At 31.5% G+C, this 72,089-nt stretch overlaps 3 protein-coding genes across 5 annotated transcripts in view; all 3 read left to right on the forward strand.

Annotated features, from left to right (window-relative positions):
• The first annotated feature begins 5,420 nt into the window (after positions 1-5,420).
• On the forward strand, positions 5,421-32,722 carry LOC132736975 (uncharacterized). Its single transcript, XM_060724194.1, has 4 exons — positions 5,421-5,597; positions 26,122-26,447; positions 31,810-32,181; positions 32,486-32,722. Exons 2-4 carry the CDS (start codon positions 26,142-26,144, stop codon positions 32,720-32,722), a joined length of 915 nt encoding a protein of 304 aa, XP_060580177.1. The 5' UTR covers positions 5,421-5,597; positions 26,122-26,141.
• A 534-nt stretch (positions 32,723-33,256) lies between these two features.
• On the forward strand, positions 33,257-57,668 carry LOC132736971 (chitin synthase chs-2-like). 3 transcript variants are annotated; one of them, XM_060724190.1, is made up of 24 exons: positions 33,257-33,755; positions 34,385-34,536; positions 34,773-34,928; positions 35,523-35,694; positions 36,264-36,385; positions 36,808-36,880; positions 38,230-38,426; positions 38,619-38,786; positions 39,064-39,214; positions 40,153-40,257; positions 40,457-40,572; positions 41,718-41,829; positions 43,311-43,508; positions 43,744-43,825; positions 45,714-45,853; positions 46,950-47,011; positions 47,368-47,464; positions 48,031-48,104; positions 49,792-49,939; positions 50,290-50,343; positions 51,290-51,439; positions 52,355-52,483; positions 52,856-53,006; positions 56,949-57,668. In XM_060724190.1, exons 1-24 carry the CDS (start codon positions 33,710-33,712, stop codon positions 57,082-57,084), a joined length of 2,991 nt encoding a protein of 996 aa, XP_060580173.1. In that variant the 5' UTR covers positions 33,257-33,709; the 3' UTR covers positions 57,085-57,668. The 3 variants fall into 3 exon arrangements, with proteins under 3 accessions (XP_060580173.1, XP_060580172.1, XP_060580174.1); XM_060724189.1 differs by lacking the exon at positions 56,949-57,668 and adding an exon at positions 55,336-56,935; XM_060724191.1 differs by lacking the exons at positions 50,290-50,343; positions 56,949-57,668 and adding an exon at positions 55,336-56,935.
• A 3,497-nt stretch (positions 57,669-61,165) lies between these two features.
• The window catches only part of LOC132736968 (heat shock 70 kDa protein 12B-like), an 11,908-nt gene continuing 984 nt past the window's right edge, over positions 61,166-72,089 (forward strand). Inside the window, exon 1 of the mRNA XM_060724184.1 lies at positions 61,166-61,352. Within this exon, the coding sequence (XP_060580167.1) occupies positions 61,314-61,352 (39 nt within the window). The 5' untranslated portion in view covers positions 61,166-61,313. The remainder of the gene's footprint in view (positions 61,353-72,089) is intronic.

The following is a 72,089-nucleotide window of genomic DNA, read 5'->3' on the forward strand; positions in this document are numbered from 1 at the left end:
AATACGTCTTACAAGAACTGAACTTGGAAATAAAAAAACCATTTTAATTATGTATACATGTATGTTTCAATTCATTTTTCTACATGAAGTGCTCCTTTTTCATTCTTTATTTAGATGATAGAAGCTATTGGGGAAGTGGAAGTTGGCGGTTTTGAAGGGGTGGATACATTCAGTATCAGTGTAGAAACTGGTAAGCATTATTCATTTCCACCTTTTCCCTTTTCTTAAATTGTAAAAAATGATCAACTCAGCTTCAGGTTTACTTGATATTTTCAAATAAAAAAAACTTTTGGGTGTACTTGTGTTTTACTGAAATTCAAGACAATACTTATATATATGTATATGTGTGGTTAGTTTATCTCAATAGTCACAATATATATTGTTTCTTACATGTATAAGTATTTCTTATGCAAACTCTGTTAGATATGTCATAACATTCGGCTAACTGTAATTTATAACACTTTACACCATACAGTATTCGAATGAATAAATTGTATGTATATAATTTTATATTGAATAAAATATATGTTGTATGAAGCATTGATACAAGAAAACATTAAGTATTAAAAGAGATTGAACTATTTTTCAGCTGCCACAGACGAAAGTTCAATCATTATTGACCAAACATCCGAGGGAACATCACAGGGAACATTTGCCAATTTTAATAATGCGACAAAATACAGTCAAAATAAAAAGAAAAGGAAAAACAGTAGGTAGAATTTAATTGTGAAATCTTATAATTTTTGTTAGAATAATCTTGCTCTTTTTTACCAATTCTATAACATGAAAAAGGCAAGGCAAGCGAGCTCGATTTACTTTTACCATGAAATGGTATAAAATAAGAGTGAGACTAAAAAAAAGGATTTGAGCACCACACTAAATACCGTATTCCGGTATGTACCGGACACGGCGCTTAAATGATAAAATGCTAAAATCTTGCCTTTTTACCCAACGGAATGAACTTTTATAGGTCTTATTCATCTTTTCACACCGATTTAGGAATGATAATGAATGAAAAATATAAACATCGGCGAAAAAAAGAAGATATTTGACTATTTTGTGATCATGATTTCTGCAAGCGTCTAGATGTACTACTCCAATCCTGTATCGAGTTAAATCCATAAAATAATCGTTAATTTTCATTTTACATTTTTCGTTTTAAAACTGCCATTCGGTATTTTACGTCGTATACACTGCTCCCGTTTATTATGGTTCCCTGTCCATTATGATTTCATAGAAGTGCGCAGGAAACCAGTCTACGCGTCCGTTTTCAATCAGAATTCCTCGGCTTTTGTCCTCATCTTGTAATTCGAAAAGTTGCGATTTGTCAATTCTGTACTTCCGACAAAAGTTTTTAAAACCATCACTTTTATCAGGTACTCGCGTAACAATTAAGCTCGCTTTGAGCTCGCTATTAAGTTCTTAAAACACCAATGAACTACAATAAAGTCTATATTAGTATCATTTTTTACTATTAATAAGAATATATATACTTTATACTGTAGGCTGTTACGTCTGGTTAAATAATTTTTATGATTTTTTACAGTTTTATCATAAATTTATGATTCATTCCGTGAAACACTTTATGAATTATTTAAACTTAAACCTGATTTAAATATGACCTAGATCACTCAAATTGCTTAAACTTTTAAATATTTGCCTGGGCTCTTTGCCACTGGTTCTTATTGCGGGGTCGTATGGGGGTTGCGTTCATTGAACGCCACCTTTCCTTGTTAATCTTGTTTATCATAGTTTGAAATGATATGATTATACTTCCACCCAAAATTCCACATTTATGACAAAACTGACATGTTAAGTTGTTAAAGTTTATCATTGACTTTAAAAGAATTTGCAAGGTCATGTATGGGCCATTTTAGTTAGCCTAAATTGCCATAACTTTGTAATAGACTGAACACACTAATGGCATTTATATTTTGAAAAATACATTGACAAAAATGGAAACAGTGAAAAAATCTTATATGTGTATCCGGTACAGACAAGAACATCTGGCTCGAGACTGGTTGAAACAAGTCTCTGCCGATTTACCGCTAATCAGTTACTGGAGAGCTAGATATTCTAGTAAGAAACAACAACCCAGTCTTTGTTTCTTTTTCTGGCTTAAAATACTTTTTTAACTGTAAAGTCTACTTTTTTGTATTTTTCAGATGCTGATGATGATGGTGAAAAAATCATGAAGATACTAGAAGACCAGACACAAGTTTTACAACAAATTCTGGAAGAACAAAGAAAAACCAATACAATGTTAAGCCAGCTATTTGCTGAAATCGTTGGACCTTATAATCAATTATAATGTATATGTGTGTAGGGTACTATTTGTCTTTTAGTGAATGTGCTCTATATTACACTGAGAAGCGAGGGAACTGTTATATTTTCATGAGCGCTTAGCACGAGACAAAATAAGAACATTTTTTCAATTCAATGTAAATTAGAGAGATTATTTGTTTGCTTACATGTAATATCGAAATACATTTCACTGGCTGAATGTCAGATGCAATATTTTCACGATTGGCATAGACCATGATGATGACATTTTGTCACAGAGGGCATACGAGTACATGGATGCAATGGAGCCCGTGACAGGTAGAATTCAACTATCACTGTAGGCGACAGCGACATTATTCCGCCGTCGGATACCGGCAGTGCCAATATTTTTTTCATTTAGATTAGTTACAGGTCAAAGAAAACAGAGAAATGATCGCGTTCCGGTACCACTATCTGTGAAAGAACAGATCATGGACACCTTCCTGGAGGTGTTATCCAGTATGTTTACGAGGAAAGCAAGTCGGTGCCAGTCCATGTTGTCAGGGACATGAGAGGGATAAGTTTCCAGAATACACTGACAAACAACTACTGGGCATTGTGAGGAATATTGTCAATACATCTAAGAAGTCTTTAAGGTAAATATTTAATCGTTTTTATTATAAAAATAATTAAAACTTTAGACAATTACTTTTTATTGATAGTTGAGAATTAACCAATAATTTCCATAAATAAATGTAAAAAGGCAACCATAACAGCAGCCTCAACAACAATAGAAGGAAAGGTATACTTTTTCATTAACTTAAGGTCAAGGTTAAGTATAGACGAATGCAGACAGACGGACAGGCTATCAAGCCAAATGAAAGGTAAAGGTCCACACGGGGTTAGGGCGCCGCGAGCCGTGGACTGGGCAACGGGTGAAGGGAATTAGTATAACATGTTATACATAATGTTGATCATTTATCAACATTACATATTTGCTCTCAGCCGGCAAACAACCCCATTAAATATTTTATTTTTAAGTAAATCTTAAATAATTAAAAAAAAAATCACATGGTATACTTTCCCTGAGACTACAAGGGCCTACGAACCACACATATACGTGGTTTCATACATTAGCATTAACATTCCTACCTACACAACCATATATGATACAGGTGCATACTTAGCCTGTGAGGTTCGAACAAGGTCACAGATCTACTAAATATCACAACAATTGTGATACAATATAAGTTCGAACCTCGACCACTCACCTTGTATGACTTTCCTAGACCTCTATGAACCATACACATACCTGTAAGTGGTCTCATTCTTTAGCAAACATCAAAACTTACACAAACTTGTATAATACAGATGTTAACTTGGCCTTTAAATTTACGTATACGAGGTATACTATTGTAGCAGTCACTCATACTTTCACAACCATGTATTATACGGATATATATCGGGGGAATGGGACTTGAACCAGGCCAAAACCTAAACTTAACTTTCTCAAATTCATCCTAAAAATAAATATATATGATTTAATATCTCCCTTATAGGTAAGCCCTAATCACTTGACATCGTCAAAGTCAGTTACGGTACTAATCATATACCAAATATGGTCAATTACTCTATAACGTTTGAATGATTTTTTTTAAAATACAAACAATGGTAATTTTCGTCCCTCTGTGAAATATCCATATATCGTCAATTTAAATAGTTTTATGAATATTAAAACTTTATTTATGTTATATTATTATAAAAATACTCACTTTAATTTCACACCTTAATTCGATTAAATAAGTACTAAAACACACATATAAGCATATCACACTCATCACTTGATTATTTTGTTATTATATAGAGCTTAGGCTCATAAATAAGGGCAAACAAATAAGTGTATCTCCCTCGTAAGTAATATATTAATTATATAATACCATATAACTATTGCATAATAACATGCCCACATACCGACTCATTGTTTTTAGGAGATGTTACCAGATTCAAACCATTTTTTGCCTCGTAGGAAATTTTAGCCACAGTGAGAGGGGATCGATACGGAAGCGTCCTGGTGCCAATTTAACATGCTCTATAAAAATTAAACTCCTACGTAGGAGATAGAAAAGCCTAATTAGGAGTTTATTACTCCTACGTCCTACGTAGGACTTTGTAACTCCTACGTAGAAGATAAAAAAGCCTAATTAGGAGTTTATAACTCCTAAGTAGGACTTTGTTATTCCTACGTAGGAGTTAAAAAAGCCTAATTAGGAGTTTATAACTCCTATTTCAGACTTTTAAACTCCTACGTAGGACATTTTAACTCCTACGTAGGACTTTTAAACTCCTACGTAGGACTTTTTAACTCCTACTTAGGACTTTTTAACTCCTACGTACGACTTTATTTCTCCTACGTAGGACTTTATTATTCCTACGTAGGACATTGTAAGTCCTACGTAGGAATTTGTAACTTCTACGTAGGAGATGAAAAAGCATAATAAGGAGTTTATAACTTCTACGTAAGACTTTTAAACTCCTACGTAGGTCTTTTTTACTCCTACGTAGGACTTTAAAACTCCTACGTAGGACTTTTTAACTCCTTACAAAGTCCTACGTAGGAGTTATAAACTCCTAATTAGGCTTTTTTATCTTCTACGTAGGAGTTATAGAGCCCTACGTAGGAGTTATATATTCCTATGTAGGGCTTATCTTTTTTTATAGAACATGTTAAATTGGCACCAAGACGCTTCCGTAGATCGAACCTACAACCTCTAAATTTCTTTATAAAGTGTTGCCACTGAAAAACTACGCCAACTCAATTGTTCACTAACATATTAAGTATACTATGAGATATGCAAATAAGCTGAAAGAAACTTCCTGTTTAGTTGTATGATTTAATTGTTAATATAGATACGTTATAGGAGTTTTTAGGTGTTCCCGCTTCTTATCGAGATTGTTGTGAACGTATATGTTTTTCTTATAATTATACAAAACTTTATCAAATAAGATGACACCTTTGTATTTAATTTGCTCTTAAAGATAGTAAATAAATTATATATGGATTAACCGACATATATCGACACTTGTCGTATTCACAAAGATCATTGCATTATTGATTTGACCTTAAAAATTGGCAAGCATTATCAAATCAAATACGAAATTATAAAGGGTTTAATAATATCAAATATAAAGAATATATTGATTAATTAAATTAATTAATTATGTTAAATTATAAAACGCGTGTAATTAATGTGAGTCATAGGGATTAAACAGTGTGCCAATACAAAAGTCATTTGATCATGGCAACATCAACATGCGATGACTCTGCTTCAGATCAGGTTTTTATCATTTGATTGTTTGTTAATATTTCACTTCTTGTTCCAGAATTATTTACTGTAATGTTTAGATCTTACTAAAAATTTAGCGACCATTATTAATTTGATATTCTGCTTTTGAAACATTATTACATATTGTAAGTGAAAAAAAAGATAATTATATTTGTTGATAATGTAGAGACATATGTATTCAATGGGCAACCATTTATAAACCAAAGTTTGTTTATTATACATATATGTCTTATCTACGGAAGCCAATTAAGTTCTAACTTCTAACACAAAACGGCCTCAATGGGCTTTCGGACCTTCGTACTTATCGTCAAATAAGATCAGATAGTGGGGCCATTTTCAGAATGGCCGCCATATAAATTTGACGTACATAATAGCTTATTCAGTGAATTTTTGTACATATTTGAAACTTACACATGTTTAAAGTTTCTACTTTACAAAAGTTCAAATCTTTTAAAACAATCCGCTTAAATATCTCTTCAGAATTCAAGATGGCGTCAAATACGGCCGCCATTTTTTATGCAAAACGGATATATCTCTTTTGTAGTATAATTTGTAGCACAAATTATGCATATTTTGATAAAAAATTATATGTAAACCACAATATTAGTCTAGCTTTTTAAGTTTTTTATCCAAAAAATATCTTTAAAAATATTTAAGAAAACGTGCCAATATTTCTCTAAAATGGTTTTCTAATAGGTCTATGTTCAAATTCAAAAAAATACTTAGTTTCTTATAGTGTATTTAATATTTAACTAACACTGTGCTTATTGAACAATTGTTGCAAAACCATAACATCTGTAGGTGGGGTAAATTAATCTGATAATTGAAAAACAAAAAAACAACACAATGTGTAAGTTAATTTCATTTCATTGCTTTTCGTTAAAATTTTAAGGTATTTTTGTCTTCCTTCAGGTCTAGAGGTTGTCCTAAAATACCAGTAAATGCACAAACATTTGTGTTTATACATTCAGTTATAAAATTCGTCTGCATGATATAACTTGTTTCAATATTCTTTATATCATCAGTTAATTGTAAGGATAGTAGACTGAATATACATCAACAAAACCTGCAATTTAATTTTGTCTTATTTGCGAATACAATTAATTCCTGAAAATTTCTTTATGGAAAGATAAAAATCGCTTTAAAGCCAACACAATGAGAAAAATGAGTTATCATAGTCTTACTGAAGGCTTGTAACAGTATGATTTATTTCATATCATTGTGATCAAGTATATGAATTAGCACTGTTCATAGAAAAACATATCTAGACATGGTATTTTCAGAAGATACAAAGTAAAATTAAGGCGACTGAATGATAGTATCGCTTGACCCACATATAGTTGCTGATAATTTGAAATATATACTGTCTGTCAAAGATTATCCATATTTCATTTTCCCCATTCAACAACCTTAGATCACTCACCTAAGATCCAATGCCATAATTCTTAAATACAGAAGTAAGGCACATGATTGTATGTGCATTTATTGATATTTTAGCTCACCCACTTGACCAAGAGATGACGAAAATACCTTCATCCAATAAAGAATACTTTTTAATAGGGGACATTTGTACAAGAATTCACAGAAAAGGCAAAGAAATAGAATTAACTTACCAGTGTAAATTTTGTTGTTTTTCTTTTATAATTATCGAATATTTTTACCCCACCCACTTTGACAAAATATAAAACCTACAGTTTTTATGTGTTTTTATCATTTTTACAACACTCCCCTATTACTAATTTAATGTCAAATAAGAACTAAAATATTTTTTAATTGTGACTTTAGATTTAGAAAACCAAATTAGAGATATATGCAAGAAATTGAGATTTTTACTTGATATTTTCAAAGATATGCTAAGACACAAAGTTTCATGCTTGGATCACCATTTGCACTATTTTTTCAAATTCCCGCTCAACGGCGGGAATTATAGAAAAATATATGACATGTTTCTGTTATAGCTTTTGGAAAAGTTAACAATGGTATAACACAGAGCGGGGCGACATCGAGGAATGTCGAGTCCAAGACAGAAACATCCCGAGATGTTGCCCCAGCCAGTGTTATATCCTCGTAACTAGCGAGTTTCATATATTATAACTTTTTTATATTAATTTTTCACTATGTTCAGTGCTTTACTCTCTCTTGTGCCCTTTATTTTTCGTCTCAATGTAAACCGTATAACGCAATGAACCAATACAAACTCATGAAACTATTTTGATGCTTCTGTGAATCTGTTATACCCTCTCCCATTTCAAGTTGAAATGGGGAAATCGTTTATCGAAATTATCAATTTTAAATCAAGAACATGATAACGCTGTAATCATCGTGTTACCTTGCCAAAAACTGTTTATATTTATTGTAATTAATAAATTACATCTTAAATACAGTCAGTAATTATGATAACAACTCGACTGACATTGATTACAACCAGATTTAACAAAAAACTATTTAAATCTAAAGCATGATGTACTTAAAACTTGTGTTTTACAGTTATACATGTTATATAATGAATATAAATGTTATCAATGATCAATCAATTACTCTCTTAAAGTAATTGTTATTTAATTGATAATAGAGACAAGTCTGAGTAATCAATCATAATCAATTACAATGAAATCTGAAAGTAATTGCTATTAAATCAATTACTGATCAATGTAATCATCCCAATGTCTGATTCCAATTCTAATCTCATCTATAAAAAAACTACACCGATATAAACAAGATGAAACAAACAAAAACTGTTATATATTAGTGAGTTTTTTCATATGTGAATCAATGCAAAAATTGTACTGTTAAATATCAATACAATTTGAAAGTGTACTGAATACAAAGGGTTAATAAGAACAAAGAAAAAGTTCCAAACCATGCGATAATGTACTAATATTGGCCAAAAACAAGGAATAACTGCATTTGTTTATAAACAAACAATCTTCATGACAAATGACTGTGAGCTTTTCTTAAAAATACCCTTCTTAGCATATTAAACACAACATATAGGCAAGCATAGAAGTATTTTAACATAAAAGACCATGAATACATAAAGTTAAAACAAAATGATTTCGAGATTTGTTGTAATTTAATCATTATCTAAACGATCGCTGTAATTGTGATATTTACACAATGAAGTTTAACCATTCTTAATATATCAAATTCTATAACTTATAATATATATTGAACCGATTTTATCTAAAAGCATGTGATCAATAAGGTGTAGAATTTATCAAAAACGCTAAAATATAATCAATCACAGTTGTCTTTACTCGTATTGTTACCGTTTTTTATTTATGTATGTTGTTCTTCTAGTTGCCTTTCGTGTGGTCTTTTGCAGTAGCTGCGTTTCGTGATAGTGATCTTTATATTCATACTTTAACATTTTAGACGGAGATAAGATTTGAATTTGGGAAACTATGCATGTGTCTTTGTAAATGAAGAGCAAAAGTTTCTTCCGTGTCAGATGCTTAGTTAACTAAACTTACTAATGTATCTAGTTTCAATTAATGTCAATCCTTTCGCGGGGACGCAAAATTTTTGCGACTAAAACTCGCAAGAAAGTTAAAAAGAGTTGTTTAAAATAGGATGAACGAAAAATGTTAAAAACAGGGGAGCTGGAAACCTAGGAAACCTAAATTTTATGGGGATAGCAACCATGCCTTGGTGAATCTTGTAGAAAGGGGATATCTAGCATCTATACATCTGAGCTCCATTTTATTTCTTTGTATATTATAATTCAATAATTGTCGAAAAGAAAACGCAAGAATTTTAAGTATACGAATTCTTAAGCTATTCTTAAGCAGGTTAAATAATGTTTTGGTTCAAAATCAATTCTAACAATCTACTAGTATTTTCCTTTATTGTGCAAGTTTTGTGCAAATCATAATCTTCTTTGCAACTTGTTCAACTGGTAACTTCTAGTGTTTTTATCTTAAAGGTAGGCAGTTTGATTTTCTCAAACATTTGTTATATTTAGAACAAAGAATTCAAAGAAAAATGGATCAATTACTTGAAACTTGAAAAACATTATTAAGTATTAAAAGTCACACTATAAACAGTTTGATAACTTAAAATTAAGTTCATTTATTTATACATTGCCCATATTAACATTTACTTTTTTGTAACTGTGTTATTAAATCTATTTTCTATCTAAAAAAAAAATAAATTCCTAAAACGTGATTTTAACATCATTGAATTTTGATATCTCACATCTACATCTTGATAATTTAAATTTATTTTTGAATTACAGGGGAGGGCATACGATAAATGTTTACCGAACTTTTGCATATACACTTGATGATTATGTTTGTAAAATTATGTAACAGAACAGAACAGAACATTTATTTTATTAGATTTGTACCATAAGTACATCATCGTAACATATTTACAAAATTAATACATTTACATGTTTTATAATACAGTCACATGATAAACCAGTGTTTATAAGTATCGAATCGCAATAGCACATACAATACATTTACACATTTACATTTAATAAAATTACAAATACATAATATAAGCATGATAATTAAAGCATATATTTAATCGTTTTCTATTCTAAGAGGATGGACTTAAATATGTGTAACAGATGCTCTTAAAGTCATAGCACGTTTAATATAAATAGCTAAATTTTTATGAATTGTTCTTTTATCATTTTTTAATAGTTCTATAAATTTAAACATGCTTGGTTTTACATAATAATACTTTTTTATATATATTTTCCTTAAATCAATATAACATGGGCAAATCAAAATGAAATGATACTCGTCCTCAATGTCGTGCTTATCACAGTATATACAATAACGTTGATTTCTATCGATTCTTTGTGTACTGTATCGACCTGTTTGAATTTTCAAAGAATGTGAAGATAACCTTAATTTTGTTAAATAACATCTTAAATTGCAAGGCAAAATATCCAAGTATTTTTCGTACTCAAAATTACTTTTGACATGATTATAAACTTCTAAAACAGGACTGTTTTCCTTATTTACATGCCACCCTTGAACAAAACTATCGATAATCCGTTGTTTAAAACATAATATAAAAGTCTTTTCACAAACAGTTTCAGGCGAATCCCACACATATGCAAAACCATAATCATATAATAATTTTTTTCACATTTGACAGCCAGTTTTTCTTTTCCCAATAAACAATCATCATATACAATTCTATATGCATGCTGTGATATTATATTATCTGTTTTAGTCAGTTTAAACCAATATTTAATGATTTTTACATATCTCATAATATAAAGTGGATATCGTGCAAGTTCACCATATACATCCGTTGAACATATCGTCGTTTTAACCTTTAATAACTTTTTACAAAATTTGAGATGAATTCTTTCAATTTCCTTAGATTTACTGAATCCCCATATTTCTGATGCATAATTCAAAATAGAACCAACAAATGAATCAAATAATTGACAAATAGTTTGAGGTTTAAATCTATATTTGTGACAGTTAATAAGTAACAAATTTAAGGCTTTCAATGCTTTACCAACTAAATGCTCTTGAATTAGAACAAAACTACCTGTATAATTAAAAATTGTACCCAAAAAACTGTATTTTCTGTGTAAATTTATCAGTAAATCTTGACAATGGTAGTCATCTTCATGTACCTAACTCGGCAAGGTCACGGCAACTGTGCCAGATTTTGATCTTACACATAAAACGGTGCAGGTACAGCTCCTCTATACCTACTACAGAAACATTCATATAAATTTCAGATACCTGATGATGAATTGATCTGGTAACATTCGCCAGAGAAATAAACTATAATGTATTCTAATTTTGCGCATTAGAGTGTCAGAAACTCGGTTAAAAGACGCTCGTTCGGACCAAAACAATTAGTTTGCTATATCCGAGGTTTCTTATAAACAATATTAGGAAATCGTATCTTATAAACAAGATATAGCGAATATTAATAAGTAACGAACAGTTTACATGCTCGTTGGTTTGATAGATATAACTGTTATTTATTCTTATTAATTTAAATTTATAGTCAAAGCATACGAACGCGAATAAAGCATTTTCGCAAGTAAACATAAAAGAATATTTAATTTCAAGCAACTCCGGATGTCGGAAAAGACATACAAATTGATAAATATAAAAAGCCCATTTGGCGACAAATATAAGCCCATTTGGTATTTATATTTTTTTTTCAAACATAAATGCATATATTTATTAACTCAAGAAGTTGGAAGTGTCACAAATGAACATGATATACATGTACAAACTAAAAACACATTTGGCATAAAAATATGACTGCGCGCCCATTTTGCGTATCGGAAAGTCAAACATAAATGTCACTATTGAGTAACTCGGGAAATCGGAAGTGTCATACTAACATACATACGTATCTGCGGAAGTCGGACGTGTTATACCATATAATATATACATAATTCCGGAAGTTAGAAGTGTAATACCATATAATATATACATTAAAGTCTTTGACTGATGTTGTTTTTCATGATTTTCAAACTTGTTCTACACATGCAGTAATACAAGTCAGTTTCTCTATCAATTGTTTCTTACAGACTGAGTCGGTTGAGTATACTAGTGTTAATAGTAAACTTGTCTGGAAGACAGAGAAAGCACCTTGATTTAAAGAAAATATCAACAATTCTTTGTATAGTAAAGCTTTTAGTGTTTTCGGTCAAAAGAAATACAATCATAGAAAAAGGTTAGATAATCGTAAATTTTTAAGTCCGTGGTTTACATCTGAATGTGAGGATACAAGACGTGAATACAAGGCATCAAATAAAGGATAAAGATGCTCTAAGAATGTAGAAAACTACGAAGTTTTAAAAACTGCCCTAAAAAGATATAACTGGAGTTAGAAATAAAAAAATCCAGACAGTACATTGACTAACGATGAGTTTTATGATCTTTTTTAAAATCTTTTTGCAGAAGATAATGTTTTTATTAATAATGATGTAGAAAATGAGCTTATGAATAATGATTTATTAATGATAACGATGTGGAACAATTGGATAAGATGTTTGATGTAACAGAGGTAGAAAATGCTATTTCCTGTTTAAAATGTGGTAAAAGTGGTGGAATTGATATGCTTATTCCTGAAATATTTAAAGAATGTAATACAATTTTATCACCTGATTTATGTAAACTATTTAATTATATGTTTGTAAATGGTATTATCCAGAAAGTTAGTTTAAAGGAATTATAGTCCCAGTACCCAAAAAGGGGGGATATCAATGATACAAATAACTACAGAGGTATCACTTTGACTAGTATTCTTTCTTAATTTTTCTCTATTTTATTAGATACTCACTTAAGAGCTTGGGCAGAAGAAAATGGTTGATTGTCTGAATATCAATTTGGTTTTCGCAAAGGAAAGAGTACAGTAGAGTGTGCTTTTGTATTAAGTTCAATTATAAATCATGATAAAATTATGAAAATACGAAACTATATTGTGCTTTTGTGGATTTCCGTAAAACCTTTGATATTTGTTTACAGAAATGGAATATAGGTCAAAATGATGAGATACGGGACTTCACTTAAAATTGTACAACATAGTTAGTATTGCGTTCTTTGTACAAACGTGTTAAATCATGCATAAGAATAAATGGTGATTTGTCTGACTTTTTAAAAAAAATAACTCCATTATCTCCCCTATTATTTAGTTTCTTTATAATTGATATGTATGACTTTTTGCTTAATGATGCAATAGATGTTTTTAGTTTAGAAAATGTTCAGTTATTTTGGTTCGAAACGTTAAATATAGAAAGGAAAATGTCTTATAAGTAAACGACTAAGAAGAAAATATAAAAACTAAAAAAAAATAACGGGCTCAAATCCGACTACCACATACCTACCGATGATAACGGATGCACTATCGGCCTATCGCACATCAGTTTGCTGAATATTTTAAAATAATCAGGATAAGACCATCGTCGGATACCAACGATTGATAAACATGTCACATAACATGCAATCAACCGTGGGTAAAATGAATCGATTTGCGTCGATATACAGCAACAGGTGCGTAAAATATCTACCAATGACATCGCGTTTAACAAATCTATATTCTTTAGCAGCGGAGGTAAAAAACAATAAGAAACAAAATGGCAGCGCCCACGGTTAAATACTGTTGCACGTTTTTTGCTAAAATCAATGTCAAAAACTATCGCCAAATCAGTTCTTCTGCAAGCAGATATCAATCACAAAGGAAAACATCACGCTGTTAAAGTAAATTATCTATACTTTCTTGCTGAAATCGTTTAATTTTTCGATGTTGAACTTTTCACGTCGTCTATGGTTGTCGCAATATTGTTTGTAATACCGAACGTCGTACAGAACGAGCGTTTTGATTGGTTTTAATCGCCTCATGAAATCGTGAGGCAGTCAATGAAATAGCTGCCTTTGACACACCCCTAATCGACTGAATATCGGCAAAAAATCCCACGGTAGATAAATGTTAATGGATCGGCCGTGGGTATCCGACGATGGGATAAGACTTGATCTTTATCAATTAGAATACTTTATACTATCCGTTAAAAACGTTACAGCCTTTCAAATATTAGAGACCACTTTTAGTTTGATCTTTTAACCAATTGCTCAGTTCAGTACAAAATATTATGGCGAACAGACAGCTTGATGTTATTATTGAAGTGACATTATGCCCATCTAAGTGCAATTGTTTAGAGAAAGTCAGAATAAGTTTACAATATTTCAATATTTGTTTTAAAATCCATATTGTACGTTTAATGAATGTTGAATAGCCACCGTGGAAACTTACATTTCTAAACAGTTTTCGACATATGCCAGTTACGCTCAGTTGTTAAAGATCCGGGCTCAAGACAGATTTTATAATCATTTATCATTCTAGTGATTAACCTGTCCGTGCATTGTCCTGTTTTTGTTTGGTCCGCCTGGGCTCCTTGCCACTGGTTCTTGTTGCTTGGTCGTGTGGGGGTTGCTTTCATTGAACGCCGACTTTCCTTGTTGATCTTGTTTATCATATTTTATATTTAATCCTAAACATTTTTTAATTATCAGTCACCATAAAAGTAGTCAATCTTTAAACATATATATTTAATCAAACTCAATTTGACACAGACAAAAATAAGTATAATGTAACTTTAAGTATCTACGCTGCTAGCGTTACTATTCTTAGTCGATCTGAAAAAAGAACTAATTTCCCAGCATGCAAATTATAAATTTAAACGTGTACACCAAAAACATGTCTATGATTATCAATAATTTTAAAGATTAACGTCAACGATGTAAACTTTACTATCATTAGAATATGATTTTGCAGTCCAAATTCATGGTTTTCCTAATTTTCAAAATCATTTTAAAAATAAGCGTTAACTTGTTAACCTTACTATCATAAAAATATGATTTTCCAATTTGTAAATTAAGTGTACAGTGTAAATGATGTAAACGTTACTAAATATACACATTGATTGCCTTCTAAAAATAATTATGAATTTACAAGTAAATATTTAATTTAGGGGTTTCAATTTAACCGATAGTTAATATAAACTATATGATTAAACTATGACTTTAATCTGAAACAATTACCATTGACGTTCAATACGTATACAGACTTATTCAATCCCTTTTCTTTTCTGAATTAATGCTCATACAATAAGATTAAATTTCAATAATTTCTAATTACTTTCGATCAACTCGTCTACAAGAACTATTGGTCTACAATATGTGTCTGAGTATTTAATCCCATTCTGATACCATTCAAGTTCACAGTCTGTTTGTTCTTCTGGCCTTAAAAAGTTTACTATTTCTTAAACACAGAACACATACATATATATACGTAAACGTTTGACATATGTTATGCCCTGTTAACGCAGCCACTACCCATACTTTATATTTGAGACATCTGGACATTCATGGTAAAATTCTCTCCATCGGGATCAATCAGATGGTTAAATCGAAACTTAAGAACCCTCCCTTTAGGTTTGGCTTTATCAAGATTATTGAAGTTGAAACATAAAATTAATAAATTAACTGACGAAATACCGAGTGCAACAAAAATTAAAAAAAAACTTGCCTATATTGACAGTATATTTAAGGTATAGTAACAGGCGGATTTAACTATTCACTTAAGTTCATTATATGATTTATCAATTTTAGTTTTTAATTTAAAGAGGGAAATTATAATCGACTTGGGAAATCAGAGCTAAATTGTAAACAAAAGATGATAAAGAACTGGTAAAGGGATTACATTCAAACAAACGCATTATCCAAAAATACCAAAAACATGTCGAATGAAAGCCAAATAAGAAAATCATGTTAGCTTATATTTTTCAAACCAGAGATTGACTATATAAATGGGTTGTTAAATAAAAAAAAAAGATACATGCTATTTCTAAGTAGGCGTGTTTCTATGAATGTGTTTTATTATATACGTGTCATATAAAAATGACGTGCAACACTTACATACTGAAATTGTCTAGTGTGTTTACATGTAATGGATTAAATTACTGCATATGTCGAATAAGTCTTTAAAAAAGCTTCGAATTGTTAAGAATTACACTTCAAGTGTCCACTTTTATCCTTTTGTGAACATATTATTATTGTATTGGAAGAGAAATGACCCAAATATCAAACAAATTACAACACCAAAAACCCCCAACAACAATAACAAAAAAACGCTAAGCTTATACGACGTTGTAAAATGACGCAATTGATTAAATCTATACTTTATCTAGATTTGCATAATTTTATAGGCTGTCCTTGAACGTTGAAATAGTAATAATAATATATCGTTAAATATAATATATAGTCGACTCTCGTTATCTCGAAGTCATCGAGACTGTCAAAAAATATAGATAACGAAATGTCGAGATAAACGTTGCATGGTGTGTTGCAGTCAGAAACTGAATTTTGCAAAAGACATGTGCATACCATAAATAAAATTAACTAAGTGTGATATCTCAATGTCTTGTTTTTATCCAGATTTTTATAATTCACAACAGCAGGTGTCAAGTGCCGTGTGGCTGCTGTAAAAGTTGCCCCGTAATTCACTTCAGTGCTGTTATATTTTTCTGGTCCTTCGGGATCATTGATGCCAGCACAATTAATATTGAAAATTGAGTACCGCTCAGCCTGTACTAGGGGGCGTGAGGGATGTTGCACGTATTCATTATCCCTCATGTACAGACTCAATCAAACCGAGTCTGCAATTCTCTTGTAATTTTGTTTTGATTAATGCTTCCGAGGGATCACTTTGTTTCCAGATTTTTATAATTCACAACAGCAGGTGTCAAGTGACGTGTGGCAGCTGTAAAAAGTTGCTCCGTACTTCACTTCAGTGTTGTTATAATTTTCTGGTCTTTCGGGATCATTGATGCCAGCACAATTAATATTGAAAGTTGAGTACCGCTCAGCCGGTGCTAGGGGGCGTGTGGGATGTTGCACGTATTCATTATCCCTCATGTACAGACTCAATCAAACCGAGTCTGCAATTCTCTTTTGTTGTGATTAATACGTCCGAGGGATCACTTTTTTTCCAAATTTTTTTGGTTTTCTTGAGCCTAAAAAGCGATTATTTTCTGGTTTGTGTATATCACACCTCTGCAGGGGAGAGGCGAACAATTATTATTCGAGATAAACCAAAGTTAATAGTGTGAAAATAACTGTTGGTGATGAAATTTTACTTCAAATAAATACAATACAAATATCTTTATTTCTCTCAGGTCAAGACATCGACAACATAAGGTAATTAGCTATTAACAAAGTTTCGAGGCTCAATAGAATACATACACAAAATTTAAGTATATATAATACATGTAAAGAGAGGAGGGTACCTTGGGTACTTTTAACATACAAAACATGTGCATATAATAAATTTACACGTGTTATATAAATTTAATTTTCATTATATACATTTTTCAACTTTATCCTTAAATAAACATACATATTTTCTTATATTCAAAAGTACTATGGTTGTTTATATTCCTAAGTTTATCAAAAGAATAAATTTTTCGTCTAATATAATAATTGGGTCGTAAGTGGTTTTTTTTTTTTTTTTTGATGATCAAAATATTTACATTCTAAAAGGTAGTGAAATACATCTCCAACTGAGGAATTACATAATGTGCATTTTCTCATATTTAGTTCTATCCCATGCCAAGATCCAGTTTCTACTGGTAATCTATGGTTTCTTGCTCTAAATTTAATCCAATATCTAAGTTAATTAGGATGTGTATTTTTGATATACTTTTCAAATTCGAATTTGTGTTTAAATAACTTGTAATTTTTACACTTTCCAGAAGTTTCTTAGTTTTAATACCAGCTGTTAAGAAACAAGTCTATTAGCTTTTGTTTTACTGTTGCGGTCAACCATTTTTGATTTGGAAAAAGCTGTGTGTCCCAAATATTGCTCATGCCGCATTTGACGAGAATATCTCTTATACACGTTATTCACATAAAATTATTGCTTTTTTAAAAAATACTATTATAAAGAGAAAAATAATACGTTGCTTGCGTTAGTTTAAACGTCTTTGGGACAACTATATCAGCCCAAAAAGAAACTAATCTTGATTATATATCTATGGATAGCGGTGTCACACCGGTTTCACCATACACTATTGTATTTGAGGTAGAATATTTAAATCCTTAAATATATTTTAAAAACTTAAGTTGAACTTTTTCTATCATGCCAATGTTTCCATAACCAACAATCTTACATCCATATAGCAAAATTGGTTTAACAGTTTTATTGAACAAGTCTATTTGGATGTCAATTGGTAAGTATAATGAATTTGGTTTATACAGAATTTATTTTAGTTCGATTGTGTAGGAAGCTATAAGCTTATAGACACACTTTCGAATCCGTTCCTGGAACCAACCAGTACTGAGCAATGCGTGTTAATTTTCTTGCTCAAGGAAACAACGACTTGACCGTGGCGGGGTTTGAACCCATGCGGCTAGCGATCTTCAGATTACTAGTCCGACGCGTTAACCACTCGGCCATGCCGCCACTATTTGCCCTTTTTTTTTATCAAATTATACATGGCTATTGTTCCTTGTTCATGTTGTTTGGCTATATGCTTTTTTGCATTTATAAAAGATCCACTCCTACTAAAGATAATTCCAAGATTTTTATATTCAGAAGCAATTTCGATATTTTCATTATTATTATAAATAAAATTGTATTGAACTTGTCTACCTATTGCGAAAACCATAAATTTTGTTTTTGAAGTGTTAAGAACCAATTTCTATTTATCACAATACGCTGCATAGACATTTAAAGCGTCTTGTAGATCTTTAGCAGATTGTGACAAAATAACAGTGTCATCTGCATACAATAAAATGAAAAGTTTTAAAAAGTACATAACATTTCCATCAAAATCATTATTTTAGTAATTGACGCCTTCGACAAGTCCACTGTTGGAAGAATAAGCACGTAAATCATTTAAAAATAATGAAAATAAAAGGGGCGATAAATTGTCACCTTGTCTTACACCGGCAGTGCATGAAAACTATGTTGATTTATTCCCATTTTTCCTAACACAAGACTTCGAGATACTAAAAATATCTAAATAAAAATATCGAGATAAACAATATTACCAATAACGATAAAGAAGGAAGAAAATCGGGACATTTCAAAATGTCATCGAGATAACGAAATATCAAGTAAACCGATGTCGAGATTACGACAGTTGACTGTATTTAGTTTTGGTGAAAGGAGTATGAGGCAAAATAGTATTCTTTTCATTTTCATTTTTAATTTCTTTTACTGCATGTTGAAAGGTATATGTTTAAACTTCAAGTTTTTATATGTAAAAGAACGACCTCAGACACAATTCAAAACATTTAAAACGCTTTAGAAAATTAACCTTATGTAAAGTTTGCACGTAAAAGTCTAAAATAACAAATAACAAATATATGTCAGTTGTTCAAATTACGTCCATTTGATTTACACTTTACATCGGCATTTGCAACAGCAACCACTACCCACAAAAAGCAAAGACATTTGGAAATAATTCTGGTCAAATTCCCATCGCAGAATCAATCGTTTATTCCCGGTTATAAAACCCTCTATGAGTTAGACTTTATCCTTCTTTTTAACACAAAAGATTAGCTGCGTTACATCAAACTATTCATGATATCGGCCATAAACCTTTAAAACTAGTATTTGGCTGTAATGAATGCTACGAAACAACCTGCCTATAGTAATAATATTTATCAAGTAATAGATATAGACAAATTGAACATTCAGCATTTTAATAATTACTTGAAAAAGGGGAAATCAAAGCTTTGTTGGTTAAATATTACGTCTAGCCTTACTTATGACTGTAAACTGTCGTTCCTAATTGTGGACGATACCCCATGTGTTTCTCGACACGCGCGGGCACTTGAGTAGAACTATTGACGTCATTTAGGCTAGCTGGATAGTTTTCTTAGATAAAAAACCATACTACGTGACTTTTCGGGTTCGGTACAGGCAGATTTTCCACCGATTCAGGTATGTTTATTGATTCAAAACTTTGCTATTATTCAACAGATTTTGATTAGAAAAGGCGTAAACTGTACCTGTAATTATATCAGCTACATGTACCAACGGTTAATCAAAATTTGAAAACCCCTTAATGGTTTTTGAGAACATTAAAGAACAGTTTTGTATTTATAGCCGGGGCCGGGGAGAACAACAACAAGCGATTACTGGCAAGTCGTTTGCTCTTTTTTATTGCTTCTTAGAAAAATTTGCTAAATTTTATAGATTTTCTATGTCTAATGTATCTAATGATTGCAATGATGTTTTAGCATATTTTCATAAAGATATGTTGAAATGATACAGAATACAATGCTATTTTAAAAGATACTTAAAGTTACATTAAATAAATTTCATAAAAAAGAAATAGCGACATTTCATTAATAAATTGGGTTTCATATCGACTCCAGATCTTATTTTGGTGTCCAGACAACCAAAATGAGTTTAATGAGCATACAAATGTGCAACCTCATTGTGGCGAATTCGGAAGTACAATTTCTGTTTGCATGAGAAACTCCGCCTTCGGATCATCCGTACATCAATATTAAATCAACAAACATGACTATAAGTAGCAGTCCTAATTTAACGGTATATTTCCGCATTGTAACGGATATTTTAATACAAATTTAATCTTTTTTATGCGATGATTATTTTTTCTGAGCCACAGGCCTCGTGCACCGTGAAGCTTAAACGGTAAAAGTATGTTTGCCCAAGAAAATCTTATATTTGCTGTGTTCCGGATAGGAACTATAACACCGTGACGCAGTGCATACACGAGCTGATTATAGTCTTCATTTGCATGTTAAAATTCGTATACTTTAGTGTTACCGTTGGGTTTTCCATTTAAAATCCTAATTTATGAACAATCGTTGATGAGATTTACAACGATACTGTTAAAAAGGTTAATGAAACTGTAGAATGCTTGGTTTTTAGGCCGACGGCAAAAATATTTTAACATATTTATTTAATGTAGCTTTAAGACTATTTGAAAAATGACTGAACATTAATTATGGCAAATGAATCTTCATTTAGCACAAGCACTATCTATATAGGTAAAACGGAGTATATGCTGTTAAAATTACTACGTCTCAACCACAAATTATCTGATTTCCGATCCAAGGTGTAGATTTGTGCGAATATTGTTTGAATATACTTGTTTCTGCCAGTATTCTTTAATGATCACATGCATCATAATAAATGATTAGCTTCTGTTGCAAATTAGGTATACAAGGTATGTCATTTAAATCGCTATATATTTACCTTCAGCGTATAACTCAATATGTAAATAAAAAACGATAAAAATTGTAACCATTCTATTTTGGATTTACTATTCTTAATCTTATCAGAACTAGAGCATTGTTCTCTATTTATTTGGATTAATAATTATCTATTACCCACAGTGACAGTGACAATTATTATTCTGCTACTATCAGTACCCTTGTAGATAATCATTTTGCATATGTATGCTCTAAATTGATGTATGAACAGCTGATAAAATCACGTGTGTATCTTTTTAAACCCAAATGGATCAATTACAGTAGAACACTAGTTTTACTTCAACTTTTAGGTAAGTCACGATTACTTTATTTATTATATCACAAAACTACCTTATTTGTGCATAACCTAAGGGGCCTAGTTGTGATTTTGTTCAGTACATATTATGACAATAATTATGATAAATAATAAATTTTCAAATTGTTTAAGTAATTGATCGAGTAAATCAAGTCATTCTGACTTTCACCTAAAATCAATTGGACATTGGCAATTTCCCGGGAGAGCTTCATACATATATGCTCTTATTATTTCTCAAGCAATTGATAAGGAATATACAAAGTATCAAACGAGTTCATCTTCTCCCCATTACCAATCAGAACAGATAAACTTACAACAACACAGAGTTGGCTGTTAAGGAAACGGTGACCTCGACATTTAATAACCGCTGACCTCTAAATTAATCAGGGTCATGTACTGGTCATTTGCAATGTTAATTTATATGTTATCGAAATGACAAGAAAAAATGACAATAATACACAAGGACCGACCCATCACAGTATTCTTCCACTTTTTAAGAGAGGACTTACCAATTTGAAGTTGCATAGCTATAAGTTCTTCACAATTCATATACACACAACTATCAAGTGTTTGGTATTGCTATTTAATTTTCATAGTTACACGACGGTTCTACGTGTTTTTGTTACTCAAAAAAGATTTTAGGTATATGTGCTGAATTGGGTAATCAATACAGATTTTGATCTTGTTATTAAAACTTGAATAGAATTATGTGACGTTTGCTTTGCTTGTTTCATAGACATTTGCTGCATTGGCAGTTTAATTTTGAATAACGTGACACCTCCGTGTATTGTTTCAAACATATTGAGATATTGATCACTTTACCTACAAATATTTTCATAAATGTTCATGATAAATTGAACCACGACCTTAATGATTTCAATTATTATACTTCATACACATCAGTGGTAACTATTAAAAGATGGAATATCAAAAATATTTGCCAACCATAATTACAATGCAATAAAACATTTAAGTATGAAAAGACGAGCGATTGAGGTCTTAAACCGTTCAGTCATATTTGGCTCTACTGTTGAAATGATTTATCCTTCATTAAAATACAATATTTTTAACTGCAAGGAATTTGAGTGGTAAAAAGATTGTGTGATTCTTTCTATTTTGAATAGATAATTATTATAACAATTGCAAATATAATATCAGATATTATACGAACTAGATATTCTAGATTATACTAACTTATCGTAATACACTCGACTCATATGATACTCAGATCATCGGTTTATCAATGCCTTTAACTGTACACATTAGCCTGACTTTAATCAATTAGTTCATATGCAGCCTTGAAAGAGCTGGTTGTGGAAATACTTAATACGTTAAGAAAGATAAAAATGTCAGATTTTGTTTATGGTATGGACAAGATATGTGCTTCAAATGCGCAAAGTACTGATATAAGTTGTTCAAGAGTGTTGAAGATATTTGGCAAAGTCCAAATGTTGATATCCCTTCGGTAACCTATTTTGACTTCTCATTGACTTTATATCAAAATAATCTTTTCAGGTACTGAATGAACTCCAAACTATAATTTAGGGTTATGAATTGAATTATAGAAAGTAGTTTTGATGTTACAAGTCTATTTGTCCTAAAACAACAAATGTTTGTCCGAACAGCAACGAACGAACAAAGGACAGAAGTGTGTAACGACTTTCCGCTCCCAAAGTCCTAAGGTGTAAAATAATCAAATAATCATAATTTATGAAAGTTTATGAAACTAAAGTACTCCCAGATAAAGATAAGCTGACGAAATAAGGAATTTACAAATGTATAATATTTATAATTATGTTGCTTCAAAATTAAATGTTTAAAGGAACTGCACTGAGGTTAACATGAAAATTAATTTTTCACATAAATAAACATAAGCACTTAAAACATAAATATTTATAAAATATTACCAAGAGATATAGAAGAAATACATTGAAAGCACTTTTCAATTTTGGGTCAGTTTTCACTATTATTATAATTATTCTGGTAAAACGGAACAAGCTTATGATTTGAAATTTTGCACATAAGTTATTAGTATAGATCTACATCAAATGGAGTAATAATCTCAAAAAATTATTTCCAGTCCCGCCATGTCAAAAAACTTCAGTGGAGTCCCTTTAATGATGACAAAATTGTTTTCTTGGCCTATGTATGTACCACATACCCTGTAATCATACACAGAAATTACATAAGCCATTAATATCACAAGCTTAGGACATGGCTAAGTATGATAAGAAGTAGTCGTTATTGTATATAAAGATGACAAAGATTGAATCTCCAAATATAGTATTATACATCACGATTTCAACTTACATGCTGGTCGGACATCTTTGATGTAGGGTAAATATCATTTAAAAAAATTCATACTGTTCCTCTTTCTTTACTATAGTAATTATTTACTTTTACAATAATGAATTGTGATCTGAAAATGTACGATCGAAGAGTAAAGAAATGTATCTATTCTTGATTTATAGTTATCTTCATCAGAAAGTAACATAAAGGAGTAAAAGAAATCTCACTACCTCAAAAAGTAAGATGGTGAACCACATTATTCGCATCAATTCGTTTCAGTCACGATTCCTGATTCTTTTTTATCGTGCAAATTCAAATATATTTAACCACTAATCTATATGCCTTTGCAAAGAAAATATTTCAATGCCCTGTTAGCCTTTAAACTTTATTGCTTTCTATCGATTACATCTACTGAGATATTGTATCTTTCTTATTGCCCATCTTATTCAATTCCATTTTTTATGAATATTTTTTTCATCGGCATCAAATGACAAATATAAAGTTTGTTAATATGTTATTGCTAAAGCTGCATGTCTCCAGATCAGTCAAACTTATCAGGATTCAAATATTAATTTACATGTTATGTGCGACTTATAATTGATTTTGCAGTAATAATCATTTCGTGTATGTGTTAGGGCTCTTTTCGCATATTTTTACTTCTCTTTGGTATTTATCGTAGATTGTAAGTGCGGATTGCAATCTGTAAATCATTTTCTCTGTTCACTTCACAATATTTTACTATTAAATACAATTAAAATTTCTTTCATAAAAATTGGCATGAATCTGGAGGCATGCTACTTAACCCAAAACTGCATGAGCATTTTGTGAAAATGGCTGTTTTCATTGAATAAAGTCTCCAGTTACAAGTTCCAATTGCTATAAAACTATGAAAACTGCTTCAATACTGATCAAACTTGGCACAAATGTTAACTGGACCATTCTTAAATTTCCTGTTAACATGGCAACGAGGGGACATCTCAAAATTGCCAAAAATCACTATTTTGCGTTGATTCTTTACATCAAAATTGATTTCAAAGTGTTGCAACTTTACAGTGGGTAGAGATAGCGGCAAAGGTTTTTCAGCGTTGGTTACACGTTACCTTATGATTGACCTGGGGTCATTTTTATCCTCTCACAAGTCCGATGAGGGGGACTGACGCCAATCTTCACCCCCCAAACAGAAGGGGGCACAGCCCCCTTCCGGCAACCCCTTGATGTATCTTTTGGATAGAGGGGCGCGCCGAAAAAATTGGTCACTTCCTCAAACAAGAACAAGTTTTAGGGGCCTAAATAAGGCATTTCTTCACCATTTGAGACAACAGAAAAGGGGGATGTGAAAAAGGCGTAAAAAAGTGTGTATATCGTGTAATGGGTTAAAAAATCACAGGACAAATACTAACTTTATTAGTTTACATTAATCTACTGAATAAATGAATTTGAAAAAAAGACAAAAAAAAGCAGATGGTATGAGGTTGTCTTTGGCGAAACATAGCAGATACATGTGCTTTTTATTTTAGAATTTTTTTTTGTAAAAGGATGTAAAAGATACCTAACAGTATATATGAGATAACTAATGACATTTCTATCTTTAATTCAAATATCTGGACCATTATTGAAACACTATTAACTGATAACGTTTATATCATAATGACCTTGATTCTATCGAATTTGTCCGATATATGAATTATCTTGTTTTATGATATACGTTCCTGCTACAAAGGGATGACAACACAAATTAAAATGCTGACTTTGTTATCAACCTTTATCTCACACTTGAAAGATTGCTTATAGCTCTGTACTCAAAAGTCAAAGAAATGAAATGTCAAAGCCAACTCATTGTTGAAATCTACTAAATTAAATAAATAATTTAAAATTAAAAAAAAACAACACATAAACATGGCTTATTTAGTTAAGGTAGATTTGGCTGTCACTTGTTATTTTGAGTAAGTTTATTCATATACAATCATATTTAAGCTTTAAAAAAGTTTAAATACTGATTTATTGGAAGGTATTTGATTCATTTTTGCGTTTGATAAAGTGCCGTTATTTTTGCATCTTTAGTCTTGAAGATGTAAAAGACGATTGTTAATACCTTGACTTTGATTGCGTTGTATATAATGCTGAACTTAGTCACATTCTCGAAAAGTTATTCAACCGTTTGTCGAAATATCTTTTATTTCAGGTGTACTGAAATTGTAAAAGATGCCGGGATATGTCCATCAGCATAAAGCTTCGCGTGCAGAAGTTGCAATAAAATGGATATCAACGATTGTTATAGCACTTCTGTTCCTGGCATGTTTGATACAAAGCAAAATATCACTGCTAGCTTTGTCTGGTGCTATGCATGCAAGTAATGATTATCTCGACCGTGATGCAAGATGCAGAATGTTCGTTTTATTACAAATAATAGCACTCGTTCCACATGTCATAAATTTGATTCGGGGAGTGTGGGGAGGTGTTTTAAGAAGAGATAGGAAATGGCCGAAGGGAAAAGTAATGTTAGTTGCGGTAAGCATGTTAATGTTTGGTTTTTAGTTTGTTTGTTGTGTTTTGTTTGTGTTTGTTGTTGTTTTGTTGCTGTTTTACTTTCATGATTAAGCATTTACATATTTAGTATATGGTTTACATTTATCCCATGTAAAATATCAAAGGGTGAAGCTGAATGGAATTTGAAGTGTCAAGGGTCTATTCAAAATTTCAACACTCAGTTTTGTTATCTCATTAGCTATTTGAAAAATTACATAACAAGGTAACGAGTTTTCTAATGAAAATAATTATAAGAGACCAGAAATGAATTTCCAGTACAGAATTTGATTAACATTCATGTTTAACAGTGATCATTGTACGTCTGAGTCCTGCTGGTTTTACGCATAAATTATCTAAAGACGTACACTGTTTTGAAAAGTCTCGAGACTGGACTACTTAGCGTATCGAAATATTGCATCGTTGGCACAAATCATAAAATAGATGAAAACAGAATATCTAAAGATAAACTTATAAATCACATAGTCATTACAATAATCATTTAAGTTTCGTATTTAAACTTGTTCCACACTTTAGATTTATTTACGATTTCACATATCATACTGCAAATTGTTTCAATCCAGTTTCTAACTCCACACTGTACTTCTCATTCACATTGATTCCGACTGTGTACTAAGTTTCGGTTAGAAACACTATTCCGTATTCGGAGTTATCTGTGTTAGTAAATTTGCTATAAGTAAAACGTAACATATATGTGCACGGCCATTAGGCGTTGTTACCACAGACGTTGTGTGAAGTACATCAACCAGATATTTCGATCACAAAGATCAAAGGAAAACGCCTGTCTGGAGCCAAACATCTACATGCATTGAAATATTTTTTTTAAGTTTTACTCTGGTGTAAATATCAGGCATTTGTGAAAAATCTGACAGGCGTATTTGCGACTTATAACTAATGTTATATCATTAAAACAACGGATAAAATAACATCACATTCATGGCAGGTATCAACAAATATATGCTTTATATTAAATGTACATTGTCATATTTCATTTAAGATTCTAACCTTCATCAATATGTTAATTAGAATTTGTTTTTAGCTCACCTGAGCATATGCTCAGGGTAAGCTATTAGGATCACTCTTCGTCCGTCGTCCGTCGTACGTCGTCCGTCGTCCGTCGTACGTTGTCCGTTCACACTTTTCAAACGACATCTCCTCTGAAACCATAAGGCAGATCATAATGAAACTTCACAGGGATGTTCCTTGTGTGAGGCCTTAACAAAGTTGTTCAAAGAATTCCATTCCATGCAGAACTCTGGTTGCCATGGCAACCAAAAGAAAAAATTTTAAACATCTTCTTCTAGAAAACCCAAGGAGCTAGAGCTTAGATATTTGGCATGAAACATCTTCTAGTGAGTGTCTACCAAGATTGTTCAAATAAAATCCCTGGGGTCAAAATTGGCCCCGCCCCAGGGGGTCATTGATTTTCCCTATATGCATATAGTAAAAACTTAAAAAAAATTTTCTTTTAAAGAACCCAAAGAGCTAAAGCTAAGATATTAAGCATGAAACATCTTCTAATGAGTGTCTACCAAGATTAATCAAATAAAAGCCCTGGGGTCAAAATTGGCCCCGTCCCAGGGGATCATTGATTTTCCCTATATGCATATAGTAAAAACTTAAAAAATCTTCTACTAAAAAACCGAAAGAGCTAGAGCTTAGATATTTGGCATGAAACATGTTCTAATGGATGTCTACCAAGTTTGTTCAAATAAAAGCCCTGGGGTCAAAATTGGCTCCGCCCCTGGGGGTCATTGATTTTCCCTATATGCATATACTAAAAACTTAAAAAAAATTTCTTTTAAAGAACCCAAAGAGCTAGAACTAAGATATTTAGCATGAAACATCTTCTAATCGGTGTCTACCAAGATTGTTCAAATAAAAGCCCTGGGGTCAAATTTGGCCCCGCCCCAGGGGGTCATTGATTTTCCCTATATGCATATAGTAAAAACTTAAAAAAATCTTCTTTTAAAGAACCCAAAGAGCTAGACCTAAGATATTAAGCATGAAACATCTTCTAATGAGTGTCTACCAAGATTGTTCAAATAAAAGCCCTGGGGTCAAAATTGGCCCCGCCCCAGGGGGTCATTAATTTTCCTTATATGTATATAGTAAAAACTTAAAAAAAACTTATTCTAAAAAACCCAAAGAGCTAGAGCTTAGATATTTGGCATTTTATATGTTCTAATGGATGTCTACCAAGTTTGTTCAAATAAAAGCCCTGGGGTCAAAATTGGCCCCGCCCCAGGGGGTTATTGATTTTCCCTATATGCATATAGTAAAAACTTAAAAAAATCTTCTTTTAAAGAACCAAAAGAGCTAGACCTAAGATATTAAGCATCAAACATCTTCTAATAAGTGTCTACCAAGATTGTTCAAATAAAAGCCCTGGGGTCAAAATTGGCCCCGCCCCAGGGGGTCATTGATTTTTCCTATATGCATATAGTAAAAACTTAAAAAAATCTTCTTTTAAAGAACCCAAAGAGCTAGACCTAAGATATTAAGCATGAAACATCTTCTAATAAGTGTCTACCAAGATTGTTCAAATAAAAGCCCTGGGGTCAAAATTGGCCCCGCCCCAGGGGGTCATTGATTTTCCCTATATGCATATAGTAAAAACTTAAAAAAGTCTTCTTCTAAAAAACCCAAAGAGCTAGAGCTTAGATATTTGGCGTAAAACATGTTCTAATGGATGTCTACCAAGTTTGTTCAAATAAAAGCCCTGGGGTCAAAATTGGCCCAGCCCCAGGGGGTCATTGATTTTCCCTATGTGCATATAGTAAAAACTCAAAAAAATCTTCTCTTAAAGAACCCAAAGAGCTAGAGCTAAGATATTAAGCATGAAACATCTTCTTATCAGTGTCAACCAAGTTTGTTCAAATAAAAGCCCTGGGGTCAAAATTGGCCCCGCCCCACGGGGTCATTGATTTTCCCTATATGCATATAGTAAAAACTTTAAAAAAATTCTTTTAAAGAACCAAAAGAGCTAGAGCTAAGATATTTAGCATGAAACATATTCTAATGGGTGTCTACCAAATTTGTTCAAATAAAAGCCCTGGGGTCAAAATTGGCCCTGTCCCAGGGGTTATTGATTTTCCCTATATACATAGAGTAAAAAGTAAAAAATCTTCTATTAAAGAACCAAAAGAGCTAGAGCTAAGATATTTAGCATGAAACATGTTCTAATGGATGTTTACCAAGTTTGTTGAAATAAAAGCCCTTGGGTCAAAATTGGCCCTGCCAGGGAGAGGGGGGAGGGGGCAAAAGTCATTGTTATTCATTATTTGTGTATAGTAAAAACTTAACATCATGAAATATCTTTTAATGGGTGTCTTCCAAGTTTTTTCAAATAAAAGCCCTTTGGTTTAAACTGGCCCGGCCCTGGGGGCCTATGTTCAGGTGAGCGACCCCAGGGCCATCATGGCCCTCTTGTTTCAATTACTGTTATTGCTGGGAATTGAATTCGTGCTAATTGTGAGATAACCCTGAATGACGTCTGCAAGATATACGTTTGAAATTATAAAAAGCATGACTAGAGATATTGACTTCATGGTTTATAAAAGCATTGCTTTAGACGTGTTAAGTCTAGCATTTGGTAAAAATAGAATGTTTATATTTGGTGCTACATACTGAATGTGTTTCACGGCCAATTATCTTTTCCAAGACTGTCCTGTTATTTCATCTACAGATATATGTTTTAAGCATAATTCATCACAACAAAAGATGACTGAAAGATATAGGGTCTAAATATACATGTAATATACACTGCATATAACCAATAAACCTCTAAGCAATTTGTAACAAAAGATTTCTATAAAAAATATTAACAAAACAACAGCTAACTTTAACTTGACGCCGTTAAAGTCATGAAATTTATTTAACCATTTTAGTACCATGCATTTGGCGAAACAATGTGCACGATAAGAAACTGATTTCCGATCCGACCAATTTTAATTTCGTCTTCGATAAAGAAAAAAAAAATCATTGTCTTATCGATTTTTAGATTTGAGGGTGCTATGTTAAACCAAGTTGGAATAATGTTAAAAAACTTTAGTGAATGAGGAATTTCCTCATTTCCGTATTTAAAAAAAAAAAAATAAAATCACAAGTTATATTTTGATACATTGTTTAACGGTATTTACACGATTCCCATTATATACAAAAGGGGGTTATAAGTTTCTGCTCAGTGTTATACTGTCAAATATATTTCCTCATTCAAATTATGATTTCTATTCAAATGAATATAATTTATAAAAAAAAAAAAAGAATACTTTCTCAATTTAAATCAGAACATAAAAAAAATGTTAAAAAGCATTTTAATGTTTATCCTGCTTCACTTCTGAACTGGATCCATCATTCGCTTAAGAAAGGTTCATTTGGGGGGGGGGGGGGGGGGTGTATACACTAAAACTAAGAGTTAGTCAACAATATGGAGCCGGGTCAATTTGTAAAACAATGCCGACATTCTTTGCCCTATCCTTATGCCCTAAAAACTTACTTAGTTTATTTACACAATATTTGAATTTAATTTTGTTGAAAATAATGAGAATAGTATAGAACTTATCAGGTACCGTTATTTTATGTTGTTCATTAAGTGTCAAATATTTTATGGTTTGTGATGCATCCATTTGATATAATGTTTATAATTTTTATATACATGTTTGCATACTTATCAAGTATTTAGAAAAATAATTGCCTTACCGACTGCGAAAGGTTTGTTTAAAAAACACATACATCTTAAAGTGTTCCTTTTTAAGATTAATTACCTTACATGAAATAATCATTGTTATGAAAGCTATGCTAACATTTCCATATGGCTTTGCATGGAAAACTAAAAACTTACCTATGGAAGCTAACCAGTTTTATTTCGGCGGAATATCTGTTTGCGATTGACATGAAGGGACCAGAAATATTCCTCCGTGATTTTTGAACCACTCGATGTAGTTTAGGACTGATAATTAATGTGCAAATTTTCAGATCAATTCCTTATCTCTTTTTAAAGAATAATCATTTTTTTGTGAAAAATTACCAAAACAAATGTTGAAACGATTTTTGCTCAAATTGGGACACGAACCGCATACACATATCGATATTCAATTTAATTTTGAGTGAATTTCTTTATATCCATAGCAGATTTTCCCATTTTTTAAATGCCTCACTTGATCTAAGTAAATAAGAATTTCCAATTTTCTTTAAGCTTTTGACCTCAGTGAAGCTCTTTTAATCACTTCTGGGCTTCGCAAAGGTAATACATGTAGTTAAAATGTTTGGTATTGGATAATTTAGTTACAATTCTTTTTCTGTAACCGATAAGTTTGTATTTCAGACGATGGTGAGCATTATGGAAGCAGTGGGTCTTTGTTTATTTATCTTTTATATACCAGGACTCAGTAAAATTTATCATGCTATTCTGTTGATGAACTGTGTGATACTTTGTCCACTTCTTAACACCATTTGGAACATCAGAAGACTTAACTTCAGTGCGCGAAATCTACAGCAAAATTGTTGTTGTAAATTTACTAGCGTGTATGCTCTCGTGTGTATGGTTGTTGGAATAGTTTGTACAATTTTAATGTTGCTACACACTTCATTAAGAACACTTATAATAGCACCTATAAGTGTCATACTATTGTCTATAGCTTGGAGTCCTTCAGTTCAAAAATACATGGCGAAAAGTGAAAAGGAGATCAATACCGAGGTAGGTATGCATTTGTTTATTTTAAAGCAATAACTTATTTATATAGTGACATGTTGTTTAATAAAGTCATTGTTAAGCTATGAGATCCAAATAGAATAACAAATTGAATGAATTAGTACAAAACAAAGACAATGTTTGGATAATTTATCAAAGAATGTTCATATATATGGTCATAATTTTCACAACTTGCAAACAAAAATATAAAAACACGTGATTCTGTGCTCAGCGATGAATATTGATAACAGAATGTCAACAAAAACAGCCAAATTTTATGAAATGAAATATGATTTATTACACTTTTCAGAGCAGAAGAAATGATGGTCCATGTGCATCAAGTAGTAGCATACAATCTGAAGATAGTCCATATTCATTAGGTCAAACAATAAATCAAAACACATTAAGAAACACAACATGGAAATTAACTGCGCTAATGTCTTTAGTAAAACTGCTATCAACTTTCGGATTTTCTATGCTGATATTGTTTGTAAGACACATATCACCTTTTCCTGAACATTTTGAAAAAGGTACAAAAAAATCTTAATTTGTTCTTACTTAAATCCAAGCTCGTACAGCTTTATGTAATTGATATACTTACACAAGGATGCATGAATTATTATGTAGTAATAATATTTATATTAATAGAAATTGCGATAACAAAACCTTTTTTTAAAAACAAAAACTACGAGTTTCAAAAAAATTTATTTTTTGGGTTTTTGCACAATAAAATATTATACTGGAAAAATTGGGGGTTTGGGAAAAAAACTGAAAATTTTAACTTGGTGTCATGAACATTAAAAAAAAAATTAAAATTATATTTTTAATAGTAATAGGACAAATAATCAAAACTATATCAACGTTAAATTTTTTTTATTTGGGGTTTTTTTTGGAAAAGTATACGTAACATAAGTAATAATAAACATATGCAATATAGGTTATATCAAAAATTATTCAATTTCTTTTTTCGTTTTTGGGGATCAGTGTTAAACTGTAAATGAAAGTGTTCTAATTGTCTGTTATAAATTTTGGCTACACAATAATTTTTTCTGTTCTTTCAGTTTTTTAATTTACATTATAAGAATGCATGGATAACGTTGTTTGAGTGTAGTCAGGAGCAATTCATCTATTTCTACTCACACATAGCATCAGGTTTTGTCGGAAAGTATCGTATATTATATTTCTTAACAAAATCATAAAATTAAGTTCAAGAGAATATGAAGTGTTTGTAGAGATCTTTTTGCTCATCTACGGAGCTATTGTATTTAATTCTTACTCTTCAAAATCTCTTTAAACTTTGAAATAAATATTTTTATGTGTTAAATTCGAATTACATGTATCTCATTAAATTACAAACTCATTTTATTTTTAATAATTGTCTGTCCGGTTGTCAAACTATTATACCTATATAAGAAATTAAGTGATTCATATACATATTTCAGGCTATTTCGCCGGCTATATCGCTTGTAAAACACGTTCACATAGACTTGGTTTCTCAATACCACTTGCGTTAGCAACCCCTATTTCTGTATTCATGTTAGCAGCTGAGAACACATGCAGCTTCTTTCTTCTTCTGTCAGGTAAGTGAAAGGGTGAAAATGGTTGTCTCCAGCCAACATTCTCTGACTTTTACATAATTTGGACTTTAATCAGGCTCTTTTCTGTTCTTTTCAATTTGTTTGTTTGATTGAGCTGTTTTATGTCACACCGACAAAATATAGGTCACATGGCGAAGTTCCAGCTTTATTGGTGAAAGGAAAACCTCCGGTGCCCTTACGTGCATTATTTCAGGCACCAACGCGCACCTAAATAGAACCACTGACGTTTTCGTGAGCTAGCTGGACAGAATCCAAAGTCCTGTCGGGATTCTAACCCATTTTTTATTTTTGAAAAATATATACCTTGACAAATTTAACAAAGTTAGAATTTAAAATATACCACACTGGATTGAGAAGCATTCAGATCGTGTTCAATAAAGGATGGAATTACATGAACATGATCAATCAGACCGGACATGTTACATTTTCTTTTATTTTTCTCTCTCTTTTTTGAGTTTACCATCATGGGCCTTTATTAATTTTACATTGTTCTTTTATATTAAATGAGCATAGACAATATTCATTAAAACAAACAAAGAAATTTTTCCAATTTAATGGTACTATATTTGCCTAGATAAATTTCTAATACACATATTTCTTGTTTTGTATAGATAACGAGGACAAGTTGACCTGTACTATCACATCATCGAAAAGTATAACATTCGTAGTGATAGCCACGACGGCATTTTTCCTTGCACAGGCCTTTTCGACGTGGTGGATTTTATTCGAAAGTGATTTCAATATTATGTTGAGGGAAGATCAGGTAATTATAAGTGAATATTAAGCCAGTCAGAGTAAAGCAGCCTAGGTAGTCTTAACGGTATCGCCTAAGTATTGATAAATTATCCATTTGTTAAATAAAGCCTAAGATGCCCAATCATTATTAAATACGAACTTTAAGGATATATCTATAAACTAAAGATTAATTTTTAAAGACGATGGTCACAGTTTCTAAAATTATAATACCATATAATCAATAAAATAATTATTTTGTAACAGTTATTTTGGACGCCAATGTATAACTCTGCTCTACTTGAACACTGGATAATGTTAGCAAGAAGAAATGAAATCACCGACAAGGAAAACAGATATTTGCAACCATTGCAAACGGCCAAAAACTCGAAACTTTTTATATGCACCACAATGTACAGAGAGGTACGTTTTTTTATATCAAATTATATTGTTTATCTATCTTCTAGCATTTATCATACAATCGTACAACAATTTCACAAAACCTGGATGTTTCGCACACATTGTAGGACCCCTCTATGTTGGAAAACGTATCAATTTACATTTCCCAGACAGATGCGCCGTTCAAATGTACCATTATCTCAGTTTGCAAAAAAATGCATTAGGAAGATGGTATAGTTACGATATCATTAACAAGCAAAGTGTTTAGGGGCGTCCGTGGCCGAGTGTTTAAGGTCGTTGACTTCAAACCACTTGCCCCTCACCGCTGTGGGTTCGAATCCCGACAGGGACTTTGAATTCTGTCATGTGAGGAAGCTACCCAGCTAGCTTACGGAACGTCGGTGGTTCTACTCAGGTGCCCGTTCGTGCCTGAAATAATGCACGGAAGGGCACCTGAGGTCTTCCTCCACCAGTAAAGCTGGAACGTCGCGATATGACCTATACTGTGTCGATGTGACGTAACTCCCCCCCCCACCCCCCCAAAAAAAAACAAAAAAACAAGCAATGTGTACCTAAGCATTAAAAAAAGTTTGCTAACTTGAGTATATTACCTTTTAGGACGACCAAGAGATGAAACAACTCCTCGAATCTTTCAGATTATTTAACAACCACGCTTTTAGGACTAAAGGGCTTAAAATCGAGTTTCACATTTTCTTCGATGGTGCTGTAAAGGCAGGAAAGCCGACGGAATATCTGCTTCAGCTAGTTGTGCTTTTTGAAGAAGTGTTTGGTTGGGAATTATTATTATTAGTTTAACTTTACTATTCCTCTATAGTTATACTTGCAACAGCGTTTATAAAAAAACAACTATGGTTTAATTTCTATAGAGTCATTCGAACTAAACAGTCAACGTTTATAAGCATATAAACCTGAATAGACCTGAATAACTATAAGCACCTTATACAATTTTAGTATTTGATGTCTTATAAACATTATATTGATTTACTGTTATTATCTTCTTTAATTGATATACAAAATGTAAAAGGGAAATTCCGACTTGATGAAAGTCTATATATTTCTGCTGTTTTTTTATATATTATTTATGTAATAATTTATTTATTTGTTTATGAATTTATTGATTAATTTACTTCAATTTGTATAGAGACTGTTAAACATCTAAAGAATTGTGAGTATAAATCACGCTTGAATTTTGTTTGGGCGGAACAGAAATCTGATTTTTATTTAATTTGTTTTGGCGTCATAATCAAATATAACATTAGACTATTTACGTAATTAAGGTCATAATTGTCGAATAAATTGACTTATGGAATTTGAAAACTTCAATTTTAACACTTCTAGGGACGAACGTAGGATTTTTTACAAAAATTGAAACACCTTATGGTTTGTCGCTTAGCTTGCGACTGCCTTGTGATCAAACCGAGGGCTCCAATTGCACAATCCATCTCAAAGACAAATTTAAGGTAAACTATTTATGTTGTATTATTATCATCTTAAGCTTTAAAGCCTTTTCTTGTTGAGCTGAGCAGATAAAGAAATGAAGATTCTCATTTCCATGTTTTATATACTCAATTTCATGAAAAAGGTTAAAAAAGAAGAGAAAAATGTTCCTATCTTTGAAATATTTTCATATAATAATTTGTAACTTATATTATTTCATAAAATACACAATATATTGAGCATACGTTATTCTGCAATGCCTTAAATGGTTATTTAATATTTTCTTATGTTTAATTTTTTGATAATTTAATTGCATTATAGAATTAAATTGCATTAACATTTCGAAACTGAAATTAACTTTACCGTTCTTTTTTATGCTGTATGAAAAAAAAAATCATTAAACAATTTCTATAAATAATGACCTTAACTTAATTAATTTGTTAAGGTAAAGAATAAGAAAAGATGGAGCCAAGTCATGTATATGAAATATGCTCTCGAACAAAAAATTCATGGAAACCGTAAGTTATTTTTTTCTATGATATTTCATCGAATGTCATATAATCAAATTATATGTGAGAATCCAATAACAAACACTTTTATATATTGCACCTTTAAAAAGTTTTTTAACGCTCCAACTGTTCAATTTAAATAAACACATCATTGATTGATGCGTCTTAAATTACTGTTATAGCAACTGATATGTCGGACTTATGTAAAAGCTTTAATATGCAGTGGCATAGTCTAAACAGAGGAGAGTATCCCGGGTAAATTGTTAAAAGCAATATCCTTAATAAGCGGCGTATTAAGATATTTTCAAAGCATAATTTGCTGTGTTTAACTCTTTTTTGTTATAAGTGATTGCCCATCATAAAGTATAGAAATTATTAGGTGCATGCATCAATATTGCTACTAATGAACCGAAACAGAAATTTAGTGAGAAAGCATAAGTATATTTACGATATTAAGGTAAAAGCGGATTTAGCCACGTTCCGTTAAGTAAAAGCACAACAGTCCCATTTGAGACCAAGTCTTCAGTTCCAATTTCTAGCGTATAGAGCCAGCCTTTTTAAACAGTTGTAGTCAATAAAGGCTAAAAGAAAGCAAACGTCAAGGAGAGAGTGTTGCATTCAATATAACGTTATAATGGCATTTAAGACTGAGTGTTATATTCGCATCGTTTGCAGCTTTTGTATAGAATATTGATACAATTCCTCGTGGAACCTAATAACATAAGCAACATTTACCTTTTTCTCGACTCTGAACAATGAAGAAAGTTCCTTGACTGGCTGGCAGGCAAGACCAATATATCCTGGAGCAAATTTGAAACATTTAAATCATACTGTTCATAATATAAACTATCTGGCTACAGCAAACAATTCGACCCCATCGGCACTTGAAAGGTGCAATAAAAAATCAATAATAACTGGAAAATCCACCACAAATATGTAGAACATGACAATCTTAATAAGTGTTGGATACTCAAAATATCATGAAGATTCCCAATACTGCATAATTAAAGTTTCCTGCTCAAAACTTATACATATTACCTATTTGGAGTTAAAAATTATATAAATATCCCATTTTTGTTGGTTTCTTTTTTGTTGGTGTGTGTTCGTGCGTGTGTATATTGGCGTGTGTGTACGTGCGTTTTCTCGACAACTCCTCTTTTGTGTTATGAGAACAAAGTTGATGTTCCATACTTTACTTTCCGTAAGTGATTCAGTATTCTAGGTTTATTTTGTAAATTATCAAAATATGGCACATTTTTAATACAAACTTAAATAAATTGTTTCGTCGCAGATGACTATAAAAGTATGTGTGAAAATTCATCCACCAATATAATGTTTTTTTTGGATATAAATTTTAGAAAATTCAGAACAATCGTACATTTTAACTACTGATGCAGATGTCAAATTTACCCCTAAAAGTGTTGAAGCACTAATAAATCTAATGGCACGTGATGAGAGCGTCGGTGCGGTATGTGCAAGGACTCATCCACTCGGAAATGGGTTGCTTGTTTGGTATCAGATTTTTGAGTATGCAATTGGTCACTGGTTTCAAAAGGTATGTTAATCTTTTTGTGAACTTTATATTTGTGAGCACTATCACGCCATTAAGCTTTATCACAATAACTTATTTTAGAAATTAATATAATTTGAGTAAATCTTGTTTAGGAAGCAGCATCCAGTGTTTTAAAACGTTTACCATGATGTGGATACAATCTCGAAGGAAGTAATATATTGTTCGACATTTCAGGCATCTGAGCATGTACTTGGTACTGTTTTGTGTGCACCCGGATGTTTCAGTGTCTACAGGCTTAAAGCAATAAACGATGTCTTGAATCTATACGCTACAAATGTTGAAAAAGCAGAAGAATTTTTAACAAAAGATATGGGTGAAGACCGATGGTTATGCACGCTTTTGGTAAAATCATTGTCCACGTATTTTGCAAATGTGCAATCAAAACTTTTTTTCTGTTTGTGTGTGTGTGTGTTTGTATGTTTGCTTCATTGTATTATTTCAAAAATATGATCAAATATATTGTGAGATGTAAAAGAATATTTCCGATCATTGACCATCCAGTCGCCACAAAATTATAGTTACTTAACTGAAATTCAACTGAAGGAAGTAAGTGTTGAAATCGAAGATGAATATGTGATCTATGAAATATTCAACAAAGTTATAAATTATCATTTTGAAGGTCCAGAAAGGATGGCGGATAGAATATTGCGCAACGTCAACAAATAGTACTCATTGTCCTGAAGATTTTGACGAGTTTTTTAAACAAAGGCGTCGTTGGATTGTTTCAACACTTGCGAACCAATGGCTCTTAATTAAAGAATGGAGTTTAAGTAAGTTTGTTGTCTATTTCGGATACAAACTTTGCACATGGAAGAACTGAAATAAGGATCAAAAACTTAAAATTATTCGGCTGCGAAGCAACCGAGTCTTTTATGATTATGAAAAAGTCGCATGATTTACTGCGGGATGACACGATTTATTTTGTGAGTATTAAAAAGTTTTGCGAAGTAAATAAAGACATTCACATGCATATAGCACCCATTTTCGTTTTTCAATTTATTGCAAAAACATCTGTTATTAACAGTTTTGTCCTTTCAACGAATAATACTTTCTTATCTCCGTAAACAAATAATGCACTGCTTATGTGGTTGATTTTCGAGAATGTCTATGGTTATAGTATATTGCAGATAGTTGTAATTTCAATTGCTTTACTTATTTTTTTACCCGCACAGATGTATTTTCGAATTTACACTCGCGTTAATAAAGAAACACAGCAAAAAGAAAATAGAACAACGAAACCACTGCGCTGAATACGTTACTGAATGTAGCAATGTGTGAGAACGCTTCCCCTTTAACACTTTTCTAAAATTTTACCAAATCACCACTGCGTCACAAGTGCTGACAAGCGATTTCATATTTTTTAATGAAATTTTATTATATATAATTTGTAAGAGGAAAAGAAGTTGAAAATTACGTGTTAACTGAAACTGTGCTTTTGGTACATATAGAAGTGACTCGAGATACCCTGACAGGCCAGAAATGGAGAAAATTTTTTATTACATTTCTCCAAGATAAAAGGCAACGGAGAAATACAGTCGCTTGGCCAAAACAACAACATTTGATTTATTCCTTTCAATTTAACCAGTTCCTTCGCAGCCATTTAACGTTTGCGTAAAACCTCACTTGATATTAATTGATATGGATATAAGTTTACTACTGGTACATGAATACCTGTAATGAATTATTGTTTCTATCTATTTTTTTTTAGTTAAACAAAACAATTTACGAGTGTCTTTCCTCTTCAAGATATATCAAATTATTTTGCTGGTTTCAACTTTAATTGGACCAAGCTCAGTTATTCTTGTTGTTTCAGGTATGTCTTCAAATACAGATTGTTTGCATTTATTTATTTATTCAATTGTTATTTTTTTTGTGCGGGTGGGTGGGTATTGACTTAATCCAATTCTAGGCAAAAAGTAAATTAGAATTATGAACCGATATTTTATATATTTTATACGCGTTAATATTAACACCTCATATCAGGGAATAATCTATTGATTTGTTTGTAACAGGGGGATTGAAGTTTGGAAAAGATTGGAACTCTTCAGTAACACTTTCGATACAGGTTGCTGCAAGCGTCGGCTATGGAATTATATGTCTTTATTCTTCGTCACGGACACAACTAATGGTACCGTATAATATTCGTTTTAGACTGTGCTGTATACTTGTCGGTTTTTAGAAATGTTGATAAAGAACGATTTTGTTTCTTTCCTCAAATATTTTCTAATTTAAAAGCAATTGTTATTATGTCACAATAAAATTTCATAAGCTATAGATAATATTATATTAGAGCACATTTTTTGAAATATTAATCAAGTTTATAGATCCAATCTGGCTTAAAACGTTTAAAATTATCATGCATTTACTTTCGAATGTAAGAACGATTATGTAAAATCAGTTGAACGAGATGCTACAAAATACCGTGTCTCGTGTGCATATTTTACAAATATGTCTAACCTATTTGATGCAAAGCTTACATGCTTTATAAATGTATTACAAAAACGAATTAAAATATCTTCAATAGTAAAAGTAAATCCAAGCCATTAAAGGTAAATTTAATAGAGTAAAATAAGCTTCATAGAGTAAAATAAGCTTCATATCATTTAACAACAGACAATGATCTTCGGAATGCTTTGTAAAGAAAATATATTTTAAAATGATGAGCTTTCTGGTGCATTTTTATGTATGCTTTAATATGTTACCGAATGTTAGATTAACTTGAAAAATGTATTTCGTCCATTCTTATCTATTCAATATCGTTCCCATAAAATTAAATAAAACGATTCGGTAATATATTAGTATATAAGTAATATTTTAGGTAAGATTTAAATGATGTTAAGCTTTTAAAACAATATACAAAAGCAATGTAGTAAAACAAGCAGAATAAAACGATCTATATCGGTATTTGTCGTTTTAAATTGAAAAACAATATGTTTTACCAATTAAGCTTTCCTCTTTTCGGAAAGTTTATTGAAATATTGCAGCTGTTTTTAAGAAGGAGGTCAACGGTCTTGGAACTAGAACTTTTATCAACGTGTCTTAAAAAATATAAACAAAACGATAAAAAAGAATGTCGGCATGCAATGAAAATGAAACACCAGACGCCAAAAAATCTATAAAGATTTTTTTTAAAAAGGAATCAAATGGTAGTATAAGACATGAAAAGGGACACAAATGTGCTAGGGAAATCTTGAGCCCGCGTAGTTAAGATTAATGCTCTCTAGATGCAGTTTAAAATACAGAATGTGAAAGCTAGTATTAATTTCATTTCAGATAGGGAAGTTATATTGCTGTTTATACACATTTTTCATGATGATAGCGCTTGTTGGTACTGCAGTGGAAATTGCAACTGATATCAACGGTCAACCAGGAGCTGAAGAAAGTTGTACGTTATTTTGTTTACTCAAAACAAAGAATGCCTTTAAAATCCTTCAATAGTTGCATTTTTTTCTATTTGAATCATATTCAATTATGCCTGCTTTTAAGATTCATATTCTTACATATGTGATAGGATGTCTTATGCAAGCTTCCTAACGTCAAATCCCATTTGAGATTTGTATTCCATTTTGTTCGGCATAATGTCTTTTGCTTTTCAGCTCACCTGAGCTTTGTTTTAGCTCAACTCATTTGAGCTGTTAGCAACGATCAGAATATCTTATAAAATATCGAAATCATTCAAGAGAAACAAACGTGCTGAAATTCTAGATGTCACATTTTTATTTGATCTTCATCAAACAATGTGAGAATGGTATTCTTAATGATACTTCGAATAAATTGAAAGATGTTCATCTTAATAGAAAAAAACAAAGTCCTAATGTCAAATGAAAGAAACTTCTGGATCACATTTTTATGTGATCACCGTGTTATCCAGTAACGCTAGAATGTGCAAATAACGCAGGAATTGTGCAAAAGTAACGCAGAATTGTGCAATTTAGTGGCTAAAACGAGCACCGCGATAAGTAAATGGACCAATTTTTTTTAAATGTACACCTACTTGGCAGAACTGAATTAGCGTATACAGTTGCCGAGACATTATACTTTAAACCTCATCAAAAATATTTCATGATCGTGAAAATGACGACCTGACTAGATTATTGATGGCAATTTTTAATTTCGTTGATATCTTTAAATACAATAACGTACATACTACTCCATGACTTTTTATATTCTGTATACATGAGACATTTTCCAATAAATCTACTCGTGGCCGGTGGCATACTACACTTAATTTAGCAGATAAAATGTAATTGAGCCATTTTTACGAGATAACGCCGAATTAGCGAATGAAGCACTGAAGCAACGGCGGTTATCCTATTAGTAGTTGCTAAATCTTATTTTAGCAGCTTTCTTTTATTGTTACACGGCACTTGTAGTTTGACAAATGTCTAAGGTATACATAATATGAAAATGTTATGTTTTATATAAGTTATATGTACATATTTATTTGACGGAAACAGAAAAGTCACCTTCAAAACGGTTATTCGGTTGACCTTCTCACGAATGATCTGAAGAAGTAAACTTAAAAAAAATTGTAGTGCTGGTTAAAATATAATGTTGTAGCAGCCGTATGTTTAAATTTGATTTACTTAAGTTTGTTTACTTAACGTGTTATTCGTCTTGGCTATAACGTTGCACAGATCCGACGTTACCTTTACGTTATTTGCACACGCCAGCGTTACTACATATGCACGGTGATGATGTTCATCGTATTTTGTAAGATCGAATATTTCAATCGTATAAACAATTCGAAATTTTGGGTAAAAAAATAGTCATTTCAAAGACCTTCTTGTTTCCATGTTGACATTGTATGTATTATTAAGATTATACATGTTAGCCAATTACTCTAACTTTAAATGTATAATTCAGTTATCAGTGACGATTTAAAATTATCATCGACCAGTGTCTATTTGATTGGAATGGCAGCTATTTTTCTCATTACCGCTGTGTTACACCTATCAGAGTTTTGGATTATATTTTATGGATTTGTGTATCTACTTGGATTGCCTTCGGGTTATTTGGTATTGATGATATACAGCATCTGCAATATAACCGACAGTTCCTGGGGTAAAAAAAAATCTCAGAATTCAAACATCTTTAACAATTCAAAATGTAAAAGTATTTACTATGTAATATATGATTTAAAATAAAATATAATTTAAATGCCTGTAAAATTTGAGGAATGGTTTTATTTATCATCTTGTAGAAGACAATTTAAAGTTTCGAGAATGATTGTAATAATTCATGTTTAATCATTTATTAACGTTGAATTTCGTATAAAAATAAATTTGCCTTAAAAAAGGAACAAGAGAAGATGAACAAGAAATCTTGCATGACCATACATGGAAAGAGAAAATTTTGTCGGGGATTAAATTTTTGTGCTCGTAAGTAGTATGGGTATTATTGAAGTTAAATTCAAAATTTGTGACAGATGAATGTGAATATGAATAACGCCCCATATATTTTAAATGGTCCAAGAAGTAAGACTTACAACTGAGTGTAATATTTTTAAAATTGAATGTTAAGTTTGTTTCAATGTTTAAACCTCACAGATATTAGTTTGTAAAAAGCTAACCTTAGATACATCTTAGAATTACATTACATGTAATATCTTATAATTTTTAATTCGGACAAGACTATCTTTATGGTGTTAAAGTGACACTATGCTCAGTTTTAGTCAAGTTGAGCTGAATTCTTTATATATTTTAAAGGATTGACTGCGTTACGAGGGGTGCTCAAATATAATTGCAACTAGGCCAATACCCCCTTTTAACAACGTTTTGCATGAACTATGTACATGTATCGCATAGATGGTTGTATTAGCTCTCAATTGATATAATGCATGTGCAAATTAGTTCAGCTCAGTCTAGCTTTGACAATAGTCTTCTTGGCATACAGGCGAAAGATATGCTTAATGAAATGTGTCGTGTTTATGAGAACAATGAACTTTTCTTTTTCGTCTGTCACACCGTGGTTAAAGAATTTTCAAAGTGGTGTGGATTCAGAAAAAGATGAACTTCATGCACGCCTTTAAAAAACTTAATTTCACCAAAAATGGTTGATGAAATTTCGCCAAAAATGGTTGAAAAAGTAAAGGACTTAATTGCTACTGATGCAGGATTTACAACTAGGCATATAGCTTAATACGTTGGTCTCTCCGTAGGAGTCGCTCATACGATTCTCAGACGTGATTGAAAAATTTGAAGGATACGTGCCAGATGGATACCCCATCTTCTTACAAAAGAGTAAACACTTGCTGAGTAAGACCCTCCAAACAATTGTTGAAACCTTTCTCTAAATACAACAGTCAATCTTTCGCAAATATCAATAATGACGATGAATTTATGAGTCCAAGCAAAGGAAGTCAAAGACTTTGCGTAGCAAAACGCACAATGAGCGTCAATCAAGGTCCTGTTATTCAAATTTCCGTACGAAAGGGTACATCTGTAAATGCCAAGTTTTACAAAGGCAATGTCCTTTATAAATTAAAGAAATATTTCAAGAAGCAAGCAACTGGTCTCCGTGGTGTCAGGTTGTTGCAAGACAATGCTTTGTCACACAAAGCGGCCATTGAAAGAAAATATCTAAAACAGGAAAATGTTGTTGACTTGACATTACTCACCCTCCTTTCTCGCCAGATCTTGTCCCTTAATACTTTTTCCTCTTTCCGAAACTCAAAAAACACCTTGCAGGAAGAAAATATCAAACGGGAAAAAAATTCGGTTCGGCTATTTTCTATACCTCGAAAAGATCCTGAAAAATAAACGCATTTAACAATTTTACTAAAATAATACAACTTTTTATCACATGGTGGTATGTTTTAAGATAATTATTTGGCACTGTATGTTAGCACTTCTAGAAGTTGACCCAGTTGCATTCATAATTGAACACCCCTCATAGTTGTGATCGACCAACATTTTATAAAAATGTTACGGATAAAATATATAAATCTGCCCAAAATATAAAAGATCGGACATATTCTTTTCTAAAATTCGAACGGCATCCGTTTATTGTGAACGATAGTTAAAGAAATTTCCATGCGTCATCTGGATTACTGTTTTTGTTGTTGCTGTTGTTGTTTTTTCATAATTAAATATAAAATTGAAGACATTTAAATTTTATTTCTGGTTTACCTGTAAACTTACACTTACACTTTGAAAGGCACAGTGTCACTTTAAAATATGGTGAAAAAGCTATCCTGAATTATTTTAAATAACTTATTAATAATATATTTTTATCATTTGTGTCAATTGTTAATTTATATGTGTTTAGGTGTTTTTCAAGGCAAGACAATCGTCAACAAGTACAAGAATCAGAAAATCAAGGCAGCAATAAAAGTTTAGGTCGATCTATATATAAAGCTAAATCGTCTGGTACATCACAATCTGGTGACGATACAATGGCACCAAATGGTGATATGATTCATTTGTTAATTTCTGTATCGTTCATCGTTTTTAAAATTGTAATTTTTAGGTACATTACCAGAAAATTGATTTATAAAAAATAGAACTTAGATAAGAGTATTAAGTGTGAGGATAAAGAAGTTTAATATTTTTTGGACTAGAGCACAACATGTCTAAGATTAACTCTTGTGAAAGTGCCCTACCTAACGAACAAAATGCCAAAGATAAGTTATTGGCGTTCGTGCGTTGATCGTCGTACGGCGTCAACTGTTGCTTTAAACAAAATAATTATGTTTTTAAACGTTTTTGGATATTTATAAAACTCGTTTAAAAAGTTATACTTTCGTATAAAGTATATCTAATTGAAAAACGTTTTATAAAATTTACGGTAAAAGATAATGTTATGTTGTTTCCATAATCTAATTGTCGATTCTCAAAAGAGCTGTAACATAGAACATCTTTGCTATTTAACAAACATGAATAGTGTGTGTAAAGTAAACTGTTGTTCCAAAAAAACGTATTCTGCTATACTAATATGGTTTATAACTGTTCAGCAATACTTTTGTGCAATGCATAATGACTTGTGTTTCGTATCGCTATTTTGGTGTGTAAACTACAGGCAGCAGCTATATAGTATTATGCACATGAATTATGAAATATTCTCCATAGCCTATATCTTTTGGCCATCATGAACCTCTTGTCCATATAAAAAGGTTTTATGTCTTATTTCTAGTTCTATGTAACACCTATTTGATAAAAAATATATTACCCAAAAGCAAACTGTTATAGCGCAAACAAATGCCGAGAAAAAATTCATACTTTCTTTGTATCAGTATGTGTAAAATCTGTTCAGCTGCCACAATTGTTGGTTGAAGTTTTTAACATCGGCCAAAGTTTAGACGTTTTCAAACAGTTTTGCCAAATCAAGTAGGAAGCATTCCGGTAGCTACTAAATAATTATCTTCATCTTAAAAATAATTTAATTTTCTTATAAAATGTTAAGCAAACATATCTTATTGGATAATCTTTCTTTAACTGATTAAATATGTTTTGTAAAGTTGGGTGGTAAACAAATGTGCATTAACTGTTTTATGGGTAAATATAGATTGCGTTGATCCTGTGCAAAGCGAAGAAGACGAGTCTGTAGAAACATGGTTACAAGATATGGTAGTAATTTTTTAACATTGAAACATTCAGTAAATCCCAATGTCAGCGCGGTATTATGTTTGGAATTTGAATGCGACAGTGACCCTGTAACTATTTTGATATATATGTCAGTTTGCTATTGTTGTTCATTCAGAGACTCTTTGTTAGTGCTCATTGTTTGTTGAAAAGAATTTTCCAAAGATTCATCTTCCAAAGATTCCGCATGAAGTAGTTAAAATACATTATGGACACATTGATGGAATACGTACATTCTATATTTTGACTTTTAATTCTATTATCCAACAAAAATCAGGACAACTGTTTCCCCTTTATTGTTTTCATTTGCACTCATTCAACATGTTCTGAAATCATTGTAGCCAGAAGAAGCAAAGCTTTTGAAAGAAAATGGTTTCGAGAAAACTTCTTTTATCAGTAACATTAGAAAAGAAGATCTGAAGAGTATTGGTATAAAGGGTATGTCTTTCATTTCGTTGTTCACTATGAATTGCCATGATTGATGATATAAACGATTAAAAGCAATTTCAGGATATAAGGATGTCAACCTTTACAACATTTAATGGGATTGTTGGTAGAGAATTCATGTCGTCAATAAACTTTATTGAAAAATAACATATTTTGTTCTTCTGCAAAACATGTTAACCTTTTCTGCGTATACCATTACTCATGTTGGCTATAAACATTTTTTAATATGTTTAATGCTTAAAAATATATGCTATGTTATATTATGTAACAATTCTTTTTAACCCCAAGTCAAACCTTTTCCGAATCAGTCCCAAGCATTAACCAAGGTTACATATTTGTGAAAGGCATAAACACTCTCTCTGACCCCTCACCCCAATTTTTATATAGTTGTAAAATAATGGTTATATGAAAAACAAAGGAGGACACTTTTTGAAGAATAAACGAAAAGCAGCAATTTCAAATAGCTTTAAAGTGCCTGTTAACCGTATGACATAATGTATAAAGGCTGTTTTAAAAAACACACATTTTATTTACGATTGTTAACACTTATATTTCAGACCGGATAAAAATAAAGAAAATTATTAATATGGTTGAACAACTGAAGGATTACGAAATTCCATTGCAAATTCCAGTGAGTATACTTTAAAGCAATGCTTAAAGTTAATTACGACAATGATCAACGCTTGTATCGCAATACTTTTCGTCTTATCGTCGACACCACTAGTTTATATAATGAAGATGCTTGCAACACACTTCTAAATAGGCACCTTTCATATTCTCCATAATAAATTCTTCTATTGGTGATGAAATATTCCATTTTAACAAGTTATCTCTTAAGGACTTGAGGGGTATTGCTACATAACAATTTTTTTGTTGTTTCCCGTCAGTCAGACATTGGTCTTTCAGTGATTATTTACTATCTACTTAACTATTGTGCCGGCGCGGTATCCGGAAGGCCATGGCGTATGACATTTAATGACATTAACGTTTTTTGTTATAATCCTTGAGTTTTTCTAAGAATTCGATTCCGAGCAGAAATCTGCTTGCAATGGAAATCAAAAGAAATATTTAATTCAAAAGATTCCTTAAGGTCTATAGATTTAAATACATGGCTGATAATTAGATTATCTATTTAGCATATTAAGCATTGCCTTACAAGTGTATTTAATAATTATGTCATTTCTAGAAGTACACCTCAATTAATCGAACTAGGACAATCAAACAATTACTTGGTGAAGAACACTGTGCCAAAATCTATAAATATTTTATCCGTGAATATTTATTTTCAGTTCAGTTTTTTTTATATTATACCATTAGATTGTAAGGTAAATTAAAAACAAAATTCCAGACAATTGTTAAGCAAAAACATTTTCAGATTAAGAATGTGAGCAATTTTGGGTCAATACTGTTGAATCACACTTAGGATATGTGGCCTGCTTTTTAACTTTTTCTTTTGACGTTTTATCTGTGATATGCAGGCTTCATAACCTCTGATCCCTTTCAAAATTCCATTTTGTTAAGTTCCGCCCATTGTTTTCTCGTTTAGGGCACAATCTTATTATTATTTGGTGACCCTACGCCGCTTTTCATGGAATGGCACTACTGTGTCACATTGAAGGTTCCATGAAAACCGCCGTATGAACACAACTGCGGATGTTTAAAAATTCAAAATTTTTCCATTTCATGTTTAAATGTTGAATTCTGCTTAAGCCGGTGCTAGAGGGCGTGGAAGGTAGTTTGCACTTTACAGTACCGTCCATGAACAGGCTCAATCAAACCTAGCCTGCAACATTTTCAATTTTGCTGTGTTGGGCTTTCTTTAGGGATTCTTATTTCTCTCTATTTCATCACGATCAACGTTTCATTTGGCCTTTAGCAAGAATTATATTATTTAAGTCAACATATTCTACAATGATTTATGATAACTCACTTATATAGTAATGCTAATATATAGCCCTTGTTTACGCTATGTTTGTTTTGCGCAAATGAAGTCACACTTCAAGATATATACACACGGCTGTGGATTACCTTTTTTACGGAATCGCAAAATTGGCATTGATGTGTGATTTAAAGAAATCAGCTTGGCATACAACATATATTTGAACCTATTTTTACAACAAGAATCTGAAAAAATATATTATTGGGTCTTAATTTCTTCTAGTACTTCTAGCTAGACAACAAACTGAATGACTGAAGTGATTATTTCATGCATAGTTTATTTGAATAACAAGTGAAAGGTAATGCATATTTTATAACATGTTCATGTTTTCTGTCCTATTTAGTGTCTTATAATTATTCTTCTCTCCGATTGAATATAGGAAAATGTTGAGAGTTGGTTAAAACAAATTGGTTTGGAACAATACAAAAACCATTTCTTTGAGGCAAATATCAAAGATCAAATTGATCTTGAAATCCTAGCAGACTGCAAGGAAGATGATGTCAAATCATTCCACATCAACAAGAGAGGTAGGTGATAAGTTTCCTATTTTGACAAATCTACCTTCCTTCAAAACATTTCTTTTTAAATATCTAGATTCCAATACTAAACACGTTATTTTTGTCTAGTTAATGTGGACATGGACGTTCTGCTTTACTAACAATTGTATATTCATTTCGTAGATATTGGAATTGACCGTACAAATACATCCAATATTGTTTTATAGAAACCTTCTAAGCGCACAAGTTTCGGTAACATAGATTTAATGACTGTGACTCAGCAAACATGTTACAGCTCGAATAATTTAAAGAGTTAGCGTTGTCCATTGCCTTTTATGATGCGAATGAATTAATTCTGAGTGGGTTTCACATGCTTGTAGGTCATATCAGAAGGTTCCTGATAGCCATAAAAGCATTACGAAAACCGTCACATGGTAAGTTTAGTAGAAAGTCATTACACACGATCTTCAAGTAGTTTCATTTCTAAATTAAATTACTTGTACTTGTCCCATTTGACCTTAAAATACCCTCAAGTAAAATTTTGCCAATCCAAGGGTATATAGTAAGTTAACAGATGTTAGTCAAATAAAAGTTTGTCATCCTTTCAGTTTTATAATTTACTTCACATGAATTATATATAACTCAGGTGGCCAAAGGAAATTTCTATAAATATTCATCGTAATAACCTGTAACTTTCAATTATTAAAAGTGAGGCAGTCGTTTTATATTTTAGGTAGATTTATATTATATCCTAAACATTTTCCAATATCAACTGCTGGTTAATCATGATTTCAATGTATAATTTTATTTAGACAATTCAACTCAACAATGAACAAATTTGCATTTTGTCTCTTTAAGCACACCCGCTTCAAAATATGGACATTTTGACAAACGCTAATTTGATAGAGTCTAAATTCGGATGACGCACTATGTTTACATTTAACATTGACAATTTCATTGAAAACTGATATAGACCGAAATACTCTTTATAAACGAGAAAGTTACAATCGCTATTGTTCCTTTGTTTGATTTTTTTCCATCGACAAAGACATACCAGTATGCACAAATGCTAACATTACCTTCGTCCAATCACACCCTATGACTTTTTCTATATTGTGGAAACAACTTAGATGTCATCCTTTTTAAAATCTCAAAGGAATTCACTGAACCTTATCTTATTAAATTTCAGTATTTAGATATCCTCTGATGTAAAAAGATTAATAATATTTTACTGATAAAGATGACATGTTAGCTAAACATTTTCGCTTTTATTACAGGGTGTCTTAATTATTTGGACTAGATCCATATTTTCAGCATTGCACTTGATATTGAAAATCCATTTATACTCCTCATGATATATGTTACATAATAATATTATAGCTCAGAAAAAACAAGTTGAAGCTTGCAATGCAATTGAAGAAAAACGTTCTGAAGAACAGAACAACGAAGTCACAGATTTCTGGAAACAAGTTGGAGAAGAGTGTCTAAGGCCAAGGTCAACAGTATTCGAGTCCGATGAGCATTTGAAAGGTTTGACACGTTTGATGACGTCATAAGTATCTTTTAAATCATAGATTTTAAAATCTATGATCTATTCTATAGTGGTCGTTGCAGCTTTTAGATTTAATTTGATAGCATAGACATACTGGTTGTTAAGAGCTATTTTGAAACATGGCGTCCATTGCCGAATGGTAAAGGTCGTTGGCTTCAAAACACAAGCCGCGAAAGAATCTTCGGTTCTTTCATTTGAGAAAATTATCTTAAGCAACGTCGGCGGTTCTACTCCGGTTCGTTTATACCTTGTACCTAAAAAGCACACAGAGGTGCAAATGAGGTCTCTTTGCACTCATAAAGCTGGAAAGTCGCCATATGACCTATACTTTGTTGGTGTGACGTAAATCCCAATAAAAAGATATACTGAAACATGACCATTTATATTTGAAAATAACATTACAAACATAATTAAAACCTATAATATGTAGAAAACAAATCTTAAATTTTCTTCTTCAATACTAGAAGGTCAAGAGGCAAGCGCCGATTATTTAAATAACGGGCTCAAATTCAGCGCTGTTCAAGTAGTAACTTGAATCAATATTTGTTTTACTATTTATTTCAAAAGATTCAAAGTATTTCTCATTTTATACTTCATCTAGATTTGAATAAATACTTTTGTAACTATGCCTTGTCATTATAGATTCTTTAAGCTTTTATTTTCAAAATGCTGGCTTTGGATTTCAAATGCTTTTTCTTTGGCTTCTCTGCAGATGTAAATGCACGAAAGATAGGTTTAGTACAGTTTAACATGGTTTGACTGTCACAATAGATTTCCTGTATTACTCTGTAGTGTTGTGATAAATCATTTGAAATTGAATGACACTCTTCCTGTATGATCTCTATTCGTGTTAGTATTTGTGACAAATAATAGTGTCTTTTACTTTAATATAGTGAAACTTAAGGATTCACGCGACATGTGGCTTTTAGTATTTGCTATGATTAATGTTCTGTGGTTAATACTTATCTCAACGTTGGCAGATAAGGGAAAACTACTTGGTGTGTTTGGAAGTAATCCGATAGGTAAGTTGAAGCTTTTTTATTGACAAAGAGGAAGCTTAACTGTTAACAAAAATAATCATGATAGAACTGAAGCATGCAAATCAAAGAAATTGTTGAGATAGAATTTGTACAAAATGAAGGAAAATACTGAAATTTGTTTATACTTACCTTAAAAGAGTTATTTCTTTGTTAAAACAAACGTTTTACGTTTAACAGTGTATTGACTCTTGGTACGGATATTTGTCGTGGTGATTGTTGACTTTTGAAAATTTTATGAAAGCTATCTTTTATAATGTGGATAATTTACTATGAAAATATCAACAACCAGGGGTCAACTATGTCATTTTTCAAATAAAATTACTTTTTTAGATAATAAACTGATGTTTCTTTCAGGGTTTGCGGTGATAGCTGTTTATGGTGTTGTTCTTATCATTCAATTCTTTGCAATGATAATCCACAGAATTTCAACATTCCTGCACTTCTTGGGTATTATTCCATACAATTGCGGAACATCCTATCATAGCAATTTCTTGTTCTATAACAGGTGATCTTCAGTGTTCGCTTTCTAATATTAAATAGATATACAACGATGATGTTAAAACACGAAACGTCTGCTGAAACATAAGCCGCATATAAGGTATGATGAATACAACTTTGATAATAAAGTTACGTTAAGACCTACTTGATGAAACAAAAGCTAAACGATTTGCAATATTTTGCTATGTTTAAAACACACAAATTTGCAATAATATCATAATTATATTTTTGAATCATGTCAGTGCAAGTCGTAAGTTTTCATATATAAGTTTCAAGATTTCAAAATTTTATTGTCTATAAGTCTTTAGGCCTCCGGCCCATAAACATTTACAACATATAAATACATAGACAGTGAGTGATACAGACATGTATACATACAAAATTGACAAAATTAACAGTATTTCAGTATTCATTGTGATCTAATATCTAAGTGACTTTGTCTTTTATTTAGTGCACAGAACAGGTACATTGCAGTGTTCATTTTTTCATTTTTTAGACATGAATAAGTAAATTTTATCAAGTGTTGGTAGCATTCTGCAATTTTCCGAAATATATTGGCAGCGTATATCATTTTAAAATGGAATTCATTTTCTATTGAAGTTTCACATTAAGGATATACACGTTCATCTCTACTAAAGCCATAGTGTCTACCTGTTTCAATAAAAAGATTGTGAACAAAACATCTAAAAGAAGCAAAACATTTTCAAAATTTGACAATATCAAGTACATGTACATAATTTCAACTGTAAATTTTGTTTTATATGACGAATTTCAATGTCAATTTCTTATTAAGCATTCATTTGGCTCTCCAATCCTTTAGGTACTATTGGCATACAGATTAAATAAAATAATCATTAATAATTTCAATTTAGTTCTCCCAAATATAGCCAAATCCAAATCCATTACTACATAACTTTTATCTGAAACCCATTACCAATATTTAATACAATGTTTTGATGTATAGATATACATTGGGTATTGTTCTAAGTCACCCATAACTGCATCATTACAAGCATTAGAGTTTACTTGTAAAAATCTTTTACAACAAAGTTTATGAGTGCCTCAATACAGGAACTATTACTACGACCCCATAGTTCTGAACCATACACTATTTTGCGTATCCTCAAAAGTGCCTCTTTGTGATTCCCCCAATGATTATGATATATTGTAATCATTGTCAAATGAATTTGCACCACTTACAATACTGGCATAACTATGTCGAAAAGCATGTACAAATCTCCTGTTGGTATCTGTTTGTTGCCTGGTAAATTGATTTGGCTTATATGTTACCAATTTGCCATTCTTGAAATATCCGCGTGAACTTCTATTATTGAGTTCTTTCAACTGCTGACGTTGTAAGTATGTAAGATCATTAAGGAGTAAAACTGTAGTCCTGAGATGATCACGATACTTAAAAAGTTAAAACTTGTCATCTAGGTCTTTTTAATTCCACTATTACTAGCCTAGGTTTACTAGTTTTTTTACCAACTCTTCTAACAGATTTTATTAAATCTTCATTTAACATTGCATTAGGAGGAGCAGCAGAAAATATTGATTCATTGACAGAAGCTTCTAAGGACATTTGCTCATTTTCCGTTTCTTGAAGGCCAAACATTATTAATGATCCTTTCACCTCTGTTACATTTAAATGTCTCTCTACTTGTTCGATACACTCCTGCAAAGTTTCATCATTAATTGCCAAAGCTCTAATATCACTGTCGAGAATCTCATTTTGGTACTCGATATAATCTAAACGTCTCTGCATATCACTTATAATTTTTATAGTTTTAACTTGATTTGTCTCAATATTTTTAATATTTGATTTAATAGATGTAAGCTCTGTCTGGACATTGGTCATTTCCATTTTAACACCAACAATATCATTCTTCATTTGTGTTAAAGAATCTCGATTATCAGAGATAACATTCAATATTAATTGTGTATCTTCTGTTGGACATGGATTCAGCTCTATATCTGCAGCCAATAGTAGCACCCTGTTAGCATATGAAGCATAAATACTGCTACCATAAGTATTTATGTCGGGTATTGTGTTTTATAAAAATATAAGATGTTGATGATCTGAACTTATTCAACTTCAATAGGAGATGAATATATCAACGAGATAAGAGTTTTACCATATGCATTAAAAGCAATGTAAGACATCATAATGCAATTACAAAACAGTCCATGCTGTTTAAATGTGTAACAGTTCCAGAAGTCCTGAGATAAGATTATATTTACAAATTTTCTTTTCTCTTGCTCTAATGTGTAATTGCAATTTAAAGCTGCCTATTTGATTATTTGATGGTTTTTAATCAATAATCTTTTGTTCACAGTGATAATGCTTTGGAAGATCAAGATAATGAAATTTTCAAAAAAGACATTCAGGAATGTCACAGACGAGTAAGTGGAAGAGAACGTCACACACGAGTTTGCGAAGAGTTCCTTTACTCTCTGAGCAATTTGAAACATATTCATACTTTCGTTTGAGAAAACTATCTTAAGGAACGTCGGCGGTTCTACTCCGGTTCGTTTGTACCTTGTACCTAAAAAGCACACAGAGGTGCAAATGAGGTCTCTTTGCACTCGTTAAGCTGGAAAGTCACCAAATGACCTATACTGTGTTGGTGTGACGTAAAGCCCAATAAAAAGATATACTGAAACATGACCATTTATATTTGAAAATAACATTACAAACATCATTAAAACCTATAATATGTAGAAAACAAATCTTAAATTCTCTTCTTCAATACCAGAAGATCAAGAGGCAAGCGCTGATTAATTAAATAATGGGCTTAAATTCAGCGCTGTTCAAGTACTAAATTGAATCAATATTTGTTTTACTATTTATTTCAAAAGATTCAAAATATTTCTCATTTTATACTTCATCTAGCTTTGAATAAATACGTATGTAACTATGCACTGTCTATTAAGATTCTTTTAGCTTTTAGTTTCAAAATGCTGGCTTTGGATTTCAATGGCTTTGAATTTAAATGCGTCCTTTGGCTTCTCTGCAGATGTAAATGCACGAAAGATAGGTTTAGTACAGTTTAACATGGTTTGACTGTCACAATAGATTTCCTGTATTACTCTGTATTGTTGTTCTAAATCATTTGAAATTGAATGACACTTTTCCTGTATGATCTCTATTCATGTTAGAATTTGTGACAAAGAATATTGTCTTTTACTTTAATATAGTGAAACTTAAGGACTCGAGGACAGATTAATATAAAATGGAATTCAACTTCTATTGAAGTTTCACAATAAAGATAAACACGTTCATATCTACTTAAGCCATAGTGTATATCTGTTTCAATAAGAAGATTGTGAACAGAACATCTAAAAGAAGCGAAACATTTTCGAAATTTGAGAATTTCAAGTACATGTACATAATATTCAACTGTAAATTTTGTTTTATATGACGAATAATATGTCAATTTCTTATGAAGCATACCTTTGGCACTTCAATCCTGTAGGTATTGATCTTTTAGTCTATTGACATACAGATTTAAAAAATCATCATCGATAATTTCATTTTGGTTCTCCTAAATATAGCTAAATCAATTACTACATAACTTTTATCTGATATCTGAAACCCAAATTTTCCTACTCATCGTATCATAATATAGTAGCATATCATAACATAATCTTGGATATCTATCGTTTGCTATTTTTAATAGATCTGAACATCTGAATGATCTGAACATTCAACTTCAATAGGAGATGAATATATCAACGAGATAAGAGTTTTACCATGAAGCATTTAAAGCAATGTAAGACACCATAATGTAATTACAAAGCAGACCAACTGTTTAAATGTGTAACAGTTCCAGAAGTGCTGAGATTATGTATACAAATTTTCTTCTCTTTAGCTCTACTGTGTAATTGCAGGTTAAAGCTGCCTATTCGATTATTCGATGGTTACTAATCAATAATCTTTCCTTCACAGTGATAATGCTTTGGAAGATAAAGACGATGAAAAATTCAGACAAGACATTGAGAAATGTCACAGACGAGTTAGCGAAAGAGTTCCTCTACTTTCAGAGCAATTTGAAACATACTCCACGGCAAGCACCTCCTGTTAGTTATAACACTGTTATTTGATATCATGATACATTTGTGTATGAGTTATATGAACAACATTACATACTTCAACAAAAACAAAACTATTTGATATTTTGGCTGATACCATCTGTGAAAGATTTGAATTCCTGTAGAATTAACATATTTCTGACTAAAAAAGAAATTCAGCTTGTGACATATAATAGGTCGGTACCAGTGATGTTAAAATGAAGCTGGCGCATTCTGTAATCAATATTTTACCTGTTACTAAAGGCAATGTCCTGACCAGCATGTAAACTGCAAATTAAATTATATCGGTCCAGGTTTAATTATTTTGAATGTGAAATTATTTTCATTCACCTATGTTGTTGTTATTTAAAGAGACATATTTTATAAAGATAAGTGGCAAGATTCGCATTAAGTTACTAAATTATTAACAAACTTATACAGAATACAAATGTAATAAATGATTTGATGAAGAAATAAAATAATATATCCAATTCATTTAATTAATCTAATGTATTTATTCTTTATGTTAAAATGTGTAATACTTATATTATTACTTCTTTATTTTAATGATTTGTCAAAATAAAAAGAAAAGGATTAAAACAGATTGATTATTATAATTTTGAATTTTTATAAGTTAACGCAAATGCTGCCGAGTGGTTAATACGTCGGACCAGTAATCTAGGAATTACTTGCCGTCTTCAAACCCCGTCAAGGGCAATCCGTTGCAAGAAACATTGCTTGTGGTTTTGACATAAATATATATCCTAAAGATACATCTTTCCTGGTTTAAGTAGGGCTAGCTGTCTTGCAGCACGTCGCCTATATTAGCTATCCTGAAAACATAACAAAAGAGGACAGATTAAACTAGCATGACGTTAATATAAAATTTGAGCTTAACTCTTTGACATTTCAAACCGTCATTGACCGAGAAGGCGGGTGGGTTTATTTCTACAATTCATTTCTTTCGTTGATAGAACATTCGTCGCCAGCGTTGAAAGGATACCTCCGTCATCACAAGGGCAATGTATAAGTTGTTCCCCAATTAACAGAGACTATCATATAAAATTAGTCATCATTAAACGTAAATACGATGGCTGTTCGTGATCCACGTGGCACACGATAAAAACCAATAATGCCTGTATAGGGTTATTCAATACCTACACAACAGTTTATAAATGTAAATGTTAGACTAAGTGTAAGATATACAATTTGGCATTTAAATACACGCAGTCATTGACCACTGTAGTAAAAATGGTTGGTAGAAGCGTCGACAAAAAAATGAAATAGGGACTAACATCAAAGCTCGCTCAATACTGGGTTGCTCTTTGAAGCAGTTGATGACTGAACTCTCTACTGCTTATGGGCCTTCGTGTGTGTCTTATGACACAGTTAGGCGATGAAAAAAGTAATTTGAGTCTGGTGAGTCTAGAGTGCATCAAAAATGCACCAAAATCAGGTAGGCCAAAGTCTGCATCTCGTAACGAAATCGTTTCCAAAATAAAGGATATCATTGAAGGAGATGTCAGATTTAAAGTTTGTGATATTGCACGAAAGGTAGGCATATCAATGGTTCACTATATTTTGAAGAAGCATTTGAAAGTCAGGAAAATTTCTGCTAGACGGGTGCAATATCTGTTGATCGATGAACAAAGGAGGCAACGGGTTTAGGTGGCCAAAAATGCTTCTTCAAATGTTTCCAAAATATGACAAAAACAGTTTGCCAATGTCGTCACAGATGATGAAACTAGGGTCCATTATTTTGAGCCCGTCAAAAAAGTTAGCAATAAAATCTGGGTTTCTATAAACACAACAAACGCCCAATAATTGCCAAACGGTCTTTCAGTGCAAAGAAGGTTTTGTATGCAATTTTCTTCTCTGGTAAATGAGTCGCAATAAAAGTGCCGGTGAAAAAGGGCAAAAGTATCACTGGGAAGTACTACAAAGACGCAGTACTTAAAAAACTGGAAAAGTATTATAAGAAACGACGCCCTGACACTGGTTTTAAGCATATCCGTCTTCTACATGACAATGCCCCCGCTTATACCTCCGCAATAGTTTCAGAGCGCTTTTGAAAAAAGTAACTGTTTTGCCTCACTCCCCCACGTATTCTCCAGACCTTGTCCCATGTGATTTCTGTTTGTTTCCGAAATTTAAATCCTTTCTTGCTGGGCGGAAATACAAATCCCAACAGGCACTTCGATCTGCCATTCATCAGTACCTTATTACTGTGCCCAAATCAGCGTACTGCGACTCCTTCAAGAAGTGGATACATCGGCTGAAACTTTGCATTTCTAGCCACGGGGAGTACTTCGAGGGCATGAAATGAACACTCTTGAGCTAACTTGAAATTTGAAGTCTCCAGTACATTTCGAACATCCCTTGTAGTAAATTGTAAATAATTAATATCAAACCAGTGCTACTATCTTAAATTCTTTTGCCATAATAAAAGAAGAAAGGAAGTTAAAATTTATCCATTAGTACAAGAAAGACGTGGTAAATTAGGATCAAGTAGTTAATAGATATATTGATTTTTTGTTTATATAACGATAATTTCTGGCGTAAAGTAAACTTCTTATCCATGCGGTAATAAACCCGTGGTAAGTATTTGAAATATACTTCACATTCAACAGGAAAATAATTCATGTGCGCTTTGATTAAACCAGATGATTAAACTTTGACATGTTTGAGTCATTCGGTTATGAGGGAGACATAAGATAGGAGTTAGTTTTAAAGAAATAGATAATGTTCATAAATTTCTTCATGTCGAAGAGCGCATAGTATTTACAAACAGTGCATAATTATACAATACATGCATTTACAAACATTACATTTGCAGAGCCATTCTATATGTTGATATTGTCACTACTACAGACCATGTATATGTTATATCAACAAGTGTCCGTGCACATGTGAAATTTTACAATCGTTGCTACTACAAAGCGTTTACACGATATATGTGACAATTAACTCTATCACCGACCATGCACAGGCTATATCTTCCAACTGGTTCTACAAATGATCGTTTACACGTTATATGTGATAAATATCTTTATTACCGACCATGCGCATGTTATATCTAAAAACTGATTCTACAAATCATCGTATACACGTTATATGTGATAATTGACTTTATTACCGACCATGCGCATGTTATATCTAACCACTGATTCTTCAAATGGTCGTGTACACGTTATATGTTATAATTAACTTCATACCGACCATGCGCATGTTTTATCTAAAAACTGATTCTACAAATCATCGTATACACGTTATATGTGATAATTGACTTTATTACCGACCATACGCATGTCATATCTTCCAACTGGTTCTACAAATGATCGTGTACACGTTATATGTTATGATTAACTTTATTACCGACCATGCGCACGTTATATCTAACAACTGATTCTACAAATGATCGTGTACACGTTATATCTTTAAACGTGAGATTGTACACGTGATATGTTACGAACGACTTTACTTTTGGCTCTACAAATGACCTTGTACTTTCTATATGATACAATTACTCTTCAACCGACCGTGCACATGTTATATGTGACAACAGACTACTATCGACGTGAACACCTATATCTTACAACTGACTACATAATGGTCATGTATACATTATATATGATTATTAACTCTACCACTGACCGTGTACAATTGACATGTTACAATTGACTATAGTTTAATTTCTTTTTAGTCCAATATTTTCCACTGGTTACATTGATAAAAAGATAAAAATTGTTTTAAAGCAGTAGTCACGAAAAAGAATCATTGTGATAAATACTGCACAACCAGTCCTCAATCACATATAACATGTACAGAAGTTCGCATGTAAATTATTACTTGAATCTCGAATATTTTTGCTTTTCTAAAAAGATATTAGTATTTTTTTCCTAAAGCTTGATTTTTGCAAAATATTTTGGCTTATCTGGAGTAAAGCAGCTTTAAGTCAAAATATATTTATTTATATTCCTAGTTATGTATTATGTATATGATTAGATGGGATAACGTTTACATTCGTCATAGTGTGTGTTATATATTGATTACACACTTTAAAAGTCGGCTAATTTCGTGACTTTCCGTGTCATATTAAGGTCTTTTAAGTGTTTATAAACCAGGAACAACGGTAATTACTACCTAGTCAGTATCCAGGTGAATTTTGAAAGGATAAGTCAGAAACATGAATTTTCCAAAATATTTTCTTGGAGAAATAATGCGAAAATAATGTGCTCTTGATATGGCAACATCGAAAGACGGCGACTCCGCATCAGCTCAGGTTAATTTTTTATCAATATTTTACTGTAAAATGCGTGCCGAAGTCTTGTAAGTTACACTTTATAACTTCAAAGAACCTTTCTTTAAGTTGTTGACTTTTTAATGATTAATTATTTATCTTGAGCTGCTTACATAGACAATTTTAGTTACAGTATAAGTTCATTAATTATTATAATCAATTGTTCTGTAATTCCGTAAACATAATAAATGTCACTCACTGACAATTTAACCACAATTTGTGCTTGTTTGTTTCTTTCAGCAATAGTCATTAATTATAGTGATGTCGTGCATAAGGTCATACTATCGTACTGTAAATATCCAAGTGATAAATAATCCTAGAGACTTAAGAAATATTTCAATTTCTCTAGAAAATAATATAGTGTTAGTTTCTAAATTAGTTTTTATACTTAAAACATCCTTTTTCTTCAAATCGCATGATGTCCCATTGTATCTTACGGTTTTCCCTGCACTTTTGTTCAGTCAATCGGTGGCCATATTACAATACGATAGTGAGACCTAAAGGTCTTTATTAATAAATTAAATGAATTACGTTCACTATACCATTACCAATAATGGGAATGAATTTTCAATTACATTGTATTTTTGGCCAATTTCAACTTTAAAGCGTCCTTTTTCCAATCCCAATAAAATGTTATATCCCAAATATTTTGAAAACGAATGTTAGTTTGTATTTTGATACATAATTTGTCATTTTAAAGCCAAGATAACAACTTATATAGCATCACTGAGATAGCAATAGCACACTGTTTTTATTAAAAAACTGCTCAAAATATTACACACACACACACACACACACACACACACACACACACACACACACACACACACACAGACACGCACGCACGCACGCACGCACGCACGCACACACACACACACACATATATATATATACTAACTAAAAGAAGTAACAGGATGCAATTTTATCACCCTACACATCACAGTACAAATTATTTTAATCAAAGTGTAAGCAATTTATTACCAACATGTTTAATGAATAAATTTAAGTTATGTAAACATACTAAATAAATGCTAGTCATACACACATTTCGGCTGTAAACACGTGGTTTAGCGCGTTGATTGGTCACTACACCAAAACCTTTTTCCCAATATGTCAAATTCTCAATCGGATTGTTGCCCTTAGTTTTTGTATGGTTTCATTGGTCTGAGGTTTTCACATGACCAACGAAAATAATCCTTACGAAAATAAATGAAGGAATCTGCTGCACTATTTACTTTCATTATTTGACATATCATAAAAAAGGTTCGTTATAGTTTTTATGATGATTTGATTGAACAGTTATTACAAATGATAATTTAATTGTATCATATTTAAATGCACAAAACACAAAATGTTATTCATTCATTTCGAATAAACTGCAGTTGAGTCGGGTAATATTCCAGCGGTCATATCTCTGTTGTTTCTAACTTGAGGAGACTTCAAGATTACTAATCTACTTATTACTTGAAATGATTGTAATGACAGCTTTATTTCCTTTAAGAATAATCATTTCCTACCATTTAGTACCATGATTTTGAAATTTGGTAAAAAGAAATTGTTGGAGTTATGAAGTTCACATTAAGTTGCGTGCTTTTTGAGCATAGTGACCAATCAACGCTCCGAATACTTCTGGGTGTAACTAGGCATTTTAAAATAGCTTATGCTCTATTTTCTTCTCCAAGAGTTTGCTTGTATAGTCTTAAATACAAGATTCAATATATATTGAAAACCTAAATCCATTCAAGCAAAAATGTTGCCATAAATGAAAAATATATGGTTTTCTTGACTTTACAGCATTAAATCGGATGTTAAACCCCATTGTTGGCTAGTTCTGTATTTGGAGCTAAAATTATCAAGTGCAGCCTACTTTTCGGTGTTGTACCGTGTACTTCATCTTCTTACCCAAACTTGCTTTGAATGGAAAATGTTTGTGCATTTTCTCCACATTTAAGGTAGTCAGAAACTAGAATTTAAAGACTTATTTTAATATCTAAATAAAAGTATCTTAATAAATAAAGATAGGTAATACACGGAACATGTGCATTATAATACTCTATGTGTACATGTATTTACTATGACATGGGCTGTTTCTGTTTAAAACCATATTGGAGATATTATAACTGTGTTATAATGGTGCATATGCTTTTGAAAAAGCAGTTCAACTTTGCTTATCAAAGAGATAAATATTTTCTATGACACAATTTTATCTTGGACCATCATGATGATACATTTCAATACGCATTAGATAAATACAATATAAGAATAAATCAAATGAGCCGTGTTACAACAAAACCAACATAGTGCGTTTGCGACCAGCATGAATCCAGACCAGATGCGCAGGCTGGTCTGGATTCATGCTGGTTGCAAACCCATTATGTTGGTTTTGTCATGACACGGCTCATATGTCAATTTCATATTCACATTGTGAATGTATAAATATGGTTTTCTCAGTGTAAAACAGTCAGTTTTTAACGTGTTTTTGAATCCAAAACACATGACATGATAAGAGTCTGTATTAAATTCAACTACTTTTTTTCAATGCATTTCATACTCGTAGTATGTTTTGATATGCATCATGTTTAAGAAAGGAGCCTTACATTTCCACATATTTAATGTAACCTGTAAATGATATGAGAAACAGACACATCAGTTTCTGCTTCTAATATTCAATGAAAGATTTAAAGCAATATGGGAAACATTAAGAGTCGTGCAAAGCAATTTCAACCCGTATCTTTTAGTCGAAATTTTAATCGGAAAGGCATTTTTGATTATACTTAGCATTTTCATATTATTTTTAAGCTGACTGTATGTATTTGTAGTATTCTACTTCTAACTCATCAAATGAGGCCAAAGTGATTATATCAGGTCTTGTCAATATAAATTAACAGTCATCAAACCAGGAAAGTGAATAGTAAATGTACAGCATTTCTTTGATAATTATTCATCTTTAACATTTCCAAATTATTGTCACTGAAATCATTATATATGTGAAATAAAAGAACATTATATACAGTTATAAAATTGAAAGTGTAATATTCTTGTTCATATGTAAACAATACATGTAGGTGGATCCCCTTTGCATATAATCTAATGTAAACATAAACAGTTGCATCAAAATAAATTAATTTCATACCAAGAAATACTGTATACCAGTATCATATATCTATGATCTTATCTCAAGAATGAGACAAAACAATGTATGAAAGAGGAACGTGAGAAGGAAAATCGTGTAAAAAGATAGGAAAGATAAATGTCGGTTACGTCCCAATCAAAAGATTGTAATTCAAATTACATGTAAAATGATATTAGAAAAAAGTAATACTTAGTAGAAAGAAAAAAAGATAAAAGGGATTAAGGATAGACGTTTTTTTTGTGTACATGCATATTTATAATATAATCAAATTCTGTTGTTTTGGGGTCATTCATTAAGATTCATTGAAATTCGACCAATTTTCTTCATAAAAATGTAGATTGTCTTGTATTTACGTGATTTCTCTGTCAGGAAAGATTTTTTCCCGAATAATATATCTTATAAAGTCTGGCCATTAAAGCCAGGTGATTTTCAAAAAGAGCACATTCATGTTTACTTAAAAAAATTCACACATTTCCTGTTTTTCATTTATTAATTTTTGGCCGGGTTGAACAGGTGCAAAAACTGGGTTATAGTAAGGTGAATAACGGGCGATTGGCGAGAAAAAATTCCGTAACAGTTTTCTCGGCAGCTACTTACAACAGCCTCTTGATATTTGGTATACATTATATATACTTGTGGTCCCATATCGTGGGACACAATTTCAGGTTTGTCGCTTATCCACTTCCTATTAACCGACTAAGTTAAATTTTCGACATTAATAGTGAATGGTAGGAAATTTTCGTAACAGATTCGATATCATATCTGTCCCTTATCCACTTCCTGTTTACCCACTTAGTTAAGTTTTCGACGATAATGGTGAAGGGTAGGAAATTTTCTCAGCAACTACCTATCGCAGCTTCTTGATAGTTGGTATACCACAATAACGCGTGGTCCAATATTGTGGTATTCGATTTCAGGACTGTCACTCATCAATTTCCTTTTTACTAACTTAGTTAATTTTTCGACATTTGTTATCAATGGTAGAACATTTTCATGACATCACAGACTCATGATATTCAGTACACAAATGCAACCCGGCCATTTCTGTCTTTGAACCATTTTGCACTGTCATCAAAAATATGAGTATCTGTTTCTTTCTGTGGAAGTTTAGTGTATTATGGTCTACAAAACTTATCTTCTCCTTCAAAAAATCCTGATCAATTTCAAAAAATTCTTCCTCAGCAAATTTTTTTTATAAGTGAGCAAAATACTAAGAATTGCTTTTTTCATTTCTTTCAACATTATATTAATAATAAACCATTTATTTTATTTTCATATAAATTTCTTTTTGTTTCATCAATATATTTCATATCAATTTTATCCTTATTATTTTGCCATATAATGGTATTATTAGATTTTATTTTTGTAGTACACTGTTTAAATTATGTTAGCAAAGTGTTCTCTAATTGGTTTTCCTTTTCTTTTCTTTTATGTAGGGAATTTTTTATTGTTCCTTTCATAAGTTTCCAAAGAACATCTAGTAGTGATTCTGAAATTTACATTATTGTCTCATTTATACTATCATTTACCATCAACTTAAAATCATTGTCAAATATAATACTATTATTGAGTTTAAATTATCCCGGTCCTCTACTACACTTCCAAATTTAATAGACGAGTGTTAAGTTGTAAACCCTTGCCTTATATTACATTGAGATCTTAAATTAGTTTAATATTCAGATGTAATAATATACTCAAGTCTGCACGGTATTTGACCGCCAAGTATAGCGATACGAAGGCTCATTTAAGTTTTCTCCATCAATTATTATGATTGCATTCTTTTATGATTAATTGAAGTGTTTTTCTTGATTGAGGGTGTAAAAAAAGGGCCAAAAATGCCATTTCTTTTATCCTTTGAAGGATTAAAGGGGTTCCAATGAGATTTTTTGACACGACGGGACTTGAAATCATTTTTTGGGGTTATTTCATCATTTGATATAGGTTGATACCAAGAACTTATGTGCAAAATTTCAGATCATTAGCTCGCTTCGATTTTCCAGAATAAGTATTCTAAATGTTAAAAATGACAGAAAATTGAATAGCGTTGCAACGCTTTTCACTCAAATCGCATAAATATACGATTTTCAATGTATTCTGAGTATATTTCTCAGTTATATTTTATATATATATATTTCTGTTTTAAGGACCCAAGTTGATCTATGTTAGCAATTAAAATTTCATGCTTTAGCCTTATAAAACTCAGTGGAGTTCCTTTTAGAACTCTATTAAAAGCACCCAAAGTTATTAGATTTGTATCATTTATCCCAAGAACAAAACTCACAAGAAGTTTGAAAGAAGCTTCATCACCTTTGTTTAGTTCATATAGGTTGATAATTGTAATATCTTGATCTTTATTATTAAGTTGTAATGCTACAAGAGGCCCCTTTAGATTTTCTTTGAAAATAAGGATAACATATGCTTCTACTATGTTAAGAAGGACTGTGTGTCCCTCAGTTTGAACTATTACCACTGAAAAAAAGAATTCTTGAATCCAATCAAATTTCCAAAAGGATCTTTTATTACCAGTTAGACAAGTTTTAATCTGATATCACTATAATTTGCTTTACTATATTTTGCATTATTTTAATCTTGCGTAAGTTTAATCTTGCATCACTTTAATCTAGTATTAATTTAAAGCATTGCCTCAATATTGCATAACTTTAATTTTGCATTAATATAATGTTACATTACTATCATCTTTCATTACAATTATGTTGTTTTATCAACATAATTATTTACATTGATATTCAAATACATTTGTTACATGACTGTAATATTTGGTACTTTGTATAGACATTAGTCTATAATATTCTAATGACATCTAAGTCATAGTATAAACAACTAACACAAAGTGTGTCTTGACTGTTTTATTTACTAATTCCAAGTGCGCTGTAGCTGCATACATTTAGGCGGGAATACATGTTACAGAGAATCATGGGTAGTATAGACTTGCTATAGTGATAACATAAATGAATTACAAGTACATAATTCTTCAATGACCTTCATTTTGCGCTTATCTCTCCTGGAACCATCAATTATTGGTGTCATAATTATGAAGAAACATTGGCGTGACCCGATTAGGACTTGAACCCATGATCCTGGGTTGAGAGGCAGATAACTTAACCAATAGGCCAATGCTCCCCTCCAAAAATATATTACGCTGGTTTATAAGCGAATTTACTGACAACATTTAAAAAAAAAGCAAATTATATATGATATTTGTTAACTAAAACGCTAATTTGAATTTGCCGTAAATTTCAGCCTTTCGGACTTCCTCGGCGGCATTTATTATACATACAAATATATTGAGACAAAACGAGGGAAGTTAAATTAGATTTTGAAATTCAATTTGGCAAAATTAAAGATTATATCAACTATTTGATATATATACACCAAAAATGCTTTATTTCATTAAATGCAGCCGAAATGCAGACGAACAAACACTAACCTATACTAACTGTTTATATCTACAAAACAAATTCTGAAATATGATCTACTAAAATACCCGCTGAATATTTTACATCACGCTATATATGCACAATTCTATCTGACTACAATTTAGTCGTAACAGGTTTATATGCACAAAATGCAAAAAATACTTTAAACGAAAAATAAGATATATTGTGTTACATCAGGTAGTCGTTTGAGATTATTATAACGTTATAAAACATGGCTATATATGGACAAAACTGTATAAACAACATTCCTTTTAGATCGTTCTGATGGATATATATTTCATAAAAAATTAACATTATGAACGAAATTTAAAGAACAACGCCCTTTGTCAATTTCGTCAAACATGCTTTATAGGCGTAAAATAATTAAGGATACGTAGTCAATTATTTTGTTTGGTAGTGTTTTACGTCACACCGACACAGTAAAGCTCATATGGCGACGTTCCAGCTATCCTAGTAGAGGAATACCCCAGGTGCCATTTCGTGCATTATTTCAGGCACGAACGAGTACCTGAGTAAAACCATCGACGTTCTGTAAGCTAGCTGGATAGCTCTCTTACATGAAAGAATCTAAAATCTCTGTTGAGATTCGAACACAAAGCGGTGAAGGGCAAGTGGTTTGAAGTCAAAGACATTAATCGCTCGGCCACGGAAAAAGTTAGACGCTTGTAAAAAAGACATTAACAATTAACATAATTCAAACGTACTCGTCGGTTTTCTTTTCATACTTTCTCTAGATAGGCGCGACTTTTAAATGAATGGTTAAATAAATATTTTATAAGGAAAGTTGTCGCGGGAAAGACCTTCTTTGGCATTCTCTTTGGCCGAAAAAGTATGACAAAGACCAAAAGACAATTACAGACAAAATACAATCGTGAATATGTTTATTTAAATTAGAAGTGTTATTTACTCTTCTTTAGTTTATAAACATATACTTTGTAAATTGTATTATTGTCTGTATACTGATTTCAACTTTTATTTATAAAATAGAGATTAAAAGAATCACTAAAGAAAGTCCAACACAGCAAAATTATAAATGTTGCCGGCTCGGTTTGTATATTTCTGTGCACCGCATTATTTTGCAAATTTCCTATTTTCTTTTTCCTTAATGAATAATTGTCTAATTCATATTCGACGCTAGATTATTATGTGCCTTGCATTTTGGTGGAATAAACCCAATATCTAAGTTGAGCTTGATAATGCATTATAATACTGCACGTTTGTAACGTCATTTTTCATTGGATAATCGTGACGTTTATATAGTTTTATATACACGGCTGCTGTCGATTCATGAAGAAATCTTACTTTTTTCCTCCACAAAATGATGCTTGCTGTATTATAAATTCGTTATAAAGATTGTTGACAGGTTATATGGCCGTATATAAACGGCTGTTTGCAATATAACCCTCGCCTAACGGCTCGGGTTATATTTACAAATAGCCGTTTATATACGGCCATATAACCTGTCTACGATCTTTATAACTAATAATATACCGGTAAACTGCGTCGTACCTGTTTTGTCCTCCTCGAGCTTCCAGTTCGCTATATTGTTTTCGATATGGATTTGCAAGATGCATATACAGAATGGAACGGGGAAATGTGAAGCATATTCATATGTATGGCCTTATTATTGAACGTTTCTGACAGAAGTATTAGACAAAAAACATTTACGCCTTCCAATCTGATCGCGACATGACAATAAAAGCGACGGAATGATGTCATTTAACGCACTCCATTTGTTTTGCTTATCAATACATACAACATGGAGTTTAAAAGAAAAATGATCCATTTTACAAACAAGTTCTTCAGCAAAAATGCATTTTATACTAATATTCCTGTTTTTTTAAACTTTCAATGAAATACAGTTATTTTCATAACCACGAATTTATAATTACAAGCAAATTTAACTCTCCTTTATAAACATCTCGATGAGTGATCTATATAATAAGCTCCTTCACTTATTCAAGTTTTGTCCTTCAGAAAAATATTTGCAGAACATTTCTTGTAAATACACTAAATACAGTATATGTTCAATTACTTATCATTAATTTACGTTCATAAAATAATTATCTTAACATCAAAATATAAATGGCTATCAAATATCAGCCACAAACTGCAGACCCATGCACGAACTAGAAACATCAACTAATTGTGACGTTCAGTCAGCCTTGGTAATTGTAACCAGTTTTGATCCAAGTGACATTTATTACATTAAACTTGGGAAGACATATGGGATTAAGTCTGAAAGGTTTTTCTATCTCGAATGCTTTTAAAATCTAATTGACACCACAATAGATGAAAAACAAACAAATACTTGTTTTTAGATAATTTGGATACCTACATTGAACAAACGCTAGGAATAAGAATAATAAGGGGAAGATGCTTATTACAGGACTTTTACGTTGCAAAAATAATGACAATTGTATTTCTTCTTTTTCGTTTTATACTATTTCGTGGATATGATTCTCCTCATGTTTGCAATTAATGTTTTTTTATTTTGGCAATTGTCTACATTGATTTTTAATGAGAATGGAAAGAGAGGGGGAGAAACTTCGATAATTCTTGAGGGGTCATACAATAACAGAAACACAAATCCTGTTTCAAGTTATTTGAATATAAAATTGTTCATAACCTCATTTAAAATCAATTTACAGGTCCTGTTTAGCAGTCTTGATACTGTCTCGGCCCACTAGTTTTGGTACATATGTATTCTAATATGTACCCGTGATCGGCGATGCATTGATTAAGTATATTTAGATGAGGCAATACTGTTGGCAGTATTGGCTGAAACAAGTGATGTTAAATCTTTTAATTTTGCTAATTATTAGGAATTTAAGATAGTTTTCTAATATCAAAGAGGTAACGTTATCACTAAGATCGGAAATGTTGTAAAGATCATTTTATAGGCACCCTTGCTAGCATAAATTCACACAACTACTTAATTTGAAATATAACGACAAAACGATACATTAAGAAATAATAATCAAGGTATATTCACCTTTGTAAGTGTATCATTGCAGATCTCTTCCAGAGAAATGATAAATGATCATGCATAACATATTTTTGTTATATTCTCCGAGCATATGCCTTAATTAATAGTATAAGTATATCAATGTTATTTTTAATTCGTTACTAAATGCTTTAATCTATTTTGTCTACAATGGTCACATTTTCAATAAGTATTTCAAATATTACTAAATAATAGAAAAATCTCATTTGTATATTCCTACACAATAATTCAGGAAAAATGTTGATCTAGTTCAATTGATTTAAAACGATCCTTTTCATAATGAATAATAGGTTGTTCTATGTCATTTCATTATCTGCTGTATAAATTACATTTACATGTAATATCACATATCTCACACTCACCAACAACATCCACATATAATTATTTCGCGGTTTACTGTCATGTATGATAATGAATAGTCTCAACATAATTTCTTTGATATTGCAGACCTTCCATTATGAAACATTTAACTTTAAATACTATAAAACGGCTAATTGTTAAATACGATTTATTCTGTAAAACTGACACATTTCTTTATCCAGATGATATATAAACATATATACATCATTGTTTTCCTTTTCTTATAAAACGTATAATTTTAATATAATCTATTTATTCTACCTACCAGTAGAAAAATAGTTATCATTAAAATTTGAAATAAAAATCTAAAAAGGAAGAGATCTTTGCAAAGACAAAGACCATGTTTTTAATGAAATTGGGTTATTTATGTCGATAACATATGTTAACCTATTGTAATATCAAATGTACTTTTCAAAAGCAAACGTTGTAATACCAGTGATTCAAGATCAAGTTTCAGATACGAAATTATAATGATTAGCTTCTTTAGCAGGAAAAACTACATTTTTTATTTGTGGCACATGTTTATGTGAAGTGCTTTTGGCTCGTGCACATAGTAAAACATTCCCAAGACGAATCAAAGCAGTCATCGGCCTTCCAAGATTCATACTTCATTTTATGAAAGATTTAGGAAACTTTATTTTGAATGCTTTAATATTGTGAAGTGAACCAAAGGAACGCAACTTAGCACCATTACTCGAGACGACGCGCTTCAAAGACTCTCGCTTGGATTACCAAAATAACTAAATAGCACTTTCTGGTTA

This window comes from Ruditapes philippinarum, unplaced genomic scaffold, assembly GCF_026571515.1.
Source record: "Ruditapes philippinarum isolate M1 unplaced genomic scaffold, ASM2657151v2 ctg951_1_1_1_1, whole genome shotgun sequence".
Classification (NCBI taxonomy): domain Eukaryota; kingdom Metazoa; phylum Mollusca; class Bivalvia; order Venerida; family Veneridae; genus Ruditapes; species Ruditapes philippinarum.

What these genes read in the sequence shown, in the direction of transcription:
- LOC132736975 (XM_060724194.1), top strand. Translation starts at nt 26,142, where the DNA reads ATGCCGGGATATGTCCATCAGCATAAAGCTTCGCGTGCAGAAGTTGCA. An exon ending in GAAAAGTAATGTTAGTTGCG is followed by an intron (nt 26,448 to 31,809) that starts GTAAGCATGTTA and finishes TTTGTATTTCAG; the next exon opens with ACGATGGTGAGCATTATGGA. An exon ending in AAAAGGAGATCAATACCGAG is followed by an intron (nt 32,182 to 32,485) that starts GTAGGTATGCAT and finishes TACACTTTTCAG; the next exon opens with AGCAGAAGAAATGATGGTCC.
- LOC132736971 (XM_060724189.1), top strand. Translation starts at nt 33,710, where the DNA reads ATGTTAGCAGCTGAGAACACATGCAGCTTCTTTCTTCTTCTGTCAG. An exon ending in ATCTCAAAGACAAATTTAAG is followed by an intron (nt 36,386 to 36,807) that starts GTAAACTATTTA and finishes TAATTTGTTAAG; the next exon opens with GTAAAGAATAAGAAAAGATG. An exon ending in GTTTGGAAGTAATCCGATAG is followed by an intron (nt 52,484 to 52,855) that starts GTAAGTTGAAGC and finishes TGTTTCTTTCAG; the next exon opens with GGTTTGCGGTGATAGCTGTT.